Genomic DNA, 72,089 nt, shown 5'->3' with positions numbered 1-72,089 from the left:
TAGTAAGAATAAGAAGCCTTCACAGAGTAGTACCAAATTAGGATTTTTAGGTGGGAAATTCAAGAAGAGGAAGTTTGATAAGAATCCCAAGGTTTCAGAATAGACTAAACCATCTCAACCATCTCAAAGTGTGTAGAGTAATAAGCCATTTCCTAATCCTTCGAGTCAAAACTTGGGATTCAAGAAACTTGTTGATTATTTTCATTATGGATAGATAGGTCATTATTAGTCTCAGTGTCCTAATTGGGACAAGCTGAAGGTAGGACCTAAGCTAGCTAGGTCTGAAGTGACAGTTGGTGATTCTTCCAGGAACCACCGCATCTTTGCATCCCTGGATCAGAAGTAAGCCGAGCACTAGAACATAGTTATTAAAGCTCAGGGTATTACTCAAGGTATGAAAGTATCTATTTTATTTGATTCTAGAGCTATAGACTCATTCATTTCTTCTGCTTTAGTTGCACATAGTGGTATTCTTGTGGTTAAGGCAAGTAATAGTTAGCAAGTGGAGTTAGTGTCAGGTTCTAGGGTGTGTGCTAATTTGATTGCTCCTAACTGTAAGATTCTTATGGAATCTTTTACTACTTCAGCGAACCTTAGGGTTATACCTTTAGGGACGTATGACTTATTTTTGGGAATGGATTGGTTAGAGCCACATCAAGCTATTTTGAATTGCAAGGATAAGACAATCAGCTATGTTGATGATCTTGGATCAGCTAGGATTATTGCGAGAATCAAGAGACCTATCTCTTTGCGGACTATTTCTGCCAAGCAATTGGCAAGATGTGCTCGGAAAGGCTATAGTTTGTTTGCCATTTTGGTAAATGACTTAGAAGATTCTGTAGTTGGAGGTTCTTCTCTCGATCATCCAATTTTGCAGAGTTATTTAGATGTCTTTGTTAAGGAGATTTCTGGAATACCTCCTAGAAGCGAGATTGATTTTTGAATCGATTTAGTGCCTGGAATAGAACCAATTTCCAAGACTCCATACAAAATGAAAGCTCAAGAGCTGGTTGTACTTAAACTTCAGTTGGAGGAGCTTTTGGAGAAAGGTTTGATACGTCCTAGTGTTTTGCCATGGGGTGCTCCAGTGATCTTTGTCAAAAAGAAAGATGGGTCCTTAAGACTTTGTATCGACTATAGACAGTTAAACAAGGTCACTATTAAGAACAAGTATCCTTTGCCTAGAATTGATGACTTGTTTGACCAAGTCAAGGGTGCTTGAGTCTTTTCAAATATTGATCTAAAATTTGAATATCATCAACTTAGAATCCAGGAAGCTGATATTTATAAAATAGCCTTTCACACCAGGTATGGACACTACGAGTTCATAGTGGTACCTTTTGGGTTAATGAATGCACCTTCTGTATTCATGAGCCTAATGAATGGTGTGTTTAGAACTTACCTAGATAAGTTTGTAGTGGTTTTTCTGGATGATATTATGGTGTACTCTAACTCTATTGAGGAGCACAAGCAACATATAAAGCAAGTTTTGGAATACCTTTGTAGGAATAGACTTTTTGCCAATCCTGGGAAGTGTGAATTCTTCAAAGCTAAGATTTTCTACTTAGTTCATGCCATTTCAGGTGATGGAATTTTTGTGGATCCATCCAAAATTTGGGCTATTTTAGATTGGCTTGCACCTACAAATGTGTCAGAGGTTCGAAGTTTCATGGGCTTAGCAAGCTATTACCATAGATTTGTGTTAAATTTCTCCAGAATAACGCATCCTATCACATCTCTTCAGAGAAAAGGGAAGAAATTTGTGTGGACAATTGAGTGTGAGGTAGCATTTTAGAAACTGAAGGAATGTTTGACCAGTGCACCAGTTCTAGCAGTCCCTAATTCAGCTAAGGAGTTCGTGGTTTGCACTGATGCTTCGTTGAATGGCATAGGGCAGTGTTGATGCAAGATGGATGTGTTATAGCTTATGAGTCTAGAAAGCTTAAGGGTCATGAGGTGGATTACCCTACTCATGATCTCAAACTTTCTGCGATTATGCATGCTTTGACCAAGTGGCGGTATTTTCTTTTGGGTCAACGTTTTGAGTTACATACTAATCATCAAAGTCTTCAGTATCTTTTCATGCAACTAGACCTCAAAACTAGACAGCGAAGATGGATGGAATTCCTGTGTGAATATGACTTCAAGATTAAATATGTGCAAGGGAAGGAGAATGTGGTTGCTGATGCTCTTAGCAGAAGGCGACATAAACTATCTTCTTTGATCTTAACTATGGATCTTAAGGAAAGGATCTTACAGAACCTTTCCACAAATCGTTGGTTTCTAGATTTTAAGACAGTTATTGACAATGGCAATGTATTGGAATGACGTTTTGAGGGTTATTCAGTGAATCCTAAAGGTTTTTTGCTGTATAGAGGGAGCGTGTACGTTCTGGAGTTGGGAAATTTGAGAGTTTTGGTTATGGTAGAGGTCCACAATGCACCATATTCGGTGCATTTGGGTGTTAAGAAAATGCATGCTGATCTTAAATAGCATTATTATTGGCCTGGAATGAAGAGAGACATAGCTGATTTTGTGGCTCGATGTTTGGAATGTCAGCAAGTTAAGGCTGAACATCAGCACCCTGCAGGATTATTGCAGCCGCATAGTATTCTAGAATGGAAATGGGACACCATTTCGATAGATTTTATTACTGGATTTCCTATGACAGCTCAAAGGCATGATGCTATTATGGTGGTAGTGGACTGATTTTCTAAGGTTGCTCATTTTATTCCAATCAAATCATCCTATAATGCAGCTATGGTTGCCAAGACATATATGGAACAGATAGTTAAGTTACACAAAATTCTTAAAAAGATTATTTCTAATAGGGATCCAATGTTTACTTCGTTGCTTTGGAAATCCTTGTAGCAAGAGTTAGGTACTCAGCTGAATTTTAGTTCAGCCTATCACCCTAAGACGGATGGACAAACTGAACGTGTCAACCAGATTCTGGAAGACATGCTTAGGATGTACTTAATGGATAAATATAATAAATGGGAGGAGTATCTACACTTGGTTGAGTTCGCGTATAACAATGGATATCATAGTTCCATAGGTATGGCACCATTTCAAGCATTGTATGGAAGACCTTGTAGGATGCCTCTCAGTTGGGATAATTTGGATGACAAGACTCTTTTAGGACCAGATATGTTGTTAGATTTGGAGCAACAGGTTAAGAGGATCAGAGAGCATCTTATTACTACTCAGGATAGGCAGAAGAAATATGTTGATAAGCATAGAATCGACCGTCAATTCATGGTTGGTGATAAAGTGTTTCTCTGGGTTAGGCCGCATAAGAGTCTGATTCGTTATGGAAATGGGTCCAAGTTAGCACCACAATTTTTTGGTCCATTTGAAATTCTAGAATGGATTGGACCTGTTGCCTACAAACGTGCCTTGCCACCGAGTCTTTCACGCATTCATAATGCTTTTCATGTTTCTGTATTGCGTAAGTATATTCCTGATATTGCTCACATGCTAAACTAGAAAAATTTGCAGATTATGGATGGTCAAATCATGCTGGAACTAGTACTGATCATGTAAAATAGAACTATGAGTTTAAGAGGAAGAGAAATAAGGCAGGTAAAAGTCCTATGGGACCCCAATGATGAAACTTCTGCTACCTGGGAGGATACTGAGATGATGAGACCAGCTCATCCACACTTATTTGCTGACTTCCAGGAGAAAGTCGAAGCTTAGTGGGGGAGGGTGTCATGCCTGACCCTTCTTCTGATTATTCTACTTTTTAGGACTTTGCTATGATCTAGTTTCTTTTAGTTGGATACGTTGATTTTTCTGTCAGAATTTGGTTATATTTTGTTTAGCAGAACATGAAGTTTTTGTTGAGTATGTTTTCTGTATCAGCAATACTCTTTTTATATTCGGCAGATGATTTAAGATTCTAATATGTTATATTAAGAGGTTTGATATATTTGACTTTTGTGGTTACTTTAATCAGATTGCTTTGAAGGATTATACGTTTTAAGTTCTTAATGTATATTTGAGTTTTAAGGTCTAAAAACATGTTTATAAGAAATTATAATGTTAGACTTTACAAGGTCATGCATATTAATTGTTTTGTAATTAGGTTTTGAAATGCTTAAAGATGTATATTTTGCATGGTTTCAAAATGCCAAAATGGCAATGGTAATGGTCTATCTTTTGTACCCTGCATTGTCATGAATCACTGAAGCATTAATAGCAAAATTAAAGAGACTTTATGGCACTGTTGTGTTGATCATTTTGTTTTGCGAGAGGGTTTCATGTTGAGGTTAGGCCAGAAACATGGCTGCCTTGCTCTGTTTGGTTTACATTGGTGTACTTAGTTGCAGAGGTTTTGGAAACATGAATGAGGTCGTTAGATGTATTTGCATGAATATGGGGCTGAGCATCGAGATATTGTTCACAGCCAGTTTGTTTTTTGAGCTCTTCAATCTCTGCATTTTGAAGTTTGGTTGGATTCGACATTTTGGGCTTCGCAACAAGTTGCATAGCAGGGCTCTGTGTTGAACAGTTGTGTCTTCTGAATCTCACATAGGGGCATTTCTTTAACCCTTCTCCTTTCACTGTTCATACTGCATTTGATTTGGGAAATTAAAAATTATATGGGTGTTTAGTTTATACAGTTCATATTTACATCTGAATGTGGCAGTATGCAAGGTTTGATGTTTTAATGGTCAAAGTTTGTGTATTTCCATGTTGACGTGTGGATGTGAATAGGTGGTTTGATTTTAAAAGCAAAGAAGAATTTGGGGTTTTGTCAATATCATAGAAATGAGCGTTGTGTAGATTATTCCTCTGTATGAATTCGTTGTAAGATATTTCTTTTGGAAATTTGTATGTAATATGCTGAAAAACATAAATACTTTATGTTTTATACGAGTCAGGCAGGATTTTATACTTTGTTTAGTGGAGTTTTGTTATGAATGTTGTGATTAGTGGTGTTCAAAGTTTTGAGGATGGTTCATTGTGTTATAGATATAAACCTATTGTGGAGATTGTGACTCAAACATTTCGTCAAACAGTTTGTGGTGACTGTGCATAAAAGTTTTAATATGAAACTTGACTTTGATTTTGGAGTTGCCACACGATGGTTTGTTGTTTTTTTGTATTCTTGGGGTTTTGTTTTAAATAGAGCCGATCTTGAAAATACTCCTATCTTAAAGTTTATGATTAATGCAGTATGGCCATAGTCGAGAGTTTGTATTTGGTTGTAGTCACTTGATTGAATAAGGACACTGTCGATCTACTTCATGGATAGTAAATTGGATACTGAGGGTAGTAATAGTATTACTCAATGTGTTTGAATTTTATAACTTGAACTTGTTCCATGAAATGTCTATAGGAAAAACAATTTGCGGTTCAGTTTTACTCAATCATTATTGAAACAATGAACACAGTATAGGGTTTTGTTATTCTTTAGTATACTGTAGATTTTGTTTGTACTGTCATAAATGTCTATTAGTTGTATTGTTTGAAGCCTTGAGTAGAGGCCGAGTTGTTCATTGTCATGTTATCGGGTGATATTATGATACTGCGACAGTCATGTAGTCAAACAGTTAAAGTTAAACTTAAAAAAAAAAACATATTGATCTATCCATTATCAACATAGTGTTATTAGTTTGATATGATGTTACTGTAGGTGTCCTGGGAATTTTATCTGGAATTTGTGAAAATTAGTATCTGGAAATTAGAAGCTTCTCTTCAATAACAATCATAGCAGTTGGGGAGATAGTTGAGATATTAGTTGAAACATGAAGAAAATTCAAGCAACAACATAGTTTGCTTTTATAAATGGAAATTTATTTATTAGTTCATTATGAAGACTTAGTCATAATTTGTTGTTGTTGAATTGTTTGTAACCATTTATTTATGCAAAGGTAGATGCTGTATGGATAGGGTCACTTTGAGAACAGTTGTGTGATTCATTAAACTTAAGATTTGCATCTTAATCACTTGAGGTCATTAGTAGGATGTAAAATTAATTTGCATATTTGTAAATTTCATTCTTTTCATTTTTCTTAAATATTAGATTAGTATATGTTGTTGTATTATATTTGAATGATGGCTTATAGGCATACAGCAGTAAAATTTCTAATGTCTTTGTAAAGGATTATTTATTAAAACTATGGTTGTATTTAGATTTAATTATATTTGGGTATTGTTGGGAAGGAATTTCATAGCAATAATGGATTGTAGAAATATTATGTTAGAAACAAAATTCTTTTTATTATAACTAGTTGTATTGCAGTTTATAATTAAAAAGGATAACTATTTGTGTGTAAGGCAGATGTATGATATAAGTTGTCAATTTAAACAAGAATATCATATGAGCATTAATTTATTATCTTGGTCTTTTCAAAATATAAGTTAGTTTACTTTGAAAGGAGTAAGTGGTATAGTGTTACAACTGGTAATTATTATTAAACAGATGTAATAGTTAAGTTATAATTATGAGAGTGTAATATTATAGTACTTATTTTTGTTGTTAAAATAATCTAAGTTTACTTTTGTATAGGGCAGTAAAAGATGAGTTTCTATTTCAAAAGATGAAGAATGTAATATCATGAGTAAATAGATTTGGTTATTTGTTGCTTGAGCATTCTTAGAATATTTGTCCGATGTGTATGTTAAGGATAGCTGTATTAAACGTATATCGAGGTGGCTGAAGAAAGATTTATTCTATTCAGTTAATTAATTCAGTGATAACTATAAAATACATTGGGTGGGTGAATTTAACATAAAAGATAATTGGCCTTACCTATGACTTTACCTATATGGTTAAGTATGGAGAAAAGGCAAGTCTCTATTCTGTCAATGAGAAGAAAAATAGAGAATACCGTTATGTGATGACTATGAGCATACCACTTTGTGATGCAGAAACTTAGTGCCATAATGATGAGACCTTAGTATATAAATGTTTCATTTATGGATTATTCTTAGTGCGAGTTTAATTTTGCATTGTTAAGTAATTGTTTACTTCTTGCATATTAATATCAGATTTGCACTATATTAGATGGAATAGATATCTTCATTTTGATATGTATATGTTGGTACTAACATGTATGGAGATGGATATCGCTTTTAAACTCAGTGTGTACTTAGCCCCTTTTTGTTTCATGTTGCATTGTTGTGTGTGTTTCTTAGGTGTAACAAGTTATTTAACGAGTAGCTAAAGATGTTCGTTGAAGTTACTACTTGAATCAGCATTTAGGGTTCCTATGTTGGACATAGGTGTCTAGAGATGAAATTGTATTTCATGATCATATTGAACTCTTTATGTATTCTTATTCTCATGAAAATGTATTTGGATGATATTCTCTTTCATTGGGAATTTTTCTGTAAAAGAGTGATTCAATCCTTGTATTGGAACTTGTGTTGAGATGATTTAAATAAATAAAAATTTATTGCATTCTTTGTTCTCGTTCTTTGTTTCAAGTTTTGTTTTGTTTATGGTAGAGTGAGCTGTTACAGATCTAATATCCTTAGATCATGTTCTTATTATATATATATTTTTTAATTGATGGTTTATGGACCAGTGTGCTCAAATTTATAATTAATTACACATGTTTAGACAAAATTTAGAAGGATTCATGACCAACCTTTGTGACACCACACATGATCTATCTCAACAAAATGAATTTACTTAGATTATCACATGAAATTGAGCAATATTTTGAATTGTTTAAAGTTTTAAATTTTTCATATTAGAAAGTTTTGATTATAATCCCTAAATAACTCTAACTCACATGTACATGTATATGTATTCAATCATATATTTAAATTTTATTAGATCATATGTACCTGTTAAAGATTATCTAGACATGTGTGATGTATGTTCAATTACATATATAATTTTTAATAAAAAAAAAAAAAATGTGTGTATAGTAGACTTAGCTCTTGATACATTTAGATACAGATATGGCTTCACATGATCAACTTGTTGTGGCTCTTGGTGTGGCACCTACTACAACACCTGATGCAGTTCCTATTGCAGCTCCTGATGTAGTTCTTATTTCAGCTCCTCATGCAACTCATCATGTTGCTCATGGTGGGGCTCATGCTACAGTTTGTGGTAGGGCTCATGGTGTACCTCAAGGTAGGGCTCGTCATGCAGCTCATGTTCTAGCTCCTGGTACAACTCTAGGTGGTGTAGGTCCTAGTGTGGCTCTTGATGTGGTTCTTATTCTAAGTTAGGCTACATCTACAACTCCTACTAGAGGTCCTATTGCACCACCTCCATGCATCAATATCGATGCTTTATTTGTATTTTTAGAGTAGGAGGTTGCTAGACTATAGCAACCTATATTTTCCTCTAATGATGGTCTTTAAAAAGACATATGTTCTACTATATGTAGGAGTTTATAGGATCTGACAGCTAGATTTAGAGCTCACCATTCATTTACTCTTGACATACTAGCTTCCATATCTAGGGAGCTTAGGGCTAAGATTTCAGGAGATGCATCTTTTGATGACATCAAGAGGGTGGCCCCCAAAGATGTCATCAAAAGAGATCTCTTTCTAGGATATGAGGGAGCATGAGGTAGGGTGAGAGGCTACTGAGTCACACGATGCATAGATCTTGTTATTGCTAGCATGATCTATCCTTAGTTTTTAGCTGCACATGGTCATTATCCTAATAACAACTAGATACCTCTTTATTTTGCACAATAGTTGTACACTAAGTTTCATGTGGGGCTCAATGTCAACTACTTGGACATTCTAGATTATTGTGGATAGGGATGTGGTCAAATCATAGATCATGACCAATATCGTAGTGCACATCATTTGCCACCTCTAGATGTTAGACAATTTGTTGGATAGAGACTGCCTCCTATGACTCCAACACATGCGCCTATTGTAGATAAAGTTGTCATTACTTCCTAAAGGGGAGAAATTGACACTATTGGACACACTGCATTTGTGACCGCTAGTATCACATCTGATTCTATTGGTTGTTATATTCATAGTTGACATCCTCATCCACTTGGTCGACCATCTTTAGAGGCAGCTAGTAGCACTTTAGGCACCTCCTCTAATGTTGCATATAGAGTTGTTGGGCTAACACTACCAGGTGATGTTCATGCTCTTTCAGGACATCAGACACATGGATTTGTGTGAGGCCTCGCCCTGACCCATCCTAGCATCGATGATACATTATTATTTTGATACTCATGGCTCGATATGTCAGAACATTATTTGATGCACTAAACATTATTATGCTATTTATGATGTGTGATGTTTTACTTTTAGACATTTAATTTTTTCATTTAATGCTTTATGAACATGTATGATGATGAAGTGAATGAATGCAAAACTAACACTTTGAATTTTCCAATTTTAATGAATAGAATAAGATAAACAATTGAATTGTAGAAAAATGGATGTTTTAAATTACATGAATTCCTTGATGTGTATTTTTATATATATACATGTGTTTCTTAAACTATTGATGTGTGCAATGAGTGTGCAGGAAAGTTATTCGGGAAATCCAATGGAAAGACAAAACTGAACCCCTTGTCTATTTGTGTTATCTTTGCATTATCTATCTTTAAAAGTTGTTATTTGGTCTTACTATTCCCCTAGCTTTTATTTGTTCCTATTAAGTCTTTAAGGCTTAAAAGCATTAAATTTAAGTACCCTAGGGGTAAGGATATGGGTGGAGAGCACTTTCCAGCCCCTTAGTCTCTTTGGTTGACTTTTAGAGTCACTCAAAAACCCTATTTTTGGTTGATTGCAAAAATTGATTGTATCCTACTTGGGTTGATGACTCAAAATCCATCTTGTGGTTTGCTTGAAGTCTAGTTGAGTTAAGGATCATACTTAGAGGCAATTTGGAGTGGTTTTGGGTTTGTTACCCAATCTCTAGTTTTGGAGAAAGTGTAATGCTACACTAAGCATAACCAAGAAAATTTGAAACAAAGAACAACCACAAAAAATGTAACAATTTTTTTATTAAATTCAACTTATTACAAGAACAAGTACAAATATTGAGCCACACTCAATCTGAAAACCTCAAAATACAAAAATATATCATCCAAATATATATCCATAATGATGCAAATACATATTGAGTTTAGTACAATAATGAAGTACAACATCATTCTTAAACACCTATATCCAACATATGGACCCTACAAGTAACTAGTACTATTTTAGGAAGTAAATTCAACAGTCATCCTTAGCTACTTGCTAAACAACTCGAAGCACCTGAAAAAAACACACATAAATGCAACACAACACAAAAGGGGGCTCAGTACACACTGAGTTGAAAAGTGTAATCCACCTGCATACATGTTAGATTAAACACATACATAACCATAATGCAAATATCTGATCCACTTAACATAGTGCAGTTCCAAGATCAATATGCAAGAAGTAAACATTTACTTAACAATGCAAAATTAAACTCACACTAAGAATAACTCGTAAATGAATCATATATATACTAAGGTGTCATCATTTTATGGCACTAAGATTTTGCATCCATGTATGGTATACTCATAGTCAACACATAATGGTATTCTCTATTATACTTGTCAATGACAGAATAGAGATATGCCTTGTTCTCCATACTTAACCATATAGGTTTAAGTCATAGGTAAGGCCAATTATCTTTTTAAACGTAATTAACCCACCCAATTCATTTTAAAGTTATCACTGAATTAATTAATTGAATAGGATAAACCAAATTCAGCCACCCTGATATATGTTCATCACAGCTATTCTTAAAATACACATCAAACAGATTTACAAAAGATTGTACATGCAATAGATATAAAATTAGTATACAACATGATACTACATCCTTTAATCCATTCGTAATACATCTTATTCTTCCAATTTCAAAAGTAACTTAGATTACTATAACAACAGGAACAAAACTATAATATTAAGATCTCATAAATATAATTAACTAACATATCACCTTAATGATATTCACCAAATCTTAATACTACACAATTGAGCCCTGCTATCATAATAAACTAGATTAATCTTCAAAATGACTAAGATAATAGAATTAGAGTAAATATGATATTACTATTCTAAATGACATTCATCAAACAAATATCATAAATCTAATTTTTTGAAAACAATTTCCAATTTAATAATGAACAGAATAACATAGTTAGAAATATAATTCCAATTCTCATACATATGATTTTCATATAGTAGATATCTCAATCCCATTCCATTCTAGAATACAATGGTTATTCATTTCAATTCCTTGCTAACTATAATCCCTAATTCAATTATCACGTACTACCATAAATCAGTTTTCTACAGCATCCAAGTAAACAATAGTTCAATCATTACCAATATTTTCATACAAATAAACTTAATCAATAATGCTAAGTTTTTTTTTAATCTTATTTCAAAATTCTAAATTGAAAATTCTAATTATAATCGGCTTACAAGCTCAAACCTTTTTTTTTTTTAATTACTACGCAAACATGTTCGACAAAACTACTGCCTAGTTACAACTTACTAAACAACATAAGACAACTGAAATCTCAATAACATAAGAAACTCCAGAAACATAATAATATCAAAAAGCCTGATTACACAAGGTATTGGCTATTCCATTGACAATTTCCTATATGTCGATGACCACAATAACTATGCTGTCAAAGTAGAAATTCAACTATGGTTTAAAATTGCAAATGAAATCTACAATCATAATGTCTATGACTGATGTCACAGGACATGAACCATCTAAATTTCCAAATATCGTATAACACCAAAACAATCGATAAGTAATTCAAACCACAACCTTCACTCATAAACATCCAATTTAAGTTACCTCTCATTTCCACAAGTTTTCTAAGTCAAAGTAATAGATCCAAACCAATGACTTTTAATGCATATCAAAGAAACAAAACATAGATCCAAAGTATTTGGTAAAATGTCAATACTTAGTGACAATTCATAAACCCCAAGTGATTTCAACAGGTATCGACTAATTGACAATATTACAATTCTCATCATAACACTTTACCATTTCAAGCTAATTTAATATAATTTAAATTCCATGCTAACTGTTCGATAAAATGTCTCGGTTCTATATTAAGTAGATTCAAAATTATTAACATTATAGATTAACTATTTGACAAAATGTCTCAGCTCTCGACTATGATCATGAGCTCGAAATTTAAGTGAATTTGAAACTGAGGCTGAGCCTCTCACTTCTTTATCATATAAGAGAGCTTTGATTCATGGGTGCTCATAGTGCTCGATAGAAGGTTTTAAAACTTATATGTTATTACAAAATCAGCCAGCATGATAACTATCATGCACATGTAATTCTCGCACAGCTCGACTCTAAGGAATACACAAGTATGTTTATATATGTACATATAAACCGTTTTACCCAAAGACCGAGCTCAAACAAAACCTATTCTTACTATAACTATGTCCCATGTTGTATGCTATGTATATGACAAAATACCAATAACATACACAGAAAATGAAACACACAAAGAACCATAGACTTTTAAAACTAAAAATGGAAACCCGTATATTAAAAATTAACTAAACCTAGATGCAAAAAACAAAGCACACAAATATATATATATATATATATATATATATTACCCATATCCAAATATGAATATATACAAAACTCGGCAAATCAATTGCCCAATCTTGCATACACCCCTACTTGGGTATCAATAAGCATATTTTAACCACAGATTTCTTATTTTCTTCAACAAACTAACACTTCAAGAACAGTAAAGGATTTAAGTTAGAAAATTTCCCCTACCTTAAATCATAGTAGGTGAAAAACCCCAAATAAACTTGATACAAAAGCCCGAAATGTCCAACTGAAAGCAATCCCCATAGAGCTACCACACAAAACTCGCAACCGACCTCCACAATGAAAGATAACAGCAAAAAATCAAACATCAAACAACAAATAACTCCCCCTGAGTAATCTCCTTGCTCGACTTCATAAGCAAGGATTTCTTTCCAATTGAAACCCTTCATGATGTCGATACTCCAGTAACAGAACACAAATGTTATGTGTTCGTAGAGCAATGAGGCCAAATTATCGGCATTGCTTCCTCAGAAATCCAACTTGCAAAGGTATGGCAATCAAAACTATCAGTGCCATAAAACCTCATTAATCTTGCATTTAATTCATTAGTGACACAACATAGACCAAGTAAATATGATAGTCCCATTACCACCACCATATTCTGGCTTTCAAAACAATAAACATATTACCATTAAACATAGCATTTGAAAAAATTGCAAAAATCCCTTTAATATGATAGCATGCAAAACCCATTGGGTTTTATAAATATAAACCTTATTTCATATAATCAAAAAAAATTGATAAGACATAAAAAATAGGTAAATGGTATTAGCCATGGGTTTAAACCCCTTCCAAAAGAACACAAAGTATATAAATACTAATGCCATTAGGATATTTAGCCCTTATCAATACAAAGAATATATGTTAGAATAATCGAACTAATTAAAATTACATAAACATATTTAAGATGAATAACCCCACTAATATCACAAGTCACAAGTAAATAATCCCATATTCACTTCAAATGATTGAATGCTTTGACGACAAAACTATATAAGTTGTATAAATACATATTCATTTGAAGCAAGAAAATATTTTAACACCTATGCATCATGAAATACAAACTGTAACATAACATCATAATTGAATTCATTTCCTTAAGTTTATTAAATCAAATAGAACTGTTTTATAAACAATATATCTAGGAAAAGAAAATTCATACAGCATATCATGAATTTAACATTGGCCAATAAATAACTCGCAATATTTACAAATTAGTTTTGCCAAAACAACTGAAGTAAAACTTTGTAATATTAATCCAAAAGTATTGTCCATACACAACAATAACGTAAAATTAGAGATATCAAACATGATAATCTTGAGACAACAATATGTAACTGACATAAACTCATGTTCCTAGGACATTTAAAACCAAGTTCTACAGATAGCACAAACATAACATCAGAAAGAAACTTATAACCACAAAGTCATAATATGCAGTAAAACCAAAGTAGTGGTCAGGCATGACAGAGAGTTTGAAGATTGAAGGAAGAAAAGGAAAAGCTCTTCTCAACTTACCATTTGCCATAACTTTTTTGAAGGTAGGAGTTCTTCACTTGTCATGCCTAACCACTACTACTATTTTTTCTGCTTAATAGGATTTTGTGGTTAAAAGTTTCTTTCTGTTGATATGTTTGTATTATCTGTAGAACTTGGTTTTTATATTATCCTTGGAACATGTGTTTTATATCAGAACTTATTGCAGTCTCTAGATTATCAAGTTTGATATCTCTGATGTTACGTTATTGTTGTGTATGCATAATATTTTTTTGGATTGATATTAGAAATATTGTATTTCAGTTCGATTTGAATTATCAGCTAAAAGATATTTATATTTAATTGTGATTTTATGCTTCAATTTGTGTTTTACTGATGCATAAATGATAAATGATTTGCTTGCTTCAAATGCATATTTTTTTTAATGTAGACTTACATAGTTTTGATCTCAAAGCATTCAGTCATTTGTAGTGAATATGGAGAATATAACCCTAATTTAATTTACTTGTGATTTGTGATTTTAGTAAAGTTAGTTTTTTTAAAATATTAATATGTTATGTAATTCTAATTTGATTGATTATCCTTACATATTATCTTTGTGTTTATAAGGACTAGAATATTCTTATGGTTCTAAAATATATAAATATAATACCTATAGTCTATGTTATATCTAATGTTGTGGTTTCGGAATGAGGAATTTTTAGTGGTAAAACCCTTATGGGTTTCAAATGCATTTTAAAGGTATTAATGTATTGATCCTGCCAAATACATGGTGGTGGAAGAGGGCTGCCGTATCCATAGTTCTCTACAGAAGTTTACGTTCATTAAATGCATTTCATAGTGGGGTTTTCAATGGCATTGAAGGTTTCATCACCATAATTTTTCAAGCTTGGCTCTGTGGTAACAATGTTGTTAATTTGGCATTTTTGTTATAAGAATGTATACCACTTGTTTTTGGATGCTGTAAAGTTAGCAAAATGCAGGGGTTGTAGTTGGAAAGAGATTCTTTCATATGGGGGTTGAGCAAGGTTTTATTGCGTAAACATGAATTATTATTGCCTTTTTTGCTATCATTTCTTATCTTTGTTGTGAGCTTGTTGGTTGGTGTTCATTTGGGGAGTGTGGTTTGGAGTTGTGCATTTGGGGCTTCAACACCGAGCTGTAGAGCAGAGCTTGTGTGAGCATTCTTCATTTTGTGTATTACATGTAGGGGCATTCTCTATCCCTACTCTTTCTTACTGTAATTTTTCTTTGGTATGATATAAAGTTGTTAATAAATGTATAAGATTGAGCTACGTTTCGACCCTTGAGTCTGGAAGTGGGCAGGGCTCGACATAGGTTGTTGAGCGTTGTCAATTTTCATGCTCGAGAGTGGACTTGTAGTGTTTATTGGGCTTGACCATTACTTAGACTATCGACTGTTATAAAGATATGCAATTATTTCTATGAAATGGAAAATGGTGTAGCATCGATTTTATGAACACATTTTTTATGATAATAGTCAGCAGTAGAAAATTATTATTTACATTTTGTCAAACAATTTGTTAATAGTTAGATTTGATCATTGTTAGGTTGAAGAATATCAAACAGGGACAGGGTATTAACATAGTTTTCAATAGATAACAATTGATAAGGAATTATTGTTGATAAGTCATAGTTTTTAAATGTGTCGAATGATGTATTGAGACCATGTGTGGTTGTGCTATGTCAAACATAGCCTAGAGGTCAAAAAACTATGTGAAAATTGTGGAATAAGCATTTGGTCATATGGTTATCATGAAACTTTAAAAGGGTTTGGCATCGACAGAGTTGGTAATTAGTTAGTATGGAACTTTGAATTCATAGATTTTGTTTGAACAGCCGTTTGTTAAATGATTTGTGATGTTATATAATGTCGTTATAGCTTAATTAGGGAATTATATATTGCAGGTAGACCTAAAAGCATCTGTGATTTAGTTGTATAGTTATCTTGAAGGGAAAAATTATTGTTGATCTCTGTTGAAACATTGATTGAGTTTGTTTGGTACAAACTGACAATGGTGTTAAAATGGTATTTTGAAATATTCTAATACAGTCATTAAGTTTAAAATGAAATGGAATTCTTTTTACTTAAATAGTTATACTCTGTTTTCATTAAGAATCAGAACTGTTTTCCAGATTCTATTGAAATGGAAAATTGATTTCATATTAAGTTTCAGTTATGAAATATGTTGATGAAATTCATTTTTCAAAATGAAAGTATCATCTGTACTTGATCTTACTGTCTAGCCAATTCAAAGGATAAGTAAAGATTGCTATGACAGCATGGATAAGTAGTATAGCACTAAGATCAGTAAATATCATTAAATTAAGATGTCAGTTTAATTGTATCTACAAGTTCTTATTATTATAGTATTTGTTTTTGTTTTTATAATAGTCTAAATTTACCTTGGAAATAGGCAAAATTAAGATGTACTCGAATAGATTAAAGGATGTAGTATCATGTTGAAATCTAAGTTATATATGTAGCATGAACATTCTTAGAAAATCTGTTTGATGTGTATTTTAAGAATAGCGGTGATGAATGTACATCGGGGTGGGAATTATAAAATGATTTGGGGTGGGTTAATTACATATAAAAGATAATTGGCCTTACATATGACTTAAACCTATATGGTTAAGCACAGAGAACAAGGCATATCTCTATTCTGTCATTGACAAGTATAATAGAGAAACCCGCTATGTGTTGACTATGAGCATACCATACATGGATGCAGTATCTTAGTACCATAATGATGACACCTCAATATATATATGTTTCATTTACATGTTATTCTTAGTGCAAGTTTAATTTTTGCAATAATGAGTAAAGGTTTACTTCTTACATATTAATTATGGAATTGTACTATGTTAAAGTGAATCAGATATCCATATTATGGTTTTGTGTATGTTCGGTCTAACATGCATGCAGGTGGACTACGCTTTTCAACTTAGTGTGTACTGAGCCCTCTATTGTTTTGTGTTTCATTTTGTGTGTTTCCAGGTGTTTCGAGTTTACAAGTAGCTAAGGATGTTTATTGAAGTTCTTCTCGAATCATTATTTATTTGCTTGTAGGGTCCATATCTTGGACATAGGCATTTAAGGATGAGATTGTACTTCATTATTGTATTGAACTCAATATGTATTAGAATCTTTATGGAATCATATTTGGATGATATTTACTTGTATTTTGAGATTTTTAGATTGAGAGTGTTTCAATCTGTGTACTTGTTCTTGAATCAAGTGGAATTAATTAAATAAAAAAATATTGCATTCTTTGTACTTGTTTTTGGATTCATATTTATTGGTTTTTTTGTGGTAGTGTTACATTTGGTATCAGAGCAAGGTTAGTATAACCAGGACTCTTAGGTTATAGGGTTTAACTCGTCATTGATGCGTATTTATAGTTAATTGTTTGTAGGTTGCTATCATGCCTCCTGTGACTAGAGGAACTCGAGGACGCAATATTCCTAAGGATAACCTTGCTGGCAGAGGCTGAGGTAGGGGCAGGGGCCATGGTAGAGGTCCTAGGCACCAAAATTTTGCTTGGAATGATCAGTTTGATCAAAATGCTAGGGTTGGAAACAACCAAAATAATCAGGTAGATCAAGTTGTGGTACTTCAAAGGATACTAGAATGTCTCGATAATATTGAGGCTAATAACTAGATTCCTAGTGGGGGAGCAAATGATAGAAGACCTCTTGTGCAAGGTATTAACCTTCCTATGGAGGAAGATCCAGTGGCAAGAGCTCAGCTCAAGGATCTTTCCAAGATGAAAGGACCATTATTTTATGGTATGGAACAAGGTATAGTGGTAGAAGCTTGGCTGTTGAATATTGAGCGATGTTTTTTCTTACACCGTTACTTGAGTAATGTGAAGGTAAGATGGATGGTTATACATTTGAGAGGATTTGGTTCCTTGTGGTGGGAGTAGGAGTTGGAGAAGCTGGGCATTGATATCTCTCTAGTTAGTTGGGAACTCTTTGTTGAGGGTTTTAAGGAGAGGTTCATGTCAAAATATTGGCGTCAGGCCCGTGCAGAGGAGTTCTTTCAGATTATGTAGTCTGGCTTTATAGTAGAAGCTTATGAACGTAGGTTCTACGAGCTTAAGAAGTTTTCTGGGTGGGCTGAAAATGATAAGGCCATGATACAACACTTCATCAGAGGACTTATGCCCAAGATTGCGGAGGAAGTGAGAACTTTTTGACCTTTGACTATGTAGGAAGCTTTTGAGTGAGCAAAGCTGATTGAGATGAAGTCTGGATATCATGGGGCTTCATACAAAACCAGCATGAATCCACCTACTTCGGATGTCAATAAGAACCAAAAGCCTCCTCAGGGCAGCTCGAAATCAAGATTTTCAGGTGGGAGATTCAAGAAGAGAAAGTTCAATAAGAACTCCAAGGGTTCAAAATAGCCTAAACCATCTCAACCACCTCAAAGTGTGCAGAGTAATAAGCCATTTCCTAATCCTTCAGGTTAGAACATGGGATTCAAGAAATCTATTGAGTGTTTTCATTGTGGTCAGTTGGGTCATTACCAATCTCAGTGTCCTAACTAGGGTTATACACTAGTGTTTTCATATGAAATCTTTCACTACTTCAATGAACCTTAGGGTTATACATTTAGGATCGTATGACATAGTTTTGGGTATGGATTGGTTAGAACAACATCAAGCCATTTTGGATTGCAAGGATAAGTCAATCAATGTGTAGATGATCTTAGAATAGCTAGAGTTATTGTGGGAATCAAGAGACCCATCTCTTTGTGGACAATTTTTGCCAAGAAATTGGCAAGGTGTGCTCGAAAAGGCTACAATTTGTTTGCCATAATGGTAAACAACTTAAATGATTCCATGGATAAAGGTTCTTCTCGCGATCATCCAGTCTTGCAGATTTTTTTAGATGTATTTGTTGAAGGGATTTCGGGAATACCTTCGAGAAAAGAAATTGATTTTCGGATCGATTTAGTGCTAGGAACATAACCAATTTCCAAGACTCCTTACAGAATGATAGCTCAAGAGCTGGTTGAACTTAAATTTTAGTTGGAGGAGCTTTTGGAGAAAGGTTTGATTCATCCTAGTGTTTCACCTTGGGGTGCTCCAATAATCTTTGTCAAGAAGAAAGACGGTTCTTTAAGACTTTGCATAAACTATAGACAGTTGAACAAGGTCGCTGTTAAGAATAGGTATCCTTTGCCTAGAATTGATGACTTGTTTGACCAAGTCAAGGGTGCTTGAGTCTTTTCAAAGATTGATTTGAAATCTGGGTATCATCAACTTAGAATCCAAGAAGCTGATATTCATAAGACATCTTTTCACACCAGGTATGGACACTATGAATTCACAGTAGTACCTTTTGGGTAAATGAATGCACCTTCTGTCTTCATGAGCCTAATGAATGGTGTGTTTAGAACTTACCTTGACAAGTTCATAGTAGTATTTTTGGATGACATATTAGTGTATTCTAACTCTATTGAGGAGCATGAGCATCATTTAGGGAAAGTTTTGGAATGCCTTCATAGGAACAGACTATATGCCAATCCTGAGAAGTGCGAATTCTTCAAATAAGATATTTTCTACCTAGGACATATCATTTTAGGTGATGGAATTTCTATAGATCCATCCAAAATTTGGGCTATTGTTGATTGGCCAGCACGTATGAGTGTGTCCGAGGTTCAAAGTTTCATGGGTTTAGCAAGCTATTACCATAGATTTGTGTCAAACTTCTCCAAAATAGTGCATCCTATCACATCTCTTCAGAGAAAAGGGAAGAAATTTGTGTGAACAGAGGAGTGCAAGGTAGCATTTCAGAAACTTGAGGAATGTTTGACCAGTGCACATGTTTTGGCAGTCCCTGATTTAGCTAAGGAGTTTGTGGTTTGCACTGATGCATCCTTGGATGGCATTGGGGCAATTTTGATGCAAGAGGGATGTGTTATAGCTTATGAGTCTAGAAAGCTTAAGAGTCATGAGGTGAATTAACCTACTCATGATCTCAAACTTGCTACAATTATGCATGCTTTGACTAAGTGGTAGCATTTTCTTTTGGGTCAACGATTTGAGTTACATTCTTATCATCGTAGCCTTTAGTATCTTTTCACACAACCAGACCTCAACACTAGGCAATGAAGATGGATGGAGTTCTTGTGTGAATACAAATTTGAGATTAAGTATGTGCAAGGGAAGGAGAACATGGTTGCTGATGCGCATAGTAGAAGGCGACATGAATTATCTTCTTTGATCCTAACAGTGGATTTTAGGGATAAGATTCTTTAGAATCTTCCCACAAATCATTGGTTTCAGGATGCTAAGGCTGTTATTGATAGTGGCAACATCTTAGAATGGCATTTTGAGGGGTAGTCAGTGAATTCTAAAGGTTTGTTTTTGTATAGAGGGAGTGTTTTCGTTCTTGATTTGGGTGATTTGAGAAATCTAGTTATGTTGGAGGCTCACAAAGCACCATATTCAGCTCATTTGGGTGTCAAGAAAATGCTTTCTGACCTTAAACAACATTACTATTGGCCTGGAATGAAAAGAGACAACAAATTTTGTGGCTCGATGTTTGTAGTGTCAGCGAGTTAAAGCTGAACATCAACACCCTACGGGACAATTGTAGCCACAAAGTATTCCAAAATGGAAATGGGACACCATTTCTATAGATTTTATAACTGGATTGCCTATTACAGCTCATAGGCACAGTGCTATTATGGTGGTAGTAGATCGATTTTTGAAGGTTGCTCATTTTATTCCTATTAGATCATCCTATAATGTAGCAACGATTGCCAAAGTATATATGGAACAGATAGTTAAGTTACATGGAATTCCTAAAAAGATTATTTCTAATAGGGATCTAGTGTTTACTTCATCTCTTTAGGAATCCTTGCAGCGAGAGTTAGGTACTCAACTGAATTTTAGTTCAGCTTATCACCCAAAGATAGATGGAAAAATTGAACGTGTCAATTAGATTCTGGAAGACATGCTTAGGAGGTACATAATGGACAGACATAATAAGTGGGAGGATTATCTACATTTGGTAGAATTCCCATATAATAATGGATATCACAGTTCCATAGTTATGGCACCATTTCAAGCATTGTATGGTAGACCTTGTAGGACACCTCTTAGCTGGGACAATTTGGAAGATAGGACTCTTTTAGGACCTAATATGTTACAAGATTTGGAGTAGTAGGTGAAGAGGATCAGAGAACACCTTATTACTCCTCGGGATAGAAAAAATAAATATGCTAATAAGCAAAGGATTGACTGTCAATTCTTGGTTGGTGATAAAGTGTTTCTCCGGGTAAGGCCACATAAGAGTCCAATTCGATATGGAAAGGGATCCAAGTTAGCACCTTGATTTGTAGGTCCATTTGAAATTCTGGAATGGATTGGACCTATTGCCTAAAAACTTTCTTTACCACCGAGTCTTTCACACATTCATAATGTATTTCATGTTTCAGTTTTGCATAAGTATATTCCTAATATTACTCATGTACTTGACTGGAAAAATTTGTAGATTTTGGATGGTCAAATTATGTCGAAACCAGTGCAAATCATGCAAAGTAGAACTCTGAGTTTAAGAGGAAGAGAAATAATGCAGGTAAAGGTCCTATGGGACCCCAATGATGAAACATCTGCTACCTGGGAGGACACTAAAATGATGAGAGCAACTCATCCGCACTTGTTTGCTGACTTCCAGGAGAAAGTCGAATCCTAGTGGGGGAGGGTGTCATGCCTGACCACTACTACTATTTTTTCTACTTAATAGGATTTTTTGGTTAAAAGTTTCTTTCTGTTGATATGTTTGTATTATCTGTAGAACTTGGTTTTTATATTGTCCTTGGAACATGTATTTTATATTAGAACTTATTGCAGTCTCTAGATTATGAAGTTTGATATCTCTGATGTTACATTATTGTTGTGTATGGACAATATTTTTTTGGATTGATATTAGAAATATTGTATTTTAGTTCGATTTGAATTATTAGCTAAAAGATATTTATATTTAATTGCGATGTTATGCTTCAGTTTGTGTTTTAATGATGCATAAATGATAAATGATTTGCTTGCTTCAAATACATATGTTTTTTTTATACAGACTTACATAGTTTTGATTTCAGAGCATTCAGTCATTTGTGGTGAATATGGAGAATATAACCCTAATTTAATTTACTTGTGATTTTTAATTTTAGTAAGGTTTTATTTATTTATTGATATGTTATGTAATTCTAATTTGATTGATTATCCTAACATATTATCTTTGTGTTTATAAGGACTAGAATATCCTTATGGTTCTAAAATATATAGATATAATACCTATAGTCTATGTTATATCTAATGTTGTGGTTTCGAAATGAGGAATTTTTAGTGGTAAAACCCTTATGGGTTTCAAATGCATTTTAAGGGTATTAATGTATTGATCCTGCCAAATACATGGTGGTGGAAGAGGGTTGCCATATCCACAGTTCTCTATAGAAGTTTATGTTCATTGAATGCATTTCATAGTGGGGTTTTCAATGGCATTGAAGGTTTCATCGCCATGCTTTTTCAAGCTTGGCTCTATGGTAACAATGCCATTAATTTTGCATTTTTGTTCTGAGAATGTATACCACTTGTTTTTGGATGCTGTAAAATTGGTAAAATGTAGGGGTTGTAGTTGGAAAGAGATTCTTTCATATGGGGGTTGAGAAAGGTTTTATTGCATACAACACGAATTATTATTGCCTTTTCTACTATCATTTCTTATCTCTGTTGTGAGCTTGTTGGTTGGTGTTCATTTGGGGAGTGTGGTTTGGAGTTGTGCATTTGGGGCTTCAACACCGAGTTGTAGAGCAGAGCTTGTGTGAGCATTCTTCATTTTGTGTATTACACGTAGGGGCATTCTCTATCCCTACTCTTTCTTACTGTAATTTTTCTTTGGTATGATATAAAGTTGTTAATAGATGTATAATATTGAGCTACCCTCGAGTTGGTTAGTGGGGGGGGGAGGGGGTTAGAATGTTATGTTGTGTAGTATAGTTAGTATGTTAGTTATTGTTTAGTTAGTAGATTATATTGTTTGATTAGTATTATATTTTTTGTTGTTGTGTAGTTTAGGTTAGTTTAGTAAGTGTGTGTTAGGGTTTAGATTTATGTTCAATTTTAAATAAGATCAGCATTAATTTAATTATTTAAATTAGTAGCTAATTTTTATACAATTAGAATGTAGTTAGTATTCTATGTTAGTGTTAACTTAGGACAGTATTAAGTTAGTTAGTGGTTGTGTTTTAGTAAATGATTATGAAGTTGATTCTAAATTAGTTTGTTTTATTTTAGTCACCCCTTGTTATAGTTGAATTTTAATTTCTATAATTATTTAATTTTATATTATTGTGAGTTGGTTAGGTAAATCTTAATATTGAAATTTTAATAGTGGACTTAAATTTGTAATAGTTGAATAAAGTTTAGTCTAACTAATAGATTTATTTGAATTAATTCTAGCCTTCAATTTTAATTATAAACAACAAATTAATAAATTAGATTGTTATAAGTATGTTAGAGAAAATTTAAATTTAAATGTAGATAGTATGATTGATGATAAAGTTTACCTCTATTGTATGAGTGTATATCTAAGTTGAATTAGGTTTTGGATTAAAGTTTTAAAATGTAGCTAACATGTGTTGAATAGTTAAATTTAATTGATCTTCTAGAGTTTCAAATTATCTTAATGTTAAATGATTAAATTGTTATGCCGATCAAGTTATTAAGTTAATAGAAGGGACCAGCTAACTAGTTCATTATGAGGTTAATGACATATTGATCATAATAAAATTGATGCTAAACAAGTTATGTAATTAAGAGATAGATGTCATTTTAGTTAGTAGGCCATTTGACATACTGAACAAGTTGTTGTGTTAATCTATTGTCGTCCTTAGGAGGTAATATTTTAAGGAATTGTTAAAACAATTTGATGGATTAGGAGTTTAGTTAAATGGATTAGTCATTTAATTTAATTAATTGATTTACTAAGAAATTATCAGTTCTCCCTAATAATCCCTTTAACAAAATGTTCAAACTAAGTTGTAACCTTTTTATATTGTTGGGAACTTGCATCTAGTTTCTAAGTACCTATGGGTATTTGAATTTAAAACTACTCGAACAATTAGTTCCATTATAGTTAAATATTTAAATCTTTTACGACCATGTTATCTTATTTAATCATAGTTCTTAATTAGTTTTTTAAAAAAAATTATGTGTTTGGCCCTAGATTTTGGGCATGACAATTTGGCACTGTATTTTTTGGAGGATATGTTGAAGATTATAAGTTACATTTTTTATATATAAGGGATGTCAGTTCACTTAGTGATGGATGCTATTAGATAGCATCAAAGCTCCATAGACATAGGTTGCCACACCAGTGACAACCAATACACCTGTGCATAGCTCATAGAATTTGGCACCAGGCTCACAACACTATATAGATGACTTAGGAATATGAGTTGGAGATGTTATGATCATAGCTGAGGGGACTCTTGATGATTTTGGTGAGTAGTTGTGAGGCCTATCTAAGATTGATACTAGTTCGAGCATGGGTATTTTATCATACATGGAGATGTTATTCGGACTTGACAACCATGATTCTACATCATTACCCAGCCGGTTACACAATCCACTTCACTCATCATTGCTAGTAATTGGACATGGTGCTAAGGGTGGTTTAGTAGGTGTCAGAGTTTCAGGAGGTGAATCAATAGATGATATGATGGAGTCTTTTGATCATCCTCCACCTCCAGGTACTATATATATATAAAAAAATTCTTTTTAAATTTAAATATGTACATGAAATTAAAAAATATGAATTTATTTAAAATTCAATTCAAATAGATATTTAATTTAATCTTTAACTATAATAAATAATGCAAGCACAAGTCGCTGAGCACATGGTTACATCTAGTGTTGGTTCAGGGCATCATGTATGTGAGAGAGATGATTCTATTGAGGCACTTGGTAGTGCTTAGGTACAAGTTTTGAATAGTTTGTTTAAAGTTAATTTTATGTTTCAAACTATATATATATATATATATATATATATATATATATATATATATATATATATATATATATATATATATATATATATATATATATATATATATATATATATATATATATATATATATATATATAAATGTGCACTCGTATTTAATTTGAATGTACTCACATGTATATGTATGTTTAGATCTAGAACTCTAACATGTATATATATGTGTATACATACATACATACATACATACATACATACATACATACATACATACATACATACATACATACATACATACATACATACATACATACATACATACATACATACATACATACATACATATATATATATATATATATATATATATATATATATATATCGATTGATGTACCTTGACGAGAGGATGTACAGGAGATGAGTCAATCAGAGGGTCATTCTATTCATATGCATGTTGAGGGGTCCCTTTAGTAGTACAATAGATCTTTATATATTTTTTGATGCATTTATATATTGGAGATAGTTTACACACACACACACACACACACACACACACACACACACACGTGTGTGCGTGTGCATGTGTGTGTGTGTATTTTAGTACCTTGACATATCACATGTATACATATGTTTCACTATTTATTTGATTATTTAGTACTTCAGTAGTTAGATGGTCACATGTATATATAACTTTTTATATTTTTCTATGTACATGTATTTATTCGAGATCTATAGTTTGCATATGTATGCATTTTAGTTGTAGAGATATATTAGATGTAGATGTTTATTCTTGAGATGTGTATATATATGTGTACATGTGTTTTTTTTTGTTTATTATATAGCTATAGAATGTTCATGTTCTTGAGACGTGTACATGTGTACATATGTGTTATTTTTTTTTGTATTATAGTAGACCATGTATAGTTTTTAGATTATAGCTTTTAAACTTTAGATTTTATTGTCATCATTATATTTAAAATAATCAAATTAACTTCTCTAAATACCTACTTCAATAGTTAAATAGTCAAAGAAGTTCCAAATTGATCTCTATCAAACCTAATTAAATTTTTTCAAAAATAATAATAATTTATAGGGTGATTGAATTGAATTAATATAGGTGCTTAAAGCTACTAATTTAACCCAAATGATTTAGATTAAATAAATTTAAAACATTATATTTATTTATAATCATTATATGAAATAAACAATTAGTAGGATTAGAGATATATTTAAATTTGGTAAATCAATTAATAGGAATAAAGATACAAATTTGTCAAATATATTTAGTAGGAAGTTAGAAAGATACATGTATTTCTTAAATTATCAATTACTAACCCGCTAAAGATAAATATTAGTTTTATGTGGATAAAAATATGTTAATTAGGTAAGCCAATACATTATTTTAGAAAACTTTTACGAAATATAATATTTAAAAACATATTAATTTAAACTAATTTAAACTAAGAGTATGACCATAGATATAATAAACTAACATTAAAATATATAGTTTTTTAATAAACTAATGATAGTTAAGAACTTATGATCGTACAATTAAAAACACATTTAATTCAAGATGAAATTCAATAGTTTGAAAAGAAGTTGATATTTAAGAATTCTAACATATTAAATTATCTTTGATACATGTATCTATAGATAATGATTGTGTAAGTGCGAACTAACTTAGCCTATTTATATATCAAGTTGTTAAATTATTAAATTCATCCATGGTACAATTAATATTATTAATTTATATAATTTTTTAATAAACTAATGATAACTAAGAGTATGATTGTACAATTTAAAACATATTTAATTCAAGATGAAATTCAATAGTTTGAAAAGAAGTTGATATTCAAATTATTATAAAATAAATCTCAAATGTCAGTTCAACCATGATGTACACTTATAACATGTAATATCTTCTCATGATCTTCACTATCTAGTCTCCACTTGCGACGTGCATGCTTAACTTTGATTGGATGTAGAAAAAGCCCAGTAGCAATGACTAGGTGGTTGTATTGTAAAACCTTGTTGTTATGTTGATAATCAACAAAGTGTATTCCATGTTGGACTATTTTGTCTTTCTTCAAATACATTCCCTCTATCACTATAGAACTTGCACCACAAATTTAATTATTTTAAAATGGGAAACAACATTCCATCACTTTCTTTAGGGTCATATAACTTTTTCCTCTTTGCAATACATCACAATAAATAATAATTGAAACCTTCATAATTTCTAGGCTTAGCAATCACTGCAAAGATATCTCCTGCATAACAAGTATACATGTGTATGTGTACAATACATATATAAGATAGTTCAAATTAATAATTAAATAACACTTGTACAAATTAATTTTTATGATACTTACCCACTTTTACCAATCTAGAGATATGATTATAATCATCAAAAATAAATTAAATATCATCAAAATTTTCATCATCTTTATCGAATGTATTAGTAACATCAACTGGTACCAAAACCCATGCACTTATATATCCATGTGCTTGATTGATGCATTCTTCATAATCTTCATCAATGCAACTATAAAAAAAGCATGAATATTATCTTGTCTTCAATGTCCAATTGTAATTATTTGTACTCATGACTTAATGTAAGGAACGTGTGTTCTGTATCCTATTGCAACCATGCATGTTTTTTCTATTAACCCCTGAAAATTTATTAAATTGAAAATATGGACAAATTAAATTTAAACTTTAATGAATTGAAAAATAAAACTTGACAATAAAATTTTAATACCTATTATCTCCCAAAAGACTCTATATGGTACCTATCGACTCGTTGTTGATGATGTCCCAACCTCATCTAATGCAAAATGTGTCTTACACCATTCAACAACATCATGTGCATCATTTATATGAACTCCCTGATAATTCATTTGATACTTTCACAGAGCACGTTTGATGCAAGCTCCAACACCATCATGTTCACCTTTTCCATGACCACTCTCGAATAAATTCCATATGTGTTTTATATTCTCATTGTGATGATATCTACATAATGCACAAAATGGTCTAGATGATTTGAACTATGTGGCACATCCATTAGACCAAGCATAAGAAGATATTGAAGCAATGTTTGAAATAGTGAATGTCATGTTCTTTATCATCACTTATATAGAAATGATATTCCTTTTTAATTACTCGTGCTTGAACTATACTCTGAACACCATCCAAATCTAACTATGCATGTCTATAACAAACATGTACCATAATAGTGACCTTCTTAGAAAAGTAATAATATGATTGAATGGCTTTCTAATGAACAAAGGAATAGTTCTATGCAAAATCAACAACTGATACAATTGTTCCAAGTGAAAAATTATCTCTCAAAGTTTGAAACTATTGTGCTTGCCACTTTGCAAAAAATGTGTGAAAAATATAAGGTTGAATCAAATTCTTAAATCTGTCAATAAATGTTAGAACAGATAACTCCTCTTCAACATATTCCAACCTTTTTGTCTCTTTTCCCAACTTTGTTTCATTCTTGACATACTTGTAACTTTTGCAATTCAAATTTTTTTGTTACATTAATATTTTCAATTTTCAGAGGAAATAGAGCCAATTCACCACATGTTTCACATAATCCTTTGATGCAATTTATTTGACTAGCTAAATCATCTATTTTGTCACATAGAATGGATGATATATACTCACTTCTCCTACTAGGAGGAGCAACATGAAAACCATATGTGTCTTCTACAAACTTTCAAAATACCTGATAGTGGAGATCAAACTCAATATGATGATGACAACATGTTTCAAACACTTTGTTTGACCTCACAAAGTATGGCTTCAATTTTTCAAACAACATTTTCCCAACTTTTACATTAGGATGTTCACTGCAAAATGGCACATATAACTCACGTTGTCTTGTGTCCAACCAATGTTTTGTATGATGTTCATATTGACCAGATGCAATCCTATGCCTAATAACATCTCTACTATTTGATGAAGGATGAGTGTTAGCAATCCAAAATGATACGACTAAATTTTTTAATGACTCTTCAATCGTATTAGAATGAGGTGCTCTACACATGATTGCCCAATTGCTCTCCATAGTACTGTCATCCACAATTAATCTTCTTTTAACATATTTTCTATTGTTTTCCTACTAAAACCCATTTCAAACAAAATTGAAGTCATTTGTCTATTTGGGGTCATATTCTTATTTGCAACAGACATTAACATCACATTTCTTGCCACAGACTTATCTTTAGTTCGAGAGTATTTTCCTATGTTTCTCAAACCTTGTTTAACATTTTCAATCAAATCAGTTTGCATGCTAGAAAATCTTCTCTTCTTTGATGTTGTGTCTACACCTAACAATTTCAATACCTCTTGCAACTTCTTTTGTGTAAGAAAAAGTGAAAGTAACTAGGCTTGTTCAAGTGTTTCAGTGTTATCAAATTGAGTCATAATTTCTCTTATCTTCTTATTCATTAACCTTTTCTTAGACAAACTTAATGGTTGAACAGTAGCTACAAGTCTTCTCAATTTATCCACATCCATTTTAAGTAAATGATCTAATTTTTTCAGAGAAATAACATTCTTTATAGATTGGGAAATATTTAGGAATTCATCCATACTAGTTCTTGCACTTGATCCTAACCCTTCTCTAACTTCTATTACTGGAGTTTCTAGAGGGAGCAATCTTGAGCCTTCTCCAACATTTATTATTTGAGATTTTGTAGGGAAAGATTTTGACCCTTCTCCAACTTCTATTATTCAAACCTTTGTAGGGAGCAATCTTGAACCTTCTTCAACATTCATTGTTTGAGATTCCATAGGGAGTGTTCTTGACCTCTCTCCCATCTCTACTTCTTCTACTTTTATCGATCCTTCTTCAACATTTCCTTCACCTTGTTGATTGGCTACAAAAAATTTATAAAGAAATCAAATTAGATACTAAATAAGATTGAAACATAATTAAATTCAAAATCATAAAAAAAAAAACTAATATATATATATATATATATATATATATATATATATATATATATAATTACATGCCTTGTTTAATTCGATGATAACATGCCACAGTCTTCTAAAGATTTCTTTGTTCTGCTTCATTAGATCTCTTCCTTGCATATTTATTTTTCCTTCCTTTCTTGTTTCCCTTTATAAAATCATTAAAAAAAAAAATTACTCCTTGCCTCAACATAAATTTTGTGAATAACTATATAAAAATGTCACTATACGAATTATTAGTACAACTTCACTATTTTTAAGCTAACTTTTCTAAAGCAAAAGTTAGCATTTTTTCTTTTTTAATGTTCACACAAATGTAATAAAATTTACATGTTCACACGAACATATCCACTTCAGTTTTTGGTTGCCAAATTTTTTTGGACAGGTTGTTCGCAGCGAACATACAAAAGTATATTTTTTGGGCCCTTTTTTCTTAATTTTTTTTTCTCTTTCAACACCCATAATTGTAGATAAATTATCTCCTACTATAAAATTAAAAATGTTAAAATGTGCTACTCGGAGCAAGCTTTCCAATGACTATAATTGTAATACATATTTTAATCATTAAGACTTTCAAATATGAGTTTAACTCATCAAACATTCATTACCTATTGAACATCAAGTGACTTCAACGCTTTGGGAAAATTAGTAAATCAAGTCAAAAAAATTTGAAAAATATCCAAGAAATAGCTTATTAAGTTAAATTTCTATTTAAAAAAAAAAAAAAAAAATTATGATAAATTGACTTCAAGTTATCTATGTCAAAACAAACATATGTCTGAATTACAATTGGTGTCACTTCAAAACTTCATAGACTATACAATATTTAATCAAATTGAATCAAACTAAATGCATCCTCTGGATATTGATGTTACAAATCCAATGTCAAAAGAATTACCTCATTATCTTTTCTACAAAAAAAGTTATGTGTGTCAAAAAAACTATCACTCTTTAAAAATATTAAATTTTATTATGTACCACTTTTTAAAGGAGAAGAAAAAATTGACATAAATAAGATATTTTTTTAGATTAAAAAATATGGTTACAAAGTAAGAATAGAGTATTAAAAATTACTAGTTTATGTCATCTTGAAATTATTTATAGTTTAGAGATATAGTCACTCGAACATGAGGTTTGTTTCAAAAATATTGATTTTAGTGTCAAAATTGATCAAAAAGTGGAACCCATTATTGTGGGATCACCCTATCACATTATCCTTTTCACTACCATCAGGTGATTTTCTCTTGGGTTAGCAAAGAATCTAGCAATTATTACCACATCTAATGCAATATCAGGTTTGTTGTGTACTACATATTGCAATTTGCCAATCATGGATCTATACAATGTTTGATTGACCTCAACTAATTCATCATTATTTTATAGCTTGAGTGCTATTACCACAGGTGTACTTACTGGTTTTGAGTCCTCAAGTCCAAATGTCTTCAAATTTTCCTTGACATATTTTGAATGAGTAATGTATACACCATACTTTATTTGATATACTTGTAGTCTCACAAAGAATTTGATCTCACCAAACATTGACATCTCAAACTCTTGCTTCATTTGATTTGCAAAATCTTTACACAAAGCATCTTGTCCTCCAAATATAATGTCATCAACACAAATTTCAGATAATACTATACCTTTTCCATCATCTTTCTTCATTTATAAATTATTGTTATCATCTATTCTTTCAAATCCAATCTTAACAAGATAAGTATGAAGTCTTTCATACCATGCTCTTGGTGCTTATTTCAATCCATACAAGGCTTTATGTAGTTTACATACCATGTTCTTATTGTTCTTATCCACAAATCCTTATGGCTATTCTATGTAGACTTCTTCTTCTAATATTCCATAAAAAAATGTAGAATTAACATCCATCTGGTAAACTTTGAAACCTTTGTAAGCAACATAAGCAAGTAGAATTCTTACTCCTTCCATTCTTGCAACAGGGGAAAAAGTTTCACCATAGTCAATTCCTTCTTCTTGTGCATACCCTTTGCAAACTAGTCTTGCTTTATTTCTTGATACTTCACCATTCTTGTCTAGCTTGTTCTTGAATACCCATTTTGTGCCAATCACATTCTTGTCCTCTAGTCTAGGAATTAGGAACCAAGTCTTGTTCTTTTCTATCTATTGTATTTCTTCTTCGATAGCCTTGTACCAATCATCATCTTCCAATGCATCTTTTACTATCTTAGGTTCCTTCATGCTTAGCAAACATGATTCACCTCTTAATCTATTTCTTGTCATTGGCCTTCCATCTTTGTTTCCAATAATTTGATCTATAGGATGGTTTCTTTTGACATATTTGGATAGTCTAGGCTCAGTTCTTGTGGCTACATTTTGTCTCTCAGCTTCAATATCACTATGCGCATCTCTATCAAGTATTTTAGCATCTCTTTCATGTGTGCTAATCTCAAAGTTAGATTATGCATTCTTCTCATTCTACAAATCAATATTCATAGGGTGTGACACAATAATTGTTGAAACTTGTTGTTGATTTGCTGCATGATTTGTTGCATCTTCTTTAGTAGGCATTCCTTCATAGTAGTATGCAAATGTCTTGTAATCTTCTGGTTCTTTTGTAGATTTAGCTTCACGTGCTTCTATAAAATCATCAAAATTTATATTTGTAGTTTCCACAATGTTGTTGATGTTAGTAATTAAACACTTGTAAGCTTTACTTCTTGTGGAGTAACCAAGAAATATACCTTCTTCGCTCTTTGCATCAAACTTTCCACTTCTAACATCTTTGAGAATATAGCATTTGCTTCTAAATACCTTAAAATATTTCACATTAGGTGGATGACCATACTATAGTTCAAAAGGTATTGAGTGAGTACCTTTCTTTACTTGCACATGGTTCAAAGTGTATACTGCAGTACTTACAGCTTCTCTCCAGTATTTTAGGGCAAAATTTTTCTCCATCATTAGAGTTTTGGCACAATCCATTATAGATCTATTTCTTCTTTCAGCAATTTCATTTTGTGGGGGAGTCCTTGGTGCTAATTTGTATCTTTTAATCCCTATATCATTGTAGAAAACTTCAAATTCATGTGAAGTTAATTCACCTCCTCTATCTGATCTCAAGCATTTCAATCTCTTACTTGTCTCTTTTTCAACCCTTGTCAAGTACCATTTAAACATTTGAAAAGCATCTAATTTTTGTTTTAAAAACATGATAGTCATCACTCTAGAGTAATCATCAACAAGTAGCATTATATACTTATCTCCTTTGTAGCTTTGCACTTCAATAGGTCCACACAAGTTAGTATGAACAATTTCAAGTATTTCCTTAGAGGTATAAGTTTTACTTTTAAAGCTTGACTTTTTCATCTTGCCTAGCTGACATTTTTTGCACATTATGATTTCTAGTTTCTTCAACTTAGGAAAACCTCTAACTCTTTTCATGTTAATTATACTAATCAGATTATCAAAGTTTAGATGACATAATCTCTTGTGCCAAAGCCATACATCATCAAATTTTGCATTAAGACAAGTAGCATCTTCTATATCCAAATAGAATAGATTACTCCTAGATTGATCACCTTTTCCAATTAGATTTCCATTTGTATCATATATCTTAGTTGATTTTTTTACAAACTCAACTTAGCACCCCAAATTGTTCAATTGTGACACACTTAACAAATTATAATTCAATCCTTCAACATAGTAAGCACTGTCACATGATATCTTGTCTGTAAGTTTAATAGACCCTTTTCCTTTTATTGAACATGGTGCATTATTACCAAATCTTATAGTATTTCCATCATAACAAGTTAAAGTAATGAACTTACTTTTGTCTCCAATCATGAAATGTGAGTATCCACTATCAATGATCCATTTGGCATTCTTATTCACACAATTCATAAGTGCAGTAGCGGCATCCTCATCTAATTCATCCTTCAATGCAACATATACCACTTCATCATCATTTTCATCACAGTTGTTTTCATCAGAAATTTAGCATGACTTCTTGCCTTTATCTCTATAGTCTCTTCCATCATCTTCTCTTCTATTTTTGTAATTGTTCCCTTCTTTGGAGTTCTTTTGTGTACATCTTATTGCAATATGACCAACTTCATTGCAATTAAAAAAAATGATAGGCAACTTACCTTTGAATTTACATTTTCCTTTATGGAATCTTCTTGCTAGCAATGCTTCCAATTGTTCAATGTCTTCCTCATATGTATTGCTATCACTAGATCCATACTTTATCTTTCTTTTCTTCTTCTTGGGCTTTACTTCCTCAGAGTCCTTTAATAATAATTTGGCTTTGAAAGTTAATTCAATACTCTCTGGTCTATAGTTGTCAAAATTAGATACCTCAAATGTTTTGAGTCTACCTACTATACCTTCAAGGGTTAGATCATTTCTTGGCATACATCTTAAATCTTGAATTGTAGACACTCTAATGGCATATATAGGTAACAATGTCCTCAAAACTTTACTCATCATAGTTTCATCATCTATTTTACTAGTCAGACCTTTTATAGCACTAACAACTTCTTTTATTCTAGCAACATATTGAGCAATATTTTCACCTTCTTCTATTCTCATGTCATCAAACTTACCTTTGATGCTCTTTGACTTAGCTCTTTGAACATTTTTGTATTCTCTATAGGTGGTGTTTAGGGAATCCCACATCTACTTTGCACTTTTAAGGTCTTTGACATCATCAAATTTAGCATAGCTCAGGGCAGAGGCAATCTCCAACATTGCCTAATTATGCTTTTTTTTTTCTTCAAATCTTTAGTAGTTAGGGCTCCTGCTGGATCAACATGTTCTGTTGTAATGCAAGTTTGTGCATAGTCTCCGAATTGTCCAAGGTAAAGCTTCATCAAACTTTGCCATGCAAGAAAGTTATCTCTATTCATCTTGGGTACCTCTCTCTTTGACATCTTGATCTTTATGCTTTTAGTATCTTGAAACTAATCCTCTTAAGAAACTACGCTCTAATACCAATTATTGGAATTATTTTAGAATAACTATGAGGGGTGGGAGGGGTGGGGGGGGGTGGTGAATCAGTTATTCAAGGTCCAGATTTTCAAATAAAACCTTTTACAATTTAGTGAACCCATTTAATATTCCTAACCATGTATGCAATCATTGAAAGTTAACCAAAATTGATATATTACTATTAAACTATCATGTAGAAATGCAAAGCATAAAACACAACACATTCATTAGTACACATGACACAATGATTTAATGTGGAAACCCAATTTGTGAAAAACCACTAGTAACATGCTACTCCTTTATCACTCTTCTAAAGTGATGCCCTATTAAAGATGTTGGTGTTTGAAAACGTTACCCATTTCCAATTATCCCCATGAGAATATGACACATCTAGGGGCAGCTAACTCCCATTATCAACATATCATTTCAGACACAGGGCCAACTATAAGGCATGACCCTTCTTCTTCTTCAGGCTCTGCAAAACCTAGGCGGGTGAACCTATAGATTCCTTATATGGTACCAGTTATCAAAGCATACACTGAATCTAATACAAAGCAGATAGAAACCCTTATTTCTCCTAATAACTTATTGAAATAACATATATCTGCAGTAGCTAGATGCAAAAAAATGAAATTCATAAGCCGAGTGAGGGCATTTTGTTTATAGCTCTTCAACATGAAAGGGAAATTCATTTGATTAAAGATGTTTATTCAACAAAACCTCAAAAATGCAACAGTATCACTAGTGATCCTATAACTGATCAGTGCCTAATCCATTGGGAAATTCTATGAATTCAAAACATACATATGTGACATCAGGACGTATCTCATATACCCAGACATCAGATCTATCCAACCACCTTGTGATTCAGACATCAGTGTTCATTCAAGTCTCATTCTCATGAAATATCCTTCTCAAATAACTAGTAACCTTGTTTAAACATATCAAGCATTTACTTGGGCCTTTGGTCCAATAGAAAAATACATCAAACATACAACCTAAAAGGGATGAAAATGGGTCTCAAATCTTTGTTCCAAAAACACATAAGACTTACAGAATGCTGAGATAGGAGACAAGAACTAGAACAAAACTAGTGAAATTGTTGCTCATATGTATTCATTTCCTTGAAACTATACATTCAGATGCATAAAATTAAAACATGAAACAACCTAATATCTCAGAACTATCTATATTATCTCTACAATGCTATTCACATGAGAGTTCTGATGAAGAAAAATTGGTGTCACAGTCATGGAAACATGTCAAAATACTAGAACCAATGGTCTCATAGTGCAAAAATTGGAATCCCTAATGGTATCACAGCAATGAAATTTATTTTTCCCAGAAAATGGAACCTACTAGTTTCTCAGTAACAAAAATTGGAACTAGAACCCTTCAAATGGAAGAAAGAAAGAATAATATAGGATGAAGATGAAATCTCGGATTGAACCTGTGACTGCCATTTGTCGACTTAGAAATCCATCTCCTGCAACTGTAAAGACTCTCTCTAACCTCTTTCTTCCATCTGATTTGATTTTTTGTTTCATCATTACATTGCAACTGATTTGCAAAATATCCCCAGCTAAATGATGAAATCCCTGATTTGCTAAAAATCTGATTTGCATCAAAATGCTGATAAAACTTTTTTTAACCGACTCAAAGATGCCCCCAACTGAATTCTCCTTATCTTTTATGCATATTCAAGCTATTAACTTGCCAAAAATCACAACTAAACTTCCTGGTCTGAAAATAGTTGCAATTCAGGTACCTAATAGAAAACCTCCTATAACTTGAACCAGCTACTACCTGTGCAAAAACTGACTCTAGAATCGAATAGTTTGTCTTCTCTCGATTCTGGCGATATATAACGTCGCCTATTTAGCTTATCAGAAACCCCACTGAAAATCATTTTTAAAATAACCCCTTTGGTATAAAAAACATGGTCTTCACATTTGATTTTTTAAATTTATTTCAAAAATTTAAAAATCTAATGTCCAAACTTTATAATATGCATCCTTTTGAAATAAAACTCAATCACATGCATTTTTTTAAGAAAATATATTAAAAATTTATCTTTTCAAACATCATATATTTTCCCTCTCTTTCCAATCTGAGGTCAACCTTCAGTTGACCAACTTTCTGCCACGTGGTAGCTTCTGATTAACCGACCACTATTCTCAAATGCCATGTCAGCGCCATAGGGACTAGGTGCCACATGTCGAGAATACGCTTCCCCACATTATTTAAATCCCTACAACTCCATATTGTGGGGATGCGCAGACCGTCAGATCTTGCCACATGGCAAAATCCTGTGCCTCCGTTTGAACTGCTCATTTTGGCTATCACATCACTCACAGAACCTGTCGTACCACGTGGCGCCCAGGTGCATCCCCACATTTTTAAACCTCCCCACAACTCCATATTGCGGGGCTGTGTGAACTGTCAGATGTGTCCACGTGTCAGCTTTTGGTGCGATCTAAGTTTTGGCGCCATGCCATCACGAGCGTAGCTTTGATTAAAATATTGCATTATTCGCCTCCAGCTAGATTTGGTCATTTAACACACAAGGGGCTCACCACTAGTACACTTCATGCCTTTAAAAAAACGTGTCTTATTGGACACCCTACGATGTGTAAGGAATCATATTTAAAAGCATAAAAATTCCACCACAAGGCAAATGTGGGATAATGCTTTTTTGGGATGTTTTCACAAGCGTTGGCTCGAGCACTTACAATCTTCTTACCAGTCTTTCTTGTAATCAACTTGCATCACCTTCATACGTCTTTCTCTCAATGCAAGCAATCCAGCTTCAGTGCATATAGCTTTTATGTCTGCCCCAGAAAATTCATCCTTAATCATAATGAATTCCTCTAGATTAACATCACCTGAATGTGTATCATATCTCTTTGTTCCAACCGCATCAATTTCATCAATGAAGACAATTGAAGGAGAAAGATCATCAACAACTCGAAATAGTTCTCTGACCAACTTTGGACCATCACCTAGATACTTTTTTATAAGTTCGCTTCCAACAACATGCAAAAAGGTTGCTGAAGTGGAGTTAGCCACAGCCTACACCAATTTTCAACTTGTCATTTTCATCCTTCTTGTCATTGCCATTTTTTGCTTGGGTGCTCTTTGTGATCGCCCTTTGTTTCTATTATGTGCTGCGTGTTCTTCTCTTTTTATGCGTTGGGCTTTACTTTAATACTCTGTTTTGATGTGCCTCCTCTTTATTTGTGCCTTGGATCTACTTAGATAGGCGTTTCTTGGATGCATGGAGTCATTTTTATGTGTTGCCTCCTTCCATTTGGCGGCTTCTCTTCAATTTTAAGACTGTGGCCATTTTGCCTCCTTGATCACATGAGTTGCATCATGGCAGCTCCTATTTTAATGCTACTACTAGCGGATTGGCAGCTTCTTGCTACTCATGTAACTCCTCTGCAACATAATTTGGTGGCTTCCTTTTTGAAATGCCTCTGTTCATTGCTTCTAAATAGCGGCTTCTTCTTTGTATTGGTGCTAAGACTGTTGCTCTACTTGGCGTCTCTTTTCATTCTCAGACGCTTATCTATTTTATTGTATTAATAAAGGTTAGAAAGCATCGACTGTAGCTACATTTTGGCTTGGCATCACTTCAATGACATTGCCAGTTTCATATCAAATGTTTGAACATCCCAAGTTAAACTCAATGTGTCGCACACCTCTTTGATAGTCCTCACTAGTCAAACGCTTGTTTTCTATCATACGTGCAAAGCACTGAGATGGGGAAACACTATTAGACTTTTTGATGGTCTTGTCAGCATTATTTGTTGTTTCAATCATTGCACAAGCTCTTAAGCACTTCATCAACTTATCTTGAGTCCCTGACTCCTTATTGCTAGATGATTTATAGAGCAACTCAACATCTACATGGTTGTGGTATGTAATATAAAATTTAGGATCCAAAGCAATTGTCTCAATATCTGAAATGACCATCCCTTCTACATCATTCTGAGATGTACCTCCATAGATCCATCTGGTCTAGTATTCACAATTCTAATGAATTTAGCCAGGTCCCATAGTGGGTTCGGCTAAAAAAATTTTCATTTCCAGACAACTGATATTCCAAAATGATATAATGAACCTCCGATACTGATTCGAAGAAAATTCAATCAAAAATCTATCATTAAAAACCCATTTTATCACTTTCTATCAACTATCAAATTAGTGCCAAAAGGTCCATTGACTGGCCTTAAAAACTGACCAAATCACCTGATTGGGCTTTGAAAACTAGCACACTGACTCTCTACTCTACATTCTTCCACCCCGTCAAATCTCCTCTCATGTCAAATTCGGAATCAGAAGATATTCGTTGATAGAGTTGACCACTTCAAAACACCTGCAGATAAACATGTCAGAAAACACTAAGCTGGGTTCGAAATTAGCATTATAAAACTGGGTTATTGATCACTTGGGGTTCTAAAAACCTAGATATAGGTTCTTCACCATGAGGAGAATGTAATTCTATGTTTTGGGCTCATGATGAATCACAGGATGCACTTGGTGAATTTCCAAAAACAGGCACTTAGTAATTTTAAACTGGCAAATATGTCAAAAAGTAGTTTTTTGGTAAACATACGAACACAAGAAAGTATGCAGATGGGTTCGTCATGACTTGAGAATTGGCATACTTGAAGGATTTTTAAGACACAAAACAATGGTACAATCAATTTAGGATTACCAATCACGGGATCAAAGTTATAACGTGACGAACAGGGCTACGGATCAATCAGGATACCTTAGCTGTAACAAAATAATATAAACTGGGTTTTTGATCATGTTAGCAAACTGATCAAATGGATTCGTCATGATCTCAAAATTGGAACATATGAAGTGTCTGACCCCTGGAACATAATGAAAAAATAATTTCTTCATTTGGGTCAACTGGGTCAAAGATATGATTGGTCGAACAGGGCTTCCCAAAATTGTGAACAACTACACAAATGTATAAAACAGTAAATGACCAACTTTGAGGGGTTCGAAACCTAGTCAAACAGATTTGAAATGACTTGAAAAATGAAACATAGGTTCTCTGTGATGGACACTAAACATCCTCAAAGTAGCAGGTCATGAAACATTCCTGGGTGTGAGATATTCAAATGCAAACTGGGCCTCTGGTCACTATTTGACACTTGGGGCAGGATTGCAAATTTTGACACTAGCTCAAAATGGGACTTCACAAAATGGTTCAAAGTGTCAGTTTAACTTCATAGAACACATAGATGCACTAAATGAAAGGTGTTAGAAACATTAAACACCTCTTAGGCCTTGGACTGAAAACCAGGTACAATCTCATTTAAAAGCATTTAAGGGCTTGATTTCTCAATGGTACTAAAATTTGACCTTGCAATTTTTAGTCTCAAAAAAAGGCCAACCCTGTTAAAGGTTACAAAACACACTGCTAAATGTGACTCGGTTAAGAGATTTCAATCACCCTGTTAAAAGTGAGCCTTATTAGAGGACTTTAGGTCATTCACTTGGAATGCCACCCTATTAAAGGATTTTCCAATGACTATTAGGTAAACCTTTCTCCAAAGTACTTACCCTAATTTGATACAATTGTTAGAGAGTAACAGTAGAGTTTGATCTAATACAACTTATAATCTTACTTGTAGATTACAGATCACTATTCAGTCCTCAACTTTGCTTGGCTTTCAATCTTTGTAGTTCTGATAGTTTGTTTACCCTTCAAGCATTCATCTTTATTAAGTTTCATTAAGCCTTCTTGCTTAGTTTTCCATTGCAAACTTCTTCACTCAGGTCACTTGATGAAGCAAACCCTTCTTCCTTCTACCTTGTCAATTTTTTGCATCCAAAAATCTTTCTAACCTCTCTCTCTCTCTCTTTCTCTAACTTTGCTTCATTACTAGGCATCCCTAGATATAGGGAATCAAAACTCTTTTTCTTGCTCAATATCCATCTCAAAAATTAGGGTTTTCAATGGATTAGGTAGGATACAATGTATCTACCCCATATCTTGTCTTTTCTAAAAAATTCTCCTAGAATCCATTTGAATCTACCTCCAAAATGGTTTACATAAGATTATGTGTCTCTAGCTCATCAATCTTATCTTCCTACTAATTCACAAGTTCCAAGAAAACAAACTTGTTAGCTTTTATTTGGTGAATCTTTTATCTTTTTCATAATGTAGTAGCTCGACATTATTAATTTACTGATGCTTGACACATACTGTGTTACTTGGCATCTACTATTGAATCACTTAGCATCAAGTAGATTTTACTAGTGCTCAACACATACTAAAAATCACTCAACATCTACTAACTTGCTTTTCTCCTATTAGTTTGCTTGGCATCCACTAGAAAATGCTCTCTCTTAGCTTTAACTGACTTTTTTCTCATCTTCCACTAACTTTACTCAGCACCTTCTTATCAATTTGGTCAAGCTTAGCAAATGAACTTTGTCCAACCTTTTCCATCTAAAGTTTCTAAGTGTAGCGAAACATTTTGTAACCCCAAGTAGATCATCAAGACATTATGTTATCACTATCTTAACTAATTCTTGAACTTCAATACATAATCATAAGTCAACCTTTCCTCTAGGTACTTTTGTTACATCTTGTTGATTGAATCCTCTTCATCAATCAACTAAGTGATAGTGCTTGAAACATATAAGCAATTGTCTTACCAACATAGAGCAAGTTTGACATCAATGACAAAACAATGATTGAAAACACTTCTTACAACAATGTTCTAACTCAAATAATCTTGTCAATCATATATCAACAATCAAAGCATCATCTAATGCATGCAAAAACTAAGAATGTATCTATCAAGTATCACTACTTGAGGGAGCAAGTACAAAAAAAAAAAGGAAGTTACAAGTATGTGAAGTTTAAGGAGAAAATTGTAGATATATTCACAAATCCATCTCCTAAGGATAATTTTGAGTATCCTAGAGATAAGTTAGGTGTCCTTCCCCTATCCAATATTAAATGAGCAAGGATACATGTTATATAAATTCATGGATGATTAGAATATCTTTGTGGTTTTGATAAAAGAGTTCACTCTTTAGGGATTATTTCTTGAAGTTGTGAAAATGATTGTAATGAGGCAGATGCAATTATTACATGTTGGGTGAATGGTATACCTACAAGGTTTTATGAGTTTCTCATTAAAGCTTATAGTTGTCTTTGGAATTCTCTCCAAAGAGGGAGAATTTAAGCTAGGGAGTGATTGGAAGTAAGGATGATGAAATAATTATGTGTTGTGTAGTCAAAAGGAGAGATGCTACAAGTAAACCCAAAGGGAGAGATCAATCATGCTATGAAATAGAGAATTATATTTTATGGGGGAGCATATGATGTTACAGACCAAGAAGAAGAACCTATTAGAATTTTTAGAATAACTAAGAGGGGGTGTGAACTAGTTACTCAAGATCCACAAGTAGCATTATACCAAACAAATAATTAAACAATATATGTTCTGCTTATCCTATTGTAACTCGGTCTCTACTATATACTGATAAAATTAAAAAGTAGTAGTTCACTTTCCTAATATAATAGACTTTTTGAATGTGAATATTTAAAATGTAAAACATAATAAAAAAAATTAACACAAATTTGACACTAGGATTTAACATGGAAACTAATTTGGTAAAAATCACCAGAAACATGTTGCCACTTTTTCACTCTTTTAAAGTGAGCTTTGTTAAGATCTAACCCTATGAAAGGTTATAATATACACTATTAAATGTGTCTTGGTCAGACAATTAAATCACCCTATTAGGAGTGGCCTTGTTAGAGTGATTTGATCATTCAATTGAGAATGTAACCTTGCTAAAGGATTTACTCTGATTGTTGAGTGCTTCAATAACTATTAGGTCAACCCTTGATTAAAAGGATTTCAATACAAACTATTTACAATGATTAGAAAGAAAATAGTAAGATTTGGTATGTATTATTACAACTTACTTTGTCATTTTCATATTTCTATTTGGTTCATGTGTTCATTCCTTGATAAGCCTTCCTTGTCACCTCTATCCTTGATTCTCTTTGTAACCTTTAAAGAAATCACCCTTCTCTTTACAATAAACTTAAAGCCTTCTTCTTAGATTTTCTTATCAACCTTAATAGCATTGTTCCTTCTTACTAGAAACACACCCATATTCCTTTCTCTATTCTCTTCTTTGTATATCTTATTTCTTACTCATTCCACCCCTTCATGCGAATAATTTAAAGTTTAGATCTATACCTCTTTAAATTGGTAAGTCTAGTCCTTTATCATTTTCATGATCACTATAGATTTAGGGTTTGCAATTCAATTCATCAAGTTCATTATATATGTTCATCTTCCTACTTTTCTAGAAACTTCTCATCGAATTTGTTCATTAGGTATCTTACCTAATCCTCTTATTGAATTAAGTGATCCAACTCATCAATATTATCTTCAACACATTTTCCATATCCAAAGAAATCAACAGAGTCAGCTAGAAATCATGATTTCTCATATGTATTGAAAAATATTATTGCTTGGCCATTACTAAATTCTAACACTCGGTCATCACTAAATTGCTTGATCATTATAGAACTTCTAGCTCAACATCAATCCTATTACTTAGTCAATATTGATGCTTGGTTAATACTAAATTTTCACAACACTTACAATGGCTTGGGTGACACTAGCATCACTCATCATGAACTTCAAAGTTCCTTGATATTTTAATCTCTTTCTCAGTCAAGCTTAACATAAGTGATCTATTTTTACTTGTACTATCAAGACTTGAACATCAACATGATATAAACAATCACTTTATTTTGTCGAAGTCTAATTAGTCAAATGTCCATTGTAGCTTTGTTTTCATAACTCAACCTTTCTTCTATGTTCTTTTGTTATGAGAAATTTCTCAAATTCTCTTCATCAATTAAATAGATATGACATTTAGATTAGGTAGAAACACTTCTCATTAGTAGATTTTAGATCAATGACAATACAACAACTATTTCAATTGTAGCTTTAATAATCTCCCTATTTGGCATTGATGGAATCACCTTAAAATATCTAAAGTATATGAATAAATTTTCCCTCTTTTTTACCATTAAATAAATAATATTTCATTTCCATGAGTGAACAATATCCTTAGTTTCATTCTAATTCTCATCTCTACAATTTCTAAAACCCCCTCTAAGTTTCTGAGTTCAGGAATATCTCCCTCTTTCATTAATATATCTCTTCCTCTTTGGTATATATCTCTCTATAGTATATCTATCCCTCGATAATATATTTTTCCCTCTTTCACAACAGTGTTAAGCACACTAGCTCTCTTAGATTCATTTACTGCATACATCTTGATTATGTAGATATTTACACATTTGGCTCAAATTTGTCATCTATCTATGAAAAAATTGTTATGTTGTTCTCCTTCATCTTCTTTACTTGAGTACCTTAGGCACCTCCTTAAGTAGAACTATATGCATCAATGTGTAAGATATTTTGATTAGAATATTTGATGCAGTGTGTAATACCCCAAAATTGGCTCATTTCCATGATCATCAATTCTGGTCTATCTGATCACTTCTAAAGTCCTATTTCACTAGGCAATTCTTATTCTAATATTTACTACTTGGCTTAATTATCAAATGTAGAAAATCCTAAATCTACATTCATCATACTCTCTATTTAATTCCTAAAGTGTTGACTCATATTAGCCACATTAAGCCTACCGATTAAGATTTAATTTAATTTGAAGTATTTATACTTTAATTAAATTAAATTATCACCTAAGGCTAATGTACTAAGGGATTAAATTTATTTAATTTAATAACTATGCTTACTTTAATTAATTGAATTTGATTATTCAATTAAATGAAAAAGGTATTTGTGAGCTCATATCTTCCCTATTAAATTAAATAATATCTTCAAAATCCTCTCTTTAGTTCTAAATGGAAACTCTGAGTGAACTACTTCTCAAAATTGGAATCAATCTAGTTAACTTGCTCTCACACTTATGAAAAGTTCAATTAACTACTCATCACACTTAGATCTGAAGTAGTTCACTTCACTTGTACAAGGAAGTTTCCATCTTAACTGAATCTTCTATCTAATCCTAACCATTCATCAAGGTTGATCCTGACCATTGATTTATTCCTAGATTCTATTTAAGGGACTCATAATTCCTTATTACAGAGGTTGAATTGAATTTGTATTGAATCTCTGTTGAATCATGCACTCATTTAAGCTCATTACTCTCATAAGATTTTATTTCTTAGATTAAATATCATACAACTTTAATATGCATACATATAATCTAGTTTATTTTATATGTTCTTAAGAATAATTGCATATCTCATATAGAATAATTTGCATTAAATATAGACTTAATTGCATTTAAAACCTTCATTCTAGAATGGTCTAGTTGCTTGCATCTTGACTCTAAGAGCATAAATAGGCAAAATCATTCTAGATAGAAGGAAACAGGTCAAACTATCAGACCTCTTGGATGAACTATCTCATGTTCATTCTAGGATGAATCCATAGGTAGGGACCATGTTGAAGTGTGTGTGAGGTTCAGAGGCCCATAAATTCACCCATACATTTTTGGTGCCCACTATGGGGCTAAGAAATAGTTTTCTAGCCTCATTTTCATTAATTTCTATCATTTTTAATCACTCTATCCATACTATTCTATACAATTTTCTAAATTCTCACACAAGAAATTTCATTCTCGTGCAAAGATTTGAAGGTCTCACTTGAATCTCCTTAATTCTCACTTGCAAAAATGCCTTATTTCTCAAGTCTTCACATGGCACATCATTTTCTTGTATGGGTCGATGAAAGATTTCACACAATCCTACTCAAGATTTCGCAAGAAATTTTGAAATAGTAAGATTCATTTCATTATTTTCAGCATGTTGATCGTTATCTTTTATTGACATGTTTTCCTCTAAAGCATTATTGTTCTATTTTTTTCTTTTCTACAACTTATCAATTATCTACATGATGTTTGATGAAGACTCCTTTACATAAACCATTCAAACATGAACTAACTTTTTGTTTACAAGATGATTGTCAAAGATACGTTTGTCAAAGATTTGATCTTAAAACTCGCAAAACAATGTGTTTTCTTTCTTTCTTTCAAAACATAGTCTATTTAGGACTTGTGAACTTCCTACAGCACAAGATACAAGAATAGGGGATTATACTCCTCACCACTTGGAGGTCATGACCAAGGGTGAAGCAGAAACCTAGACACTTCCAAAAGATGGCATTCTGAAGAAGGCAATCAGCTTAGTGGTTCTCTAGTGCTAATTATTTTCTATGATGAGATGATGGTTTCCTTGCAAGGGAATGAAAATATTTAGGAAGAATGATTCTAGATTGATTATGAAAAAGTAAGGTAGAGGAGTATGCTCTTTCCCCTCGAGGGAAATCAAAAACTTTGACCCTTATGTTTGAACCACAAGTCCAAGTCAATCCTTTAGAGGGCCTATCAGAGTGATCCAACCTCTAAGAATGACCTAAGTGAGCACACTCCTTTAGCCAAAGATTCCAACTCACTATAGTCAAGATGCTTTATAGAGAAAAAGACTCCAAAGCTAGATTAATTTCTTTCCCTTGATTCTTGATATTGCTTATCAAGGGGAGGCTCTATCTGTTGCACTAGCTGGCACAAGCCCTAGTCTTGCTAAGAAAGTGTGTGTACTCTTAGATGTTGGTGTGGGCTACTAGTCTCAAATCTACTTGCAAAGCCACTAGGAATTAATATGAATGGAAGCCAAGTAAAAACCTCTTAGTTAGAAGCCACCTAGTTCACCTCTGAGAGGAGGCATAATCTTTGTGCAAGGAGGGGGAGAATCTCTCCTGTAGAACTCACCATAGGCATACTATTGGATGTTGGAAGGTGGTATACATACTTGTCCCTTGCTACAAGGGCACTCATTCAACATATATTATTGAGTCCTTTGAATACACCAAAAACACAGGTTCCTTCTAGTGGTTGACATGACTGTGTGAGGTGCATGCATGCGCATAAGTTATGGGACAAAGGTTTTTCCTTCTCTAACATTTTCTATTTCTAGGGATAAAGTGTTTTTATTATCAAGTCCTAAACATGTCCAAACCTACTTAAACAAACTACAAGTCAAGTCTCCCCTGTCCCTTTGAGTTGTTTTGCCCTTAGTTAGATTGTATTCGACTACTGCTTACTTCCTATGTCTTATTGAAAACATTTTTTCTTGTTTGGAACCGCACATCACTTTCAGAAGTCTAAAAATCAACCTTTCAATCTACTTATTATCTTTCAAACAAACTTACAAATCTATCTGAAACTATCCAAACTGTTGAAAATCTCTTTGAAATCTAACACTATTGTCAATCTAGTCTGGAATTTCATTTGTAATCCAATGACATTTCATGAGAGCAGTCACATCTTCGTGCAGTCCTATCTAGGTCTTCACACAAGAACTTGTGTATGCTTGTGCGAGATCTTGCCAAGCATCTTTGTTGAACCTGTCACTTATTTGCATGACTTAGAACAACACTTTGCATGAGTTAAAATTGCTATTCTAAGATTTTGCATCATCTAATGTACTTTCTCACACACCTTAGAGAGAATCTTCATGCAAGACCTTGTTCTAAAACTATCAAATCAACTTATTTGAGCAATTTGTGATCTGTGTCTAGTCTATTTCTTGCATTAAGTTGTCCCATATTTGTCTATAAATAGTCCTAAACAACATCATTTAGCTTAGTTGAAGATTTGTGATTCGTACTTTGACTAGTCTCATCTTTTAGTTACCTTGATTCTCATTCCTTAGTGCTTGTCATACTTTGTGTCATGATAGTCATAATCTTTGGCTATCTTAGCCTTCAAATTAGACTATTTTTACCTTAGTATACAACATTGTTTATTTTGTCCTATTGAGACTAAGTTCTAGTGCAGTCCTTGTCTAGGTTCTTGCTTCTTGTCCTTATCTATGACTATTGCAACAAGGAGTGGCAACATGTTCTATCCTCTTAGACTTAGGCAAGGTCATGCTAGGGGTCATAATCATAGTAGAGGTTACCTTCCTTTTGTTACATGATCTGTATCTAGTTTGTCTACTGAGGCATCTTCACCATCTCCCTCACCCATTAGGGCACGCACCTCGAGTCCAACAAAGATTCTCCATAAGCTTGCAACAAAATAGGAACCCTTTGTATCAAGAGGACCCTAAGACAAGTAAAGGTCCCATATCTCCAAATAAAATGTTTGACTTCCTTTTCAAGAGACCTTTTGAATCACAACATACTAAAACTAAACACATTCCTACAATGGCTAATCATGAACCTGAACATGGTAGTCACAATAGACATCAAGAAACACTTAGGAATGACAAAGAGAAAGACCATGACCTAGATGATGAACAAGAAGAGGTGAAAATACTTCTTGAACATATAGCAAAATTCCAAAGAGACAAAAACTTTCAAAAGGTCATGGAAATCCTACTGAATGAAGAGAAAGAAAAGTACTTTCTCAAACTTGCTAAAGAGGGAGCTAAATTACCTTCTAATTTCAATGTGGAAACCATTGTCACACCTAAAGAGGAAACTAAGACTTCCAAACTCCAAAAAAAACTAAAAATTATGCAAGACCAATTGGCTCAGATGATGCATGAGAAATAAAATCCCATTGAAACATACACATTAGATGCTCTCTATCCAAGTACTATATCCAAGTACTACCTAAGCATGACAAGTACTTTGGTACCACTAATCCCCAAGATCACTTACAAGAATTTGGTGCCTTGTCTATGGAGTTTATGCATGACCAAACATATCTTATGCATTTATTCCCCAAAAGTCTAGGTGCTCAGGCATTGGAGTGGTTCTCACACTTGCCTCCCAGCATCAAAACTTTTGATGAAATTGCTAACTTGTTCATACAACAGTATTCTCATAACATTCAACACCTTGTCAATATTTGAGATCTATGTAACCTTAAATAGAAAGTTGGGGAACCTTTCCTTAAATTCCTCCAATGGTAGAGACAACTTTACACTAATTATTCATGCAAAATTCTAGAAACAAAAAACCTTGACATTTTCACTAATAATCTCCTACCTGATTTCGAGTATATAGTCCAATTTCAAGGTTTGCATATCTTTGAACACATGATCACATATGCTATTTTCATCGAGGAATTTATGGTTAAAAAGGGTGAACTTACTCTTTAGAAGGACACAAAATAAGGTTAAACCTCCAACAAGGATAAAACCAAATATGTCAACAAGAACTGAGAGATTGTACATGATGGGGTTGTTGACAATGTCACTGCCAAAACTACTAAGGTGGCATTTAATCTCACAGATGGTCTCAATGTGGCCAAAAATGCTGAGAAGCCTCCTCTTGACAACAAGACATTTAGGAAAAATTGAGAAACTCATGGGTCATATGCCTTAAGCTAGAGTATACACCCTTGGGTGAACCTTTGAATTTGGTTTACAAAACATTGTTACAACATAAGCTTATTTCACCACTAGACAACCCTCACCCCTATGATCTAAAACCACACTTGCCATGGTGGAATGAAACCTCATTCTGTGAGTATCACCAAAATAAGGGGCACAAAACTAGCAATTGCATAAACTTGTGCAACAAACTCCAAGACATGTTTGATGCTGGTGAACTTGTGGTAGATGGACATAACAAGAACTCAGATCACAAGGCCTTCAAAGAGCCTTTTCCAGCTTATGAAAAAGGAGAGAGTTCAAAATCAAAACCCAACAACAAGGTTAGCTATGCATATTCTAATGCTGACAATGTGATCAACATGGTTGAACCTATGGATTTTGAATATTGGAACATCATTACCATTAAGGTCAAACAAGATATTGATAAACCCAAGACACCATTTGTCTTGAGGGTCCCTACTTCCAACACAATGGATAAGACATCTTCACAATACTATGCTAATGATGTTACTCGCTCTTGCACCAAGTTGGTTCTCAAAAGCCCTATGCCTTCTACTCCTGATCCTAAACAACATGAAGAAAAAACCTTTGTTGGTCCATCTGGAAAAGGTGCAAAACTCACAACAAACTCAACAATAACCAGCTATAGTGTTCTCAATCAATCAAAATGAACTAATGCTCAAATCTCCATCTTTGAGCTACTTAAAATCTCACCTGCTCATAGGCAGATTCTGGACAAAGCCCTCACTGAGGAAAACATTCCTCAAGATCTTGATCTTGAGTGATTTCAATCCATGGTAGGTCACTTGACCTCACCTTATTTTATGTCCTTCTCTAAGGAGGATGATAACTCACTGAGTCACCCACACAATCAACCTCTACACATTGAGGTCATGATACATCAGACATGTGTTCATCAGGTACTCATTGATAATGGCACTAGCCTAAAAATTGTCTTTGCTACTTTGCTCAGATAATTGAATTATTGTAAGGACTCTATTGATCCTCAATGCAAGATCACTATCAAAGCATATGATGAAGTTGAATGAAAGTCTCTAGGTCTTGTGGTCTTACCCATTTGCATCAGTCCTATAGAAAGGGATGTCACTTGTCAAGTGCTCGACATTCCCTTGGCCTATAACATTTTGCTAGGATGGCCATGGATACATGAGATGCACATTGTGCCATCCACATACCACCAATATGTCAAATTCCTATTTCATGGCTCTGAGGTCACTATTCCTGCCACTACTAGCTATACCTGCAATATGCTCAAAGTTGTTGAAAATTTCATCCCTACTAATAGGGAATCCACTGATTATCATGACAAAAAGCTGAAACAAATTGAGAAATCATTCAAACTAAAAGAAACTAGCATGGGCGAGTACCATATTGAACCAGTGCTATCATTAACATCTCTTCTAGAGTCTCCTCATCATTATGGGAGACCCTCAGAGGCAAAGAAGCCATTTGTGTTGACACCTCAAACCAAGTATAATGGCACTTTTGTCAAGGCCACAATTCCCCTAAAGGATGAAAGTGAAAATAGAGCCATTGCTACATGGCTTTATAGAGGAGAGACTCTTGTAGACTTAACAGAGCAAGATCGAGAGATCACTCTTAAGAAATATGGACCTGGGCTTAGGCTCATGAAGCATTTTGGATATATGGGAACTGGCACTATTAGGTGCAATAACAATGGCCTAATTGATCCTATCAAAGTAATATCTCAAAGAAATAATGGTACAACTAGTTTAGGCTTTAAGAAGTTTCCCTTTCATTTGGGAGCTAACAAATTCATACCAAAACCTAAGAATTCATCTAGAAATGAGTCACAAGCTTAGTCAGATACTCAAGATGAACAATTTGATGATGAGGATCCCTATCCTTATCCTATCCCTCATGATATTGCTAAATTCTTTTTTGAGCTAGATGACTTTTTGCCACGTGTCAGCATTGTGGATAATACTAGTGATTCTTCTGAGGACAATACTAATCAACCCAAAGCTCATTCAGAAAAGGGAGAGTTTAGTCAATCATTACATATTGAGTACTTGTGCAAGAACCCAACTGATGAAGGTGAGTATGTCCATATTACTATTGGGGAGTTCTATAGTCTCTTGCCATGTAGCATTGATTCTAAAGAATATGATTTTGACTCTCTTTCAGAAGTGACTATTGATAAAGACATTGACCAAGTTCATGTCTATGAAAACCAAATTGAAATGGGTGAAATGTCTAGGGTTAGGTTAGATGGGTCTAATTCAACTAGTGTCCTAGAGTCATCAATTACTGATGTTAGTACTCAAAGGCATTTGAACACACTTGTGGATGAAGTCACCGTAGGTCTTGAATTGTTGGTCCAAACACTTAATGACTATACCATGAATGCAATCGAACCCATCACTACTCTTTCACTCACACATCGTGAGCTTATAGACTAGAACCCTAATGCATCTAGTGAAGTCTCCACATTCTAGAATTACTATGCTCTTGCCTGCTACCTAAACATGATCGAACCCATAACATCTTCCACTAGTGAATAGAGCATCAACATAACTAAAGAGGACATCAAATATCTTAGCCATAAAATTAAAAAGAAAAAATGAAAAAGGTTTGATGGTGAAAACCACATTATGGTAGCGTCAAAACCTAAAAAGGTAAAAACAATAGACATATCCAAGGGTGAAAACCTCTCTGAGGCACCCACGAATGAGATATTTGATGCACTTCCAACTGACTTTCAAGAGAGATCATCAGTTTTGATAGAGCTAACATAGCCAATCAACTTGGGTATAGAAGAACATCCTCATATTATACATCTAGCATAGTCACTATCCCTTGAAGAAAGGGAGGAATTTATTGCCTTCTTTCGAGAGAAGAAGATAAATTTTGCATGGACATATTTTGACATTACAGGGCTGGATCTTGATCTTATCATGCATCACTTGTCCATTGCACCAGGAATCAAACCAATTAAATAGAAACTTTATAGTTTCATCTGCGTAATTGATTATGTCAAATAGATATCCAACATTTCCCTAGTCTCTGAGCACAATAAATCTATCAAAGTTTGTACTAACTTTTATGATCTCAAGTTGGCATGTCCTAAGGACAATTTTCCACTTCCCAACATTGATATGATAGTGGACGTGATATCAAGCTATGAGATGTACTCACTTATGGATGGGTTTTCTGGTTATAATTAGATAAAAATTGTGCTAGAAGATTAGGAGAAGACTACTTTTAAATGTGCATGGGGAACCTTCTACTAGAATGTAATGCCATTTGGTTTGAAAAATGCTGGTGTGACCTATCAAAGGGTAGTAACTACAATTTTCCATTACATGATGCATAAGACCATGGAGGATTATGTGGATGATACCTTGGTCAAAAGTGCAAAATGCAATACTCATCTACAAGATTTGTGACCCATACTAGATCACATGGAAAAATTCAGTCTTCAGCTCAATCCTAAGAAATATGGATTTGGTGTCATATTAGGAAAGTTATTGGGGTACATCATGTCTGTAAAAGGAATTAAGGTGGATTCAGAGAAAGCTCATGCAATTATGGATATGCCTCCACCTCAAAACATTAGTTAGATCAAAGGTCTACAAGGAAGTCTCCAATCTATTTGCAAGTTTATCTCATAGTTGGCAGATAGATCACAACCCTTCATGAAGACTATTACATATTTTGCCTCCTACCAAAGTTTGAATTTCAAATACAAGCCCACCCAATGGTCATCTTCCCATCTTTTATATTATTTAAATGGCATGGAAATATCGAAAAAATAAATGATAAAACCTATGGTATTTCGTAATTTATTTTGGTCGGCCTGCAACTTTCTATGTCATTAGATCTGATTTAGATCCATGGTGAGTGCTTTCTCGCATTATCAAAACAAGTGACCTTTAAACATGCGGGCATGCACCTCACTGATGTGTGTCCTTGCAGGGCCAAGTTTGTTCCATAAGTCGTAGGGTGGACCCCAAACTAGTGATTCATCAAGAATGAGTGTGCAAATTAATGACACATTGGTAGTTGGTTGATTTCTTATTGGCTAGGGAGATGACGATGCAAAATGTGGACTAGTTCCTTCAGTGCATCTTACTCACCATCAGATAGTGGAAGATCGATGGTTGTCACTATGTCGCTATGAGAAAATACTCAATCTTTAGCTATAGTGACATAGCGAGGATTTTCCACGTCCTCAGAGTTCTATGGGCCCAGTTCAAAAATGCCAATAGTGAAGGAGAGGTACATGGGAAGTTTCATTGGATTGACTGGCCAACTTATCAAGAGGAATGCCAAATTGTTTCTATATCCCATGATCGTAGGATTTTTATCAATCGACGATACTCACTAACTCGCTATGGGAAGATGTGTGAAAGATATGTATAGCAAGGTAGCGAGTGAGGGACCCACCATTGTTCTCATTGGGTTTTATCAAATGTCATCCATAGGATCGAAGAAAAATCAGCAGCCGTTGCTATCTTGCCATGGAAAGGAGCTCAAAAGTTATGTATAGTGAGATAGTGATTCAACGACATGTGTCCTTATGGGCCCAGGGAGATATGTTGTGGCTAGGCATTAATGATTAGAGGTTGGCAATTATGTAACATCACAGTTAGGGTTCTAAGGAGGTGGTATAGTTGGTTGAGAAGATATGGTCAACCATATGGAGACTTTGCAAGGTGGCAAAATGGAATAAACTGATTGGTCCACGTGGCCTATTTTGCTTGAAGAGTTCATTTGTGATGGGGACACAACCCAACAACCAGAATAGACACAATAGAAAGGGGAAATTATATTAACTGAGAAAATAAGTTGGTACAAACAGTGTAGAGAAAATAAACTCAAAACATGCCCTGCGGGCTTACAATAGCATAAATCTGGAGAATATTTCTCCTTTAGCACCTCCTCTCAAGCTCCAATCCGAACTGCCTTTTACAACGCCAGAAATCTCCTTAAATAGACCCCGAAGGGTTAAGGACTAGGAGTACATTCTAGAAAGTGCTAGTAGGCATCCACCGACAAAATAGAAGGTTCCGGAAGCTGCGTTAGAAGTCGGTGCAATTCTAGAAGAGTCCAGAAACGGTAGCCGAACTTCCGGGAGGCATAACTTTTGAACCGTAACTCCGATTGACGAACCGTTTACATTTTCGGAAAGCTCTTGAAGTGCTCTATAGCCCTATGGACCAGCTTCGCTCGTCCCCCATTTTTTGACCCTTTTCGAGGTCATTTAATGCCCCAAATCTGACTCTGAAGCATTCTTAGGGGGTCTCCAAAACTCGAAAAACTGCAATAACTTTCAAACCGTGGGGCCTTTTGACCTGATTCTTTTTCTGGAATGCTCTAAATCTCGATTACATTCATCTGGCCAAGTCACACCTTCTAGGTCACCAAAATGATGGTCAAATTGCATGCTCCTATTTTTTCGGGATTTTTAAATGCACTGATAGTTGAACTATGAGAGTTGGAACCTTTATTTGAGCCAAATGGGTATCCAAAAATGCAAAGACATAAAATAGAAACTAAGTCTAAGTACATTTTTTGGGTGACACAGGATTGCCCTTATACCTCTGGATGCTCCTGCATCAGACACCCAGGGTAGATTGAAAAGTGACCCTGTCACTTTATGGATGGTAGAGGAAATCCCAAATGGGAAACCTCAGCTGCTGAAATCCAAGTCGAGTCCTCAATTGGCCGTCCTTTCCATTTGACCAAATACTCTTCATACTGCCTATTTCTGGTACTCCTACCCACACGTTGATCTAGAATGTCTTCTATCTCCTCCTTCTTAGAAGCAGGAATTGGACATGGCTCTAAAATCAGCTCCTCATCTGCACCATCATCATGATACTCTGTCAAATCTGCAATGTTGAAAATGGGAGAAATGTGAATACCATCTGGCAGCTCCACCTCATATGCATTTCCTGAGTTATGTTTCTTCAAAATTTTGTAGGGGCCAAATTTCTTCATTTTCAGCTTGTTGTAAGTACCAACTGGAAATCTTTCTTTTCGTAAGTGCACCATGACAAGATCCCCTACTTGGAATTCCTTATGTCTTCTCCTTGCATTAGCCCTAGCTTTATACTCTTGATTCATCTTGATAATATGTGCTTGAACCTCCTCATGTAGACGCTTGATGTGTTCAGCAAATTCCTCAGCTTCAGCACTTGTTCTCTCCCCTTGTTCTATCTTCCTCAATTCTGGTGCAGTCCTTGGGCTATTTCCATATACAATTTGAAATGGTGATTTTCCAGTACTCCTATTTACAGAGTTATTATAAGCAAACTCTGCCTGTGGTAGAATCAAATCCCATCCCTTAGGCTTATCTCCAACTAAACATCTCAGCAAGTTGCCCAAACTTCTATTTACCACTTCTGTTTGGCCATCAGTCTGTGGGTGATGCGTGGAACTGAATTTCAAGTCTGTTCTCAACTTCTTCCACAATGTCCTCCAGAAATACCCCACAAATTTAGTATCTCGGTCAGAAACTATACTTCTTGGAAGACCATGTAGTCTTACCACCTCTTTGAAAAACAAGTCTGCAATATGGACAGCATCATGAGTTTTATGGCATGGAATGAAATGTGCCATTTTGGAGAACCTATCAACCACCACAAATATTGAGTCATTACCCCTTTGTGTCCTTGGCAATCCAAGAACAAAATCCATACTTATGTCCTCCCATGGCCTTGATGGAACAGGCAATGGCTGATATAGGCCGGTATTTTGACTAAACCCCTTGGCAACTTGACAAACCTGGCAACTCTGTACAAACTTCTTCACATCCTGTGTAATTTGAGGCCAAAAATAATGTTCTCTAAGAATGGCAATGGTCTTATCCCGACCAAAATGTCCTGCCATCCCTCCACTGTGTTTCTCCTTAATCAGATTTTCCCTCATGGAACTCCTTGGAATGCACAATTGACTTCCTTTGAACAACATGCCATCCTGAATCAAATAGTCTAACCACTTGGTTCTATCTACAGCAACAGGTTCTTTACAAGCTTTCCATGCTTCAGCAAAATCAAGATCCTCAGGGTACAAATTCTTGAGTTCATCAAACCCAACTACTTCAACCTACATTGTTGTAAGCAACAACTGTCTCCTACTTAATGCATCTGCAACCCTGTTAGATTTTCCACTTCTATGCTTTAACACAAATGTATAACTCTGCAAGAATTCTACCCACTTCATATGCCTCTGATTCAATTTACCTTGGCTATTTAGGTACTGTAATGCCTGATGATCAGTATACAAAACAAATTCCTTTGGTAACAAATAATGCCTCCATTTCTTTAAGGCCTGAACTATTGCATAGAACTCTTGATCATAAACAGAATACTTCTTCTTTGCATCATTCAATTTTTCACTAAAATATGCAATAGGCTTACCTTCTTGGCTTAATACAGCCCCAATAGCGCTACCACTAGCATCACAGTCCACCTGGAATACTTTTCTGAAATCTGGAAGTGCCAACACAGGTTGTTCAGTCACCTTCTTCTTCAGCAATTAAAAACTTCTCGCAGCTGCTGCAGTCCATTTGAACTCTTTTCTATCCCCTCTTATTGTATCAGTTAGGGGTGCACATATGCCACTGAAATTCTTAATAAAATTTCTGTAAAAACTAACCAGACCATGAAATGATCTTACCTCAGTAGCAGACCTTGGAGTAGGCCATTCCAAGATGGCTTTTACCTTCTCTGGATCCATTTTGAGACCTTCAGGTGATATAACAAATCCCAAATACACTAACTCCCTCTTTGCAAAGACACACTTTTTTAGATTAATTAACAGTTTCTCTTCCCTTAGCCTTTCAAAGACACTACGAATATGCAGTAAATGTTCTTCCAAAGTCTTGCTGAAAATTAAAATATCATCCAAATAGACAATAACAAATTTTCCCAAGAACTTCTTAAGTACCTCATTCATGAGCCGCATGAAGGTGCTTGGGGCGTTCGTCAATCCAAAGGGCATGACTAACCACTCATAAAGACCCTCCTTGGTCTTGAAGGCTGTTTTCCACTCATCTCCTTCTCGAATCCGTATCTGATGATAGCCACTCTTCAGATCTATCTTTGTGAAGTACTGAGCTCCACTCAAGCAGTCCATAAGATCATCCATCCTTGGTAAAGGAAACCGGTACTTGATGGTTATCCTATTTATAGCTCAAGAATCTGTACACATCCTCCACTCCCCATCCTTCTTTGGTGCAAGTACTGCAGGTACTGCACATGGACTCAGGCTCTCTCGAATCAAGCCCTTCCTCAATAGCTCCTGAACCTGTCTATTTAGCTCCTCTGTTTCAGTAGGAGTCATCCTGTGAGCAGCCTTGTTAGGCAAACTAGCTCCTGGAATCAGATCTATTTGATGACTGATTTGTCTTACTGGTGGCAATCCATCTGGAACATTATCAGAGATAACATCTCCAAATTCTCCTAGTAAATCTGAAACTTCAAATGGTATTTCACTACTACCTTCTTTATCTTTCCTAGGAATCAAAGCATAGCACATGCGCTGATGTTTCATGCCATCTAAAAACTTCCTTCCATCAACAAGACAAATCCTAGCACTGCTACATACCTTTTCACCTTCCTTTTTCATGGGCTTCAATTTGTGGCGAACTCCATCCTTTGTCAGAGAGTATGTGTTTGCATGTCCATCATGTATTGCATGTCTATCAAACTGCCATGGTCTACCCAACAATAGATGGCAAACGTCCATCGAAATAACATCACAAAGAACTTCATCATGGTAACTCCCAATTTTGAATTTTACTAAACATTGTTCACTTACCAGGACCTTATGATCATCTTTTACCCAAGAAATCCGATAGGGCTGGGGATGTTTCTCCCTCTTGAGCTTCAGCTTAGAGACCATCTCTTCGGATACCAAGTTATCAGTGCTACCACCATCAATGATCACATCACAACATTTATCCTCACACTTGCATCTGGTACGGAACAAGCTCCTCCGTTGTCCTGGTTCATTTTCACCACTTAGTAGGACTCTTTCATTTACCAAGGTCTCTCCTCTTTCTGCATCCTCTGAATGTGATGATTGTGCATCCTCATCCACATGAGCAACCCTAGCTTGGCCCTCAGTTCTCCTATCTGTCCTTCCTTGTCGCTGCGGGCATTCAAAGGCACGATGACCTTCTTCATTGCAATGGAAACAGGTACCACGAAAGCCTCCTCTTCCTTGCCCACGTCCTCTACCTCTTCCTCTTTGATTTCCAAAGTCTTGATCACGGGAGCGGTTGAAACCCTCATTCCTTTGGTTCCTGCTATTACCCTCATCTTCATTTTTCTTTTGAGTTTCATTGCGGCCTCCAGATGATCTACTGCTTCCCCTTCCTCCTTGACCGCGCCCTCTTTGTCTTCCTTCAAACCTTTTACTCAGCTTCTCTTCAACTCGTAGGGCAAACTGGTATGCTTCTTCAACGCTGGTCATTCTTACCAGACTTAATTCCTCCTGGATGCTAGGTCGTAACCCACTAATATAATGAGCAACCTTCTCCTTATTTGCTTCTGCATGCCCCGCTCTAATCAAGAGTCGGTAAAACTCCTCTGTATATTCTTGGACTGATCTTCCTGCTTGCTTTAACCCATGCATCTTCTTAAACAGATCAAGCTCATAGTCCACAGGAATGAACTACTTCTTCAATTTGTCCACCATGCGATCCCATCTTGTGATCTTCTCCTTTCCTCTTCTAAGTCTTTCCAGTTGAACCTCTTGCCACCAAATTTTGGCATGGCCTTTTAGTTTGGCCTTTGCAAACTTAACCCTATCTGGGTCCCTTATATCCTCATACTCAAAGTATTCATCCAGTTCATTGATCCAGTCGATCAACTCATCTGGTTTCAAATTTCCCGAAAATATACCCACTTCAATTGTAGGTCTTTTCCCAAACCTAGAAATGGCCCTAAAAAGCCTTTCCTCTACAGGATTCAGAACTTCCCCATCAACTTCCATTACTTCCTCTTCATTGTCATCCTCACTATTATCATCTGCGGCAATATTTGCTCCTCTACGAAGCTCCTCTTGCAATTCTTGTACCTGTCTCTGGAGGGCTCTAACCTCCTCAGGATCAACAGCTCTGGCCCTTCCACCACGCTCTCTTCGTGGAGGCATCTTCTAACTCGAACCCACAACCACACAGTCCTGGTGCAAACTGCCTCACAGTCGGCGCTCTGTCTACACACTCAGGAAAACCTGCTCTGATACCACTTGATGGGGACACAACCCAACAACCAGAATAGACACAATAGAAAGGGGAAATTATATTAACTGAGAAAATAAGTTGGTACAAACAGTGCAGAGAAAATAAACTCAAAACATGCCCTGCGGGCTTACAATAGCATAAATCTGGAGAATATTTCTCCTTTAGCACCTCCTCTCAAGCTCCAATCCGAACTGCCTTTTACAATGCCAGAAATCTCCTTAAATAGACCCCGGAGGGTTAAGGACTAGGAGTACATTCTAGAAAGTGCTAGTAGGCATCCACCGACAAAATAGAAGGTTCCGGAAGCTGCGTTAGAAGTCGGTGCAATTCTAGAAGAGTCCAGAAATGGTAGCCGAACTTCCGGGAGGCATAACTTTTGAACCGTAACTCCGATTGACGAACCGTTTACATTTTTGAAAAGCTCTCGAAGCGCTCTATAGCCCTATGGACAAGCTTTGCTCGTCCCCCATTTTTCAACCCTTTTCGAGGTCATTTAATGCCCCAAATCTGACTCTGAAGCATTCTTAGGGGGTCTCCAAAACCCGAAAAACTGCAATAACTTTCAAACCGTGGGGCCTTTTGACCTGATTCTTTTTCTGGAATGCTCTAAATCTCGATTACATTCATCTGGCCAAGTCACACCTTCTAGGTCACCAAAATGATGGTCAAATTGCATGCTCCTATTTTTTCGGGATTTTTAAATGCACTGATAGTTGAACTATGAGAGTTGGAACCTTTATTTGAGCCAAATGCGTATCCAAAAATGCAAAGAAATAAAATAGAAACTAAGTCTAAGTACATTTTTTGGGTGACACAGGATTGCCCTTATACCTCTGGATGCTCCTGCATCAATTTGACTTGTTGAGGTTGCTCATTCACAAGCCAAAAATAGAGGATATCAAGTTTACTCGCATGATCCAATCTTCATGATTGATTTCAACCACTTCTGAGTGAATGCTAATCCCAAGAGAACACTCCACCACCCCAGTTGATCCATCTACCTAGTTAAAACTATTTAATGGCATTGTTTCTGTCTTCTTAGGGATCTGTTCCAACAAATATTAGACAACATTGTACCTAGATCTATGCTCAAATTATATTTTTTTGCATTATTATTTTTTGTAAGACTTAATGGTAGCAGTTTTGAAAAAACTTCAGAGGAAAATATCTCAGTTATGCATGAACTATAAAGGTAATTTTTTTAGATTTTGTTCTGGTCGACTCTTCTGTGACTTCTCTATTATTGCTCTGCAATTTCACTATAAATTCCCTTTGCCTCTGAACTGTATGACATTTTTTTTTATCTCCTTCAAACATTGATATAAAGTGCAAGAACTATTTGCCTCTCATTGATATATTGTAAAGATCTGCAATCTTGCATGACTATATCTCTTTTGACTTATGATTGATATATAAGTGAATTCTTTCTTTCCTTGCATCATTCATTTGAGTTTTTTGATCTGCATGTGATTGTTAGATTAAAGTAAGTCTGAATGTGTATATCTCTTGGTGTCATGATGGTTCAATAGTGCATGTATGGGTAGAGATTGGTTTGAAAAATTTATTTTGGTGCATCGCCCCTTTAGGTTAGGGTAGGTAGATTTTCTTTTCATGCATTCCTTCTCCCTTTTCCTCTCTAAGAGTAGTTAGGTGCACCCTGATAGTAAAGGAAGCTGGCCTTCTCTAGAGACTCAACCTCATAGTTCAAGTCCCATAGCTTGGAGGTTGTTTCCATGTTTCACAAGGTTGTCCTTAGGTAAAAAATTTGGACAAGGGTGCAAGCCTTTGTGACAACAATTTTTGGCATGCCTGGTGGGACTCTATTCAAAAAATTTCAACTCTAATAGTGTCAAAAGGAAGATTTCAATATTAATGCCGAGGAGATAGTACTAGCTTCGGTGTTCAAGCCTTTAAGAGGCTCATTCTTCAAGTACTTGGTGACTTTGAGCTTCAAATACATCTATTTCTAGACCAAAGTTGTGGTAATTAATGCCCAAAGTTGAAACAAGGGCATCTTCTAGAGGTAAATTTCAGTACCAAGAGCTTTCATTTTCAAATCCTAGAAGAAGGAAGACTAGAGTATCTTTATCACCAGTTAGGAGTGCAATAGTAACAAATACACCTGCAAGATCTATTTCTACTCTTCCTACTATTATATCTCAACCTAGATTGCCATCAACACATATAAATAGATCACTTGTCTACATGGCATACCCTAGAGCTCATACTTTTGCCACCTTTAATGGTGGGAGTCCTCTTTTATTGGCCCAAGGACATGACATACCAATAGCTGCACTCAAAAGTATACCAGAATTTATTGGTAAAACTTTTATCTCTCCCTTAGAACACATTCAAGAGGTTGCAAATGTCTATAATATCCATGGTATTATATAGGATGATGTTTTAGTTAGGCTTCTAGCCTCATCCTTGAAAGGAAAAACATTACAATGGTATAGAGGTTTGGGTCATGGTGCTATAACAGATTGGGATGGATTAGGAGTAGGACTATATAAACACTTTGAGGACAAAAGTGACCATTTGTCACTTTTAGAATAGTTGACTACTATAAAAAGATCCCCCCATGAATGTATGATTGATTTCAACTATAGATTTAAAAAGACATGGGATAGAATACCTACTTCAGTAAAACTTGCCCCTGGTAATGCCTTCTTGCATTACCGTAGAGCTCTTAACAGTGACATTGCCACTACAATTCAAACTATGGGAGGAGATACCTTGCCTAATGCTTATGATATAGCGATAAAGTCAGAAAAAATCTTAATATAGGGAGGTAAGCTAGCTCCAAGGCCTCCTATGCCTTTTTTCCCTAATGTTCCAAATCACCAACCAGCAATGGCTCCTCTTCCCACAAGTTCCACATCACAATCCCTCAATCTACTCCCTCAACCTTCTACATCTTCAAATGGAATAGATGAAATCAAGGAAATGATGCAATATATGATGCTAAACATAGGGAATATAGATAAAATATTGTAAGGCCAAGAGAAGAAGTTGGAGGATAGCTTCTCTGTCATGCAAAAAGTGAGCAACAAGGTGGTGACTTTAGAGAGATAGCAAGCTCAAGGTAGTAAGGCTCATCAATTGCAACATCAAACTCTAAATAGTGGTAGGCCTCCAAATTAGAATTATCAAAACAATTCTTTTGATTAGAATAGGCAGAATAGCCATGCTTCAACCTCATATGTAAACTAAAGTAGGGCCATAATTCCTCAAAACAACATCATCCAAGATCAAGATTTTTTTCCCTCCTATAACTACTCTTATGCCTGTGTGTCAGAAGGTTGAATTCTATTTGGCTATGACCATACAAGAGCCTACATTAGGACAATCATACATGGAGGACCAATTTAAAGATGCCTCGTATATGCAAGGACAAGGTGATTTCTCTTTTATGAATCATTAGGTGGAGGAGCATTGTAATGTAAACCAGGATTCCATTACTCACAACACTAGGAGCAATAGAAGAGCTATTGGATATGCTACCCCTCCTCTTCCCAATCAGGCCTTGACTTCAAATGCAATACCTCATAAAAAAGTAGTAAATGATTAATCGAATACCCTTTAGTAACAAAGGAAAAATAATGGTAGAAAAGATGTAAATAATCCTTAGGTTGTTTTATCTCAACCTCCTACAAATGTAGCTTCCAAGGCTTCTACCAAAGCACCTACTATGCCATTCAGTGTGGTAGAACAAATGAAGAAGAAAAATGTGAATATTTCCATGTGGGATGCTATTGCTACTATACCCATGCAAAAGAGGTTGTTGCAACAAGAATTGGAAAGTATTGAACCAAAGGATCAGCCACCTAGCATGGAAAGTGCCACCAGCCTAGTACAACCATCAAGGGAGGAAGAAAAAAAAGAAAAAAGGTTAGACCCCCTCCATTTTATGTTTCTCTAATGATAGGGGATAAACTAGTCCACAATTGCATGATTGATTTAGGGGCTAGTAGTTTTAGTGATGCCTAAGTGTGTTGCTGATGCTTTGGGAATGAAATATGAGCCCATTATTAGGGATGTATTACAGTTTGATGGTAGTACTATCAAGACTATAGGGATCCTTAGAAATGTAGAAATGGCCCTACATGCATGCCCTAGTTATACTATAACTCAAGATATATCCGTTGCTAAAGTCAAGCCACATTTTTCCATCTGCTTGTCAAGAGACTTCACTGCCCAAATAGGTGGTTACATATCTTCTGATTGGTCATACATTTTTTTTAGAACAAGATATGTGACCAAAGCTTCAATCAAAGTAGAGCCTCTAGCCCTCCATCATACTAAACCCTACACCCCTAATCTCATCAACATGAACTGCACTATCCTAGAAATGGATGAGAATGACATAATGAATGAGCCTACTACTTCCCTAGTAGAGATACCTAATTTTCTCTTAGATGAATGGGTTAATGCATATCAATTTGATCCTATACCAAAAACCCTTGAGACAACCTCTAAATATTGTATATTAGAGAAGGATGCTCTAGTTCCCAGTCTTGTGGAGACTAAAGAAGATGTGAGTGGGATATGGAGTATGTACTCTAATGGCTCAAGGAATAAGAATGGATCAGGGGCTAGTGTGATGTTGATTTCTCCTGCACAAGTAAGATACTACTTCTCCTTTAGGCTCCCATTCAATTGCACTAATAATGTGGCCGAGTATGAATCTTTGATTGAGGATCTCCTACTCGCTCAAAAAAGAGGAATTCAAGATTTAAGTGTATATGGAGATAGTGAGTTGGTGGTTAACCAAGTGAAAAATTAGAATATCACCAAGAATGGTTTTCTCAAGTCTTATAAACATAGGGTATGAGATTTTCTTGAGGGTTTCAATGCATTTAATATTCAAAGCATCCCTAGAGGAGAAAATAAACATGTTGATAGACTTGCAGCAGTAGGTGCATCTCATGATGTGCCAAGGAATCTTGAGGAGAAGAAGATGTAACAAATTAAAATGGTAGTAAGGCCTACCATCCCTGACAACAACATGCATTGACAAGTGTTTGAATTTGATGAACAAATTGTAAGCTTCTTGTAGAATGAAGCATAATTTTTAGATAGAAACCAACCAAGATTGCAGGATCAATATGGTGATCAAATCATTAATCTCAGTTCCAACAAATTGCCTAAGGGTCTCATTACCTTAGAAAGTGTTTTTAACCCTAATGACCAAGCAAGAGGTAGAGTCATGAACTTAGCTACTAACAAAGATGATCACACCCCAGCCATGGTTGCTGATGGAAAATCTTTAAACATGGGGAAGGTATGTTCTAAGATTGAGCAATAAAATTTTATTCATCTATGTCAAGAATTTAATGATATATTTTCCTAGACATATGATGATTTAAAGGGTTTTGACACAAAGTTGTTTCAGCATACCATAGATTTAATTGATAATGTCAAACCAGTAAGACAAAAATAGAAGCCAATGAATCCCAAGATTGAACCCTTAATGAGAAAAGAGTTGTCCAAATTGATTGAGGCCAATATAATTGTCCCCATCAAGCACTCGTCATGGGTAGCAAACCTTGTCCCTGTTAGGAAGAAAAATGGAGAAATTAGATTGTGTGTGACTTTAGGGACCTTAACTGAGCTTCCCTTAAAGATCACTATCCTCTCCCTTCCATGGATTAGATTTTGTCCAGGATCAGTGGTTCAAAGAGGTTTTCATTTCTTGATGGATTTTTTGGCTATAATCAAGTATTGGATCAAAGAGTCTGATAGATACAAGACTACATTCACCACCAAATGGGGCACCTATGCTTATTGTAAGATGCCATTTGGGCTAACTAATGCAAGTGCTACATTTCATAAGGCAATGGAGATGGCCTTCAAAAACATGATTGAAAAGTTGGTATTAGTTTACCTTGATGATATCACAGTGTATTCAAAGAGTGTAGGAGATCATTTTGATAATTTGAGATAGGTGTTTTCAAGGTGTAGAGAGTTTGGGGTATCCCTTAACCCAAGCGAGTGTGTCTTTGCTATCAATCAAGGAAAATTATTAAGACACATTATATCTAAGGATGGTTTAACCATTGATCTAGAAAGAACAAAAGCAATACTTGCTCTTCCTCTTCCTAAGCATAAGAAAGGGTTGCAAAGTTTCCTTGGTAGGATAAATTTTGTGAGAAGATTTATCCCTAATCTTGCTACCATGGTAAAACCCCTTACAGCTATGCTCAAGTAAAGTTTGGTCTTTGCATGGACCAAGGAGGGGAAGGAAAATTTTGAAGAGATTAAGGTAGCCATAGCCTTAGGCCCTACTCTCATTAATCCAAATTTTGAAGAAGATTTCATCCTTTATGCCCTAGGTGGTGAGTCAAGCATTTCCATTGTCTTGACTCAAACAAATGACAAAAATGAAGAGCAGCCCATAGCCTTCTTTAGTGAAGGGCTGAAAGAATATGAAGAAAAATATAGCTATGTGGGGAAGCAAGCCCTTACAGTCATTAGAGCCTTAAAAAATTTAGACACCTCCTGTCTCATAACAAAATTCATTTGTTAGTACCCCATGCCAGCGTGAAGGATTTCCTTTTGAGCAATGATATTAGTGAGAAAAGAGTTGGCTAGATTACTAAAGTAATAGAATATGATGTTGACATCTAGATCACCAAGCTAGTAAGAGGGAAAGGGTTGTGTAAATAGATGATATCATCTCAAGAATTAGATGAGGAAGTTGCTATGATACTAACAGAGCAACAAGAGACAAGAAATAATGACCCAAGAAATTGGACGGATGATATGAAGAATTTCTTATTAGGAAATGGATATCCTCAAGGATTAGATAGAACTAAAAGGAGATAGTATAGATTATAGTCAATTCCTTATATTACGGTTGATGGTATCTTTTTAGAAAAGATTTTAATAGAGCCCTATTAAGATGCATTGACATAGCCCAAGCTACAAGAATGATCAAAGAGCTTCATGATGGTCCTAATGATGGTCACTTCTCAACAAGGACAACTATAATGAAGGTCATGAGGGCTGGTTACTACTAGCTATCCCTATTCTATGATTGTCATAGGTATGTGAGGAAGTGTGAAAAATGTGCCTTCTTCTCTGGCAAGAAAAAGCTTGTAGCTCTTCCTCTCCATCCCATTCAGTTAGACCAACCTTTTTATCAATGGGGATTGGATTTCATATGCCCTATCAATCATCCTTCTAGTCCTAGTTACAAATGGATTTTAGTTACTATAGATTACTTCACCAAATGGATAGAGGTAGTTGCATTGAAGGGTGCAACAAAATCTTCAATTGTTGAGTTCCTTGACAGAATTGTGACCAGGTTTGGTGCCCCTTCAACCATTATTTTAGATAATGCAAAATATTTTGTAGGAGCTTAGATTTGTGCATGGGTGGTTGACCATAATATCTATTTGAGCACATCCTCAAACTACTATCCTCAGGGTAATGGTTTGGTTGAGTCGTCCAACAAAAACCTAATTAAGATTATGCAAAGAACTATAGAGGATAACCAGAGGTGTTGGCATCAAAAGTTAAGGATTGCACTATGGGCTAACAGAATAACACCTAAGAGGTCAATAGGAAATTCACCATTTATGTTGGTATATGGTAGAGAAGCAAGGCTTTTAATTTCATTAAAATTCCCATCCCTAGAACTAGCTCATTAGCTAGAGCTAATTGAAGATGATGCCATGATAGTAAGAATGAAAAAACTAATGGAGTTGGAAGAGAAAAGAAGTTAGGCCATGCAAACCCTTGAAACACATTAGCAATAGCTGAAAAGGAGCTTTGACAAGAAGGCTAGGGTCAAAATCTTTAGAGAGGGTGATTTAGTTTTGAAATGGGATGTAGATAGGGAAAAAATAGGAAGATACTCAAAATTTGATGCACTGTAGAGTGGTCCCTATCTGGTTGTCAGTTGCAAGCAGGCCAATGCTTTTCAACTAAGCAAGCCTGATGGTGAAATTTTGCCTATCCCAGTCAATGGGATCTATCTCAAACCATTTTTCTATTAAGGCTAGAAATTTCTTGTACATATGTAGCTTAGTTTTGTTTCATGTAGTTCCCTTCTTTCCAAGAAGTGCACGAGCACATGTGTTTTGTTGAGTTTGCAAAATTGCAAAGATAGGGATTTTTAGTGTTTTGCTATTGTAGAGGTAGGGTTAGGGTTAGGGTTTTACAGTGACTTGATCCAATTTTTTGTGACTCTATAATGTAATGGATGCATAGGGTCACTGGTCACATGCATAGCTAGCTTGCATTCCCTCTAAGTTGCCAAAAATGTTGCATATTTTGCCTCTCGCCAAAATTTGAATTTCAAATGCAAGCCCACCCAATGGTCATCTTCCCATCTTTTATATTATTTAAATGGCATGGAAATATCAAAAAAATTAATGATAAAACCTATGGTATTTCCTAATTTGTTTTGGTCAGCTTGCAACTTCTGTGCCATCAGATCTGGTTCAGATCTACGGTGGGTGCTTTTCTGAATTATCAAAACAAGTGACCTTTAAACATGTAGGCATGCACTTCACTAACACATGTCCTTGTGGGGTCAGGTTTGTTCCATAAGTTTTAGGATGGACCCCAAACCAATGATTCATCAATAATGAGTGTGTAGATTAATGACACATTGGCAGTTGGTTGATTTCTAATTGGCTAGGGAAATGACGATGCAAAATGTGAGCCAATTCCTTCAGTGCATCTTACTCACTGTCAAATGGTGGAATATCAATGGTTTTCGCTATGTTGCTATGAGAAAATGCTTGATCTTTAGTTATAGTGACATAGCAATGATTTTCCACATCTCCTCAGAGGTCTATGTGTCCCGTTCAAAAATGCCAATAGTGAAGGAGAGGTACGTGGGTAGTTTCATTAGATTGACTAGCCAGCTTGTCAAAAGGAATGCTAGATTGTTTTCGTATCTCATGATCATAGGATTTTTATCAATCAACGATACTCACTAACTCACTATGGAAAGATGTGTAAAAGATAGGTATAGCGAGGTAGTGAGTGAGGGACCCACCATTGTTCTCATTGGGTTGTATCAAATGTCATCCACAAGATTGAAGCAAAATTAGCAATTATTGTTATCTCACCATGGAAAGGAGCTCAAAAGTTATGTATAGAGAGATAGTGATTTAGTGAAACATGTCGTTGCAGGCTCGAGGAGATACATTGCAGTTAGGCATTGATGGTTAGAGGCTGGTAGTTATGTAACATCACGGTCAGGGTTTTGAGGAGGTGGCATAGTTGGTTGAGAAGATAGGGTCAACCATGTCGAGACTTTGTGGGGTGGAAAAATAGAATAAACTAATCAGTCCAAATGGCCTATTTTTCTTGCAGAGTTTAGTTGATTTGCTAGCCTTGCTCATTCATGAGCCAAAAATAGAGGATATCAGGTTTACTGGCATGATTTGATCTTCATGATTGATTTCAACAACTTCTGAGTGAATACTAATCCCAAGAGAACACTTCACCATCCTAGTTGATCCATCTACCTGGTTAGAACTATTTAATGGTGCAGTTTCTATCTTCTCAGGGCCCTATTCCAACAAATATCAGATTGCATTATACCTAGATCTATGCTTAGATCAGATTTTTCTGCATTATTATTCTCTGTAAGATGTAATGGCAGTGGTTGTGAAAAAACTTTAGAGGAAAATATCTCAGTTATGCCTGAACTATAAAGGCAAATTTTATATATTTTGTTTTGGTCAACTGTTCTCTGACTTTTTTTTTATTGCTCTACAATTTCACTATAAATTCCCTTTGCCTCTGATCTATATGACATTTTTTTTTATCTCCTTCAACCATTGATGTAAAGTGCAAGAACTATTTTCCTCTCATTGATATATTATAAAGATCTACAATCTTGCATGACTATATCTCTTTTGACCTATGAATGATATATAAGTGAATCCTTTATTTCCTTGCGTCATTCATTTGGGTTTCTTGATCTACATGTGATTTTTAGATTAAAGCAAGTTTGAATGTGTATATCTCTTGGTGTCATGATGGTTCAATAGTGCATGTATGGGTAGAGATTGGTTTGAACACTCTATTTTGGTGCATCACCCCCTTAGGTTAGGGTAGGTAAATTTTATTTTCATGCATTCCTTCTCCCTTTTCCTCTCCAAGAATAGTTAGGTCCACCCTGATAGTAAAGGAAGTTGGCCTTCTCTGGAGACTCAACCTCATAGTTCAAGTCCCACAGCTTGGAGGTTGTTTCCATGTTTCACAAGGTTGTCGTTAGTTAAAAACCTTGGACAAGGGTGCAAGCCTTTGTGACAACAAATACTTTACATAAGGGTGTGAAATTTAACTAGAGATAGGATTGTGAGAAAAGATTAACAAAAATCAAACAATATCTTGACAATCAACCAATCTTGATGCTTCCTATTTATGGGAAGCCTTTGATTTTTTACATTTTAGAAACTAAAAAATCTTTGGGAATCTTATTAACTCAAGAAGACAACAACAACAAAGAGGGAGCTATTTACTACTTGATTTGTACATTGATCTCTTATGATAGAAACCACAACATCATTGAGAAATCTTACTTGGCAGTCATCTTTGCTTCCCAAAAGTTGAGACACTACATGCTTGCCCACACTACATGGCTCATGGCTAAAATAGATCTACTAAACCACTTGCTTAGTAAGATAGCTCTCATAGGAAGATTTTCTAAGTGGGTTATGATATTCAGTGAGTTTGACATTCAATATGTCAAACAAAAAGCTAGGAAGAGTCATGCAATTGTAGATCAACTAGCAGATGCACCTATGTAGAGTCTCATGCCAATGAACATTGATTTCCCTAATGAATCAATTCTAACACTCACACACCAAATGTGGGTCATGTTCTTTGATGGGTCCTTCACACAACATGTATCTGGTGCTAGATTACTTTTCATAACACCATAGAGATATTCATTACCCAATGCATAGAAGATTTTATTCCCTTGTACAAATAACATTGTTGAATATGAGGCTTTGATTAATGGCATGAAAATTGTAGCTGAATGGAGAGTGGATTAGTTAGACATCTTTGGAGACTCTCAGCTTGTAATCAAATAGGTTAATAATGTGTATAAAAAAAAGGATGAGAAATTAGTTCCTTATAAATGCATGGTTGATGAATTGAAGAAGTATTTCACACACATCACCTTCTAGCAGCTTTTCTGAGTAGATAATAAAGTGGTTGATTCTATGGCTACTTTGGCCTTCTTGCTACAAATTCTTGAAAATGATCTCCAACATGAGTTCTTGGTGGAAGCGTTACACTAGCCAGCCTATGACATCCCTAATTCTAGGATGGTCTATTCTATTGTAGGACAAGACTCATCCTGCTACCATCACATCTTTTCCTATCTTCATAATCGAAACATTTCAGAAGGTCTAACTCAAAATGAGAAACATTACCTTATCTATAATACTTTTTGGTATGTCATTATTGCTGATGACCTATATAGGAGAGGTCTCAATGGAACACCCCTTATGTGTTTAGAACCTGAAGAGTCCAAATGCACATTAATTGATGTTCACAAGGGCATTTGAGGATCTCACTCAAATGGCTTGACACTAGCTTGTAAACTCATTAGAGCTAGTTATTATTGGTCTAAAATGGAGCAAGAAGCTATCAAGTACACTAGGTCCTACAAGTAGTGTTAACTCCATGGGAATATGATCCACACTCTAGCTAAAGAGCTAATTCCCTCTACTACAATGCAGAAATTTCAACAATGGGCCTTCAACTTGGTGGGATAGATTCACGCAACCTCTTCTAATGGACATAATTTCATTATCATGGCTATAGACTACTTCATGAACTAGGTAGAGGCAATACCTCTTGCAATCACCAATGGAAAAAGTGTAGCCCTCTTTATCACAAACAACATCATCTACAGGTATGGTGTACCATCATCAATCATTACTAACAATGGAGGATAGTTCAAAAAAAATACCTCAAGGAGCGATGCAAATGATTCATAATCACACAAAATTGGTCTTCTATCTATTACCCCTAGGGTAATGGCCAGGCTGAGGCATCCAATAAGATGATCCTCAAGATCCTTCATCACACAGTTAGAAAATCTAGGAGAGACTAGCACCTCCAGATTAATCTAGCCCTATGGGCATATAGGAAAAGCATCAAGACTCCAATGGGTACAACACCCTTTGCTTTGGTTTATGGAGTGGATGCTATGCTCCTAATAGAGGTCAAAATTCCTACCTTGAGAATCTCTATGAAAGGCCTTATTACTGATGATGATTATATGATAGCTCAACTTTAAGAGCTAGTGTTACTGAATG

Source organism: Cupressus sempervirens, chromosome 8 (assembly GCF_028749045.1).
Source record: "Cupressus sempervirens isolate cs-2001-9-10 chromosome 8, ASM2874904v1, whole genome shotgun sequence".
Lineage (NCBI taxonomy): Eukaryota > Viridiplantae > Streptophyta > Pinopsida > Cupressales > Cupressaceae > Cupressus > Cupressus sempervirens.
This window is presented reverse-complemented; position numbering follows the sequence as displayed.